Below are 69,990 nucleotides of genomic sequence, written 5' to 3'. Positions count from 1 at the left end.
GCCCTCAGCTTAAATTTTACTTCATCTAAGAAACTGTTCCCAGCCCCTCAATTAGACATTTAGACACTAGGGCCACATGCCTGTGTCCATACAGTCTAGTCATTCCCCTACATTATCACAATCATCGCACATCTGCCCCCAGATGTTGCCCTTGTTCTCCCCTACATCCCCCATCGCAACCCAATCAGAAAAGCTAGGACTTTTTCAGACTGAAAAAATCCCTGAAGGTAGAGGCCACGCCTCCCCCAAGTCTGGGGTCCCCAGAAGATTGAGACTGTGCCTGCCTCATGCTAGGTATTCACTCATATTGACTCACTTGAGCTGAATTCCTCTGCTTACTCACGTTGGCTGGCCGGGGCTGCCTGAAGCACTGTGTTGAGAAGGACTCTGAGTCTGCAAAAATGCACATAAGCACTGTATCCATCACAAAGTGAGGGCTCAGTACATGTCAACTGTTAACATTGGTGTTGCTACGGGGATCTGGTTCATCAGCCAGGGAGCAGGGAAGGGGGTGAGGGTGGACACACAAAAGGTTTGTTCTGAAATGACCTAAAGACACTTACCTGCCTCCAGCAGAAAGAATATCCACAGAGTCAGGAGACGGGAGTTTGAGACCTGGGTCACCTTCCAACTTGTGGAGGAGACTGAGTGCATCTTCATCTGTCAAACAGGGCGGCTGTGAGGACCAAATTCAAGTGTGGAGGCAGGTGCTGGGTTCGCCTTTATTATCACCATGGACACGCCTCAGCCACTGCCCTCAAGGCCAGGGTAGGGTTTAGAGGGTGGGGATCCCAGAACCAGGGCCATCCCCAGTCTCACCCCTCTGCTCCCACCTTGAGACCCCCATCCTCTACAGTCGCAGGGCCTGCTGTGAAACCTCCAGAGCAGGGTCAAAGCCCCACTGCCTCACTCTCTAGCTGTGTGACTTTGGGCAAGTCCACCTCACTGCCTCACTGCACCTTATTTCTTCACTTACAAAATGGCAGTGATAATGGTAGATGCCTCCCAGACTTCATAGAAAGATTGAGGCAATTGGGTAAAGAGTGCACTCAGCATTCAGCCTGAGGCCCAGTATATGCTCAGCAAATATTATCCATTATCACCATCATCATCATCCCTCTAAATGCTGTACCTCTGCAGGGGGTAAGGACCATGTTAGTCCTGGTCCTTCTCTACCATAGTAACTCCCGAAACTTCACAGCAAACTAGTTTGTCGTCCCCACTTCCTGGATGGGCAAAGTGAGGCTCAGAAAAGCTAGGACTTTTCAGACTGAAAGGAGAGGCCATGCCTCCCAAGTCTGGGCTCCCCAAGGATTGAGACTGTGCCTACCCTGTCAGACTGAGGGTTTTGTCTCCCTCATTGGCCCAGGGAATGGGCCTCCTTTTTAACACACACCCCCCGCCCCTCGGACAACTCAAAGGAGCACAAGGAGAGGTTCAGGCTGTGAACATAGGTCAGCATGGACCTGTCTGGTTCTAGCTGCCCTGGCTGATGCAAGAGGCCTCGTGACTCGCCCCCGCCCCCCCCCCCCCCCCCCCGCCCCCAAGCCACAACACACACACACTGGCTCCAGCTTCCCGCCTGACTGGCCCGAGCACTTCAAAGCCAGTAGCCTCTGAAATGAGGCCGCAGCATCGGAGATGGCAGCTGGTAGGGAGAGTCAGGCAGCCCCCTGGCCCTCTGTGCGTATCTCCAGGCACACCTGTCAGTGTTGACTTGTCGGGCAGCAATGGTCACCAGGGACCTGGGGGATGGCTTTAGGTGCCCATATCATGGCCGAAGGAGCAGTAAAGCCATCAGCATGCCAGTGAGCCTAGGCTGCAAAGGGCCAGCTCCTTCATGCGAGCAGGCACTAGATGCCCACCTGCCGGTGGGAGATGTGGAGTCACGGAGAGTGGCCACGAGGATTCATCTCTCTCCTCTCCTCTCCCCCACCCCCTCTCTCTTTCTCTCTCTCTCCATCCTATGACAAGGTGATACTATGGGCTCTAGCATTCCAGACCTAGGATCAAACCCTGCTTATCCTACTCCCTAGATGTGTGACCTTGGGTAGTGTTATGGGTTGAACTGTATACCCTCTCAAACTCATATGTTGACGTCCTTAACCCCCAGTATCTCAAAATATGATCTTTTTTGGAGATAGCACCTTTACAGAGACAACCACATTAAAACAAGGTCAGAAGGGTGGACCCAAATCCAATACTACTGGTGTCCTTACAAGGGGAAATTTGGACATAGACACGTACGGAGAAGATGGCCATTGACAAGTCCAGTAGAGAGGCCTGGAAGAATTCCTTCCCTCGGCCTTCAAAAGGAAGCTGCCAATACCTTGGTTTTGGACTTCTAGTCTCCAGAACTGTGAGACAATAAAGTTCTATTGTTTAAGCCACCCAGTCTGTGGCACTCTGCTAGGGCAGCCCTAGGAAACGAATACAGGTAGTGACGGTCTCCCAGAGCCTCAGTTCCATAAGCCTAAACAGGAATTATAATAGTACTTGCCTCACAGGTTGCTATGAGGCTTAGATGAGATGGTACCTATAGTGACAGAACTCACTGAATGTTGCTTTGACTATTATGGTTGCTATGCACTCACACATTTACTGTATACACTTATACATTTACTCGTTTATTCCAGATAATTGTATACCTTCCAAGCACCAAGCATGTGGGCCCTGAGGTTGAACAAATCTCTGTTCTTCTGGGTACTTGGCAATGAACAAGGATAGCCCTATCCTCATGGGACACACACAATCCACATACACACAAATTAGCTGATGGCAGTGAAAATGTCTAGGGGTTTGCCCACCTGTGCACATGTGTGTGTACATAGGTGTTAATGTGTACATTGGTACATCAGTATACCCATGTGCACAGCATGTTAGGGTCTGTGCATCTAGGTGCCCAAGTGCATACCCTGTGTATTTGTGCATAGTGTGTTTCACATGTGGTGTTTTAGCATGTGTGTGCACAAATATTCATGGTACATGGATGTGCATGTGAGGGCATCAGAACAGATGGGCCAGTGTGAGTCTGGATGAGTGTAGTTGAGAAAGGGTGGATATGTAGGCCAGTGGGTGCAAGAATAGCAGGGCCCAAAGCTGGTGCCCTCTGCTGCCTACAGCCAAGCAGAAGCTCCAAGAGGTCATCCCAGCCATCCACCAGCCTCAAGTAGACACATGCCCCTTCCCCAACTCAAACCTGAATGTTCTTGTGCCCAGACGCCACCCAGGACCCTTCCTAGTGCATAGACCCAGTTTCAGGAAGTTCTTCCAGCATTCCAACCACAATCCTTGAGTGACACTTCAGAAACCAGTCTTCTCAAAGCACCTGAAAGAAAGACATCAGCCCTATGCTCCAGGCATATGTTGATCCTACATCCTCATTCAGCTCCCCCGAACCCCGCCCTTCCAAAGGTGACAGGTGGGATCCCACATTCCCAAAGGCCTCTCCATTTCGGGTATCCTATTCCTGCCCCTAGAATGCCCAACATCAACACTCCCTGTCCCACCACCATCCCCTTGGGGAGGAGGAGGGACTAAATTACTTGGCCTCTTTCCCACCATCACAGGATCTGATGCTTGACAAAGAAGTGTGGCTAGACATGGGTCTAGGAAGGGCAAGCTCTCAAGCACTAACCAGGCCAGTGCCCAATGGGCATCTGTAACTGTTGAATCAATGACAGGGTGATACTTTCTGAGGATGACAAAGGCCCAAAGCACGAGGGCTTGCGGGGGAGATCCACAGATGAGACCACCTCCAGGGAATGACTCCTACCATTCCCTCCCTGGGAGGCATGGCCCCCTTACTCAGGAGTCAGAGCTGGGGGTCAGGGCTCCATGGTTAAGAGAAGTGGGCTCTCCTGGCTCTGTTGCCTGCTGGAGGTCTTGGGAAGCATGTAGAGGACAGGACCACCCCAGACCCACTGAATCAGATTCTCCACATACTGTTCCCCTTCCCTCCCCCACATTTGCAAGCTCACAGGCCAAGTGGTCTTGGGTGCACCAAGTTTTGAGAATTCCTGGGGTGGTGGGAGCCCCTGGTGGAAAGGAAGGTAAGGGAAGTGGAAAGCACCCCTTCTCAGGCCTTGTTGGAGGAACTTCAGGTCACAAGATTCCTGAGTTCCAGGGGTGTTCCCCATTATAGGAGTGGGGAGGAGGAAGGAGTCCTGTCCCCCAGTCATCTCCCCCTGCCATCCCTGAGCCAGACAGGCACAAGAGTCTGAACAAATACCCTCTCAAAAAAAAAAAAAACTGGAGTAGGGTGGGAGCAACCGGCACAGCCGAGGGAGGGGGTGCCTGGGGGCGGAGGGGTGGCTACAGAGGCAGGAAGGTGAAAACCGGAACAGACAAAGGCTGACCCGAGTCAGGCCAACTGGCCAGCCAGCCCACCCCCACCCCCCTGCGGCAGGCAGCTCGGCAGGGCTGAGCGCCAGCTCCCAGATCCAAAACGAGTTCCCACCGAGCGTGCTTAATGCAGCGGCGGTGACATTTCTGCCGTCAGAGGCAAAAACAGGAACCCGGCCATTTTGATGAAGGACGCCCAGAGTGCGGCGGGAGACGAAGGCGGGTGGGGCTCGGACTCCGGCACCCGCCGCCCTCACTGCCCCCTCCTGCCTCTGCCCAGCACCCAAGCCAGACGGTCACAAAACGAGGGTCGCCGGACTGGAATGCCCTCCCAGACACACGCACAGTCTTGTAGTGGGGGGGAAACTGAGGCCAGAGCCCTGACACTTCCAGACCTGGGAAGGTAAAACGAGAGACAGACCGAGAAAAGCCCTGGGGGGAGAATGCCTTGAAAAATGTCCTAGTGGGCGTGCCTGTCTGGGAAGCAGAGAGCCGAACCGGCCGGGCCGCAATGACCGGTCTCAGAAGAGAGGACACACCTGGCCCCCAACCGGGCGTGCCCTTGTGAGGGCGCTGGCAGTGCCTCTCCCTCTCCAAGCAGCGAGAGGGTTAAACTTCCTCGCGGTACTTGCTGCAGTAAGTGGAAAGGAAAGAAGTGTCAACTCTGTTCTCACCACAGCGGGGCTGTCGGATGGCACCTCCCCCCGCCCGGCGCACCCCGCCCGGCCTGCTCCCCCGCCCTCCCCTCGGAACGCGCGCACACACACCTCCCACCGCTTTGCCCAAATTATTTTCGATCCCGGGAGACTCCGGATGCCAGACGCGCTCCGCGGCGGCGACAGCGGCCGCGCCTGATTCATTGCGCCAAAGCTGCAGATGCGACCTCCCGCCTGCGCCCTGTGCCCTGGCCTGCGTGCGCGCCTGGAGAGACGCGGGGGGGTGGAGGTGGGGGGTGGAGGTGGGGGTGGGAGGAGGTGGCAATTTGTAGGCGCCCCCCCACCCTAGAGCCGGCCCCCGGCCCCCCGGGGCCAGGTCCCCAGTCCCCAGTTTCCTGGGCTGCTCTAATTAGCTTCCTCGGGGGGCACCACGCGGCGTGAGGGGCGGCAATTTCCCGGCTGGGCTGCGGGGGAAGCGCTCCCACCGCCTGGGAAGGTGAAATGGGAAACTCGATTCAAAGAGAGCTTTCCTCCCCCCCTCCCGCCAAGCGCCGTAGAAAACGGGTTTGAAATTCCTCCTCTTTTTTTTTTTTTTATTTATAGTGCACCGTCTCCATGGAAACCGCGGAGGAGGTCACGGTAGCTGGGCCCCCGCGCGTCACCCCGCGCCTCGTCGGCTGCAGACGCCAGGATTGCGGCCTCCCAGGCGCCGTGGCCCGCGTGGACTCTACTCCGAGTTCCCCGCCCCCGCTCCGCTCCGCCCGCGGCTCCAGCCTCGTGACTTTGTCGGGTCCCAAATGGAACGGCGCACCTGGGCACCGGTGCGCCAGGCTACGCCTGTCCCCGGGCTCTGGCACCGGAGGCTGCGCCAAGAAACACGTGCGCCGCTCCAAGACGAGGACACGGTGCGGCGAGAAGCCGCGGAGGGGATCCCTGCACTTGGGAAGGCCCTGGGGGTTCGACCTACATAGGCGCACAACTGCGGGGCTCTGGCTAACAGACCACTGGTGGGTGGGAGTCCGCCAAGCCCCGCCTGAGAACTCGCTAGCTCTGTGACTTCGGGAGAGTCACAGCTTCTCTGCGTCTCAGCTTGCTCGTCAACAAAATGGACTTGTGAGACTGGAGACAAAGTACATTAAACGCTTAACTACCTTAGTCACGAGGTTCCGAAAAAAATGGTAGATGGGGTTAGGGTTGTGTTTTTTTCCAGGCTGGGAAAACCGAGGCCCAAAAGGTGCTGCTAAGCGGCCAGCCTGCGGGCTGGGAGCTGCACCTTGGGAACTCCCCAGCACCTCGGCCTAGGCTCCCAGGTGGGAGGGGAGGGCAAGCGTGAGCGGCGCAGGGCCCGGGCCACATCTGCACCCGGAATCCCGGAAACGGGGCCGCTCGCGGCGTCCTCCTCCCCCGCCCTAACACCGCTAGCAACAGGCCTGCCCGCCCTCCCTCCCAGGGCTGAGGCCGCACCTGCCCCACCGGATGGCCGCCCAGGGACCAGGCCTGGCCCCCCACCGCGCACACTTCCTCCCGGACCCCAGAGCCCCGTCGGGCGCGTAGGGGGGAGGGGACCCGACCGCCCCTGCTCAGCCAGCTTCCCACAGACTGAGCTGCCCGGAGCCGGGGAGGCAGGAAGTCTCAGAGCCGGGGCGTGGAGGCGGGGTAGGGGCAGGAAGTTGGGGGTGACTCTCCCAGAGACCCCAGACGGGGCCCCGGCGTGGGAGCGGGGTAGGCGGGTGCGTGGGGATTAAGGGTGCCCCTCCTGTAGCTGCAGGCCGTGTGACCCGGGCCAGAGCGCCCCGCCGGGGAAGGGCGAAGGCCGCTGCCTCCGGCGACCCCCAGCAGCGTGCACAGGGCGGGAGGGGCTGCCTTTGTCTACTTTGCCGCAGAGGCAGCCCCCCACAACCCCTCCCCCCCGCGCCCCGCCGGGCCCTGCACAGCCCGGGTTTTCCATCCGGCCCGGCTCGGCTCGGCAGCTGTCAGGGGACCGAGCTGACCTTCGCGAGCAGGGAGTTTCAATTAGCCGCAGATCAGATAAGCGGGCGGGCCCGTCTCTCCGGGCACCGCGGGGGCGCAGCCCCGCCCCCGCCACCCCGCGCCAAACGCGCTCCAGATGGGAACAAAGATGGGGACGCAGCTCCACCTGCCTCCCTGGGGAGGGGCGAAGAGGCCCCGCCGGGAGGAGCTTCCCACCCGAGGAAGGGGTTGCGTGCCCTCCCCTGCCCCTCGAGGACCTTATGCCGGGACCGGGGTCTAGCTAAGATGATCTTTGCGGCTCTGCTTGCCTCCAGCACAGCGGAGCGGTGTGTGACGCTCTGACCTCATCCCCAGGCAGGCATCGCGTCCCTCCTCCCGGAAGGCGCCTTTTGCCATCTCTGATCTCATCCAGAGCGCTCCCTGAGAGGCCGAGAGGAGGAGGCAACGCCCAACAGAAAAAGGAAACTGAGGTAGAGAGGGGCTAGGTCGCCCCAACCACATCCTTTCAGATGTTTATTGAGTATCTAATGCGTGCCAGGCACTGTTTAGACTATGGAGACACCAGAAAACAAAAATAGTCTACTCCCCAGCCTCATAGGACTTACAGGGAGACAGACTATAATCAAGTAAACAAATAGTTGAACAGGAGCATTTCGGAGTCTGAAGAGCCACGTAGATATTAAAATAGGTCCTGTGAGACTGACTCCAGAGAGGGGACTGTACCAGCGGTGGTCGTCAGGGAGGGCCTCTCTGAGGAGGTGACATCTGAACTGAGGCGCGAAAGGCCAAGAGGAGCCAGCCAACTGAAGGAGAGGGTGTAGGCCAAGCATGTCAGACTCAAAGGCTAACACGGGCCGGATAAACAAGGTTTACGTGTACGTGGGCCACAAAAAAACAAAAGCTTCAATTTTCATAGAAATGTAGGTTTATTTCGATAGAGACATGCTGAATACAAAGGGCTGAAATAAATGCGTCATCGTTAACATAAAATAACAGAACATTTTAATAAAGATTAATATTTTTTCTTGTACATTAACTTACCAGACACTAACTGCACAAATTAATAAGCGTATCGCAAATAAACCTATTTTTCTTGTTCTCCGAAAGCAAAATATTTCTTGTTGCGCACGCCCAGCAAGTCAGTCCAAGACTAATGACGTGGCCATCGGCTGCTCAAATATTCGCTGCCGGTATTAGTGGAGAGAAATGGTGGGCCTGCGAGTAAGGTGTGTGAGGGAAATGAATGCAACACGATTATAGTAATCAGTCATTAGCGATGTTGTAGTTCGTTGTTAATAATTATGTGTAACAGGATATTGTAAAAATTAAGTTATAAAATTTTTATTAAAACTTTTCTTACATACCATTATATTGGCTGGGCCGCAAAAATATTCATTGTGGGCCGCGAGTTTGACATGTATTCGCTCATGACTGATTACTATAATGGTGTTGCATTCATTTCCCTCACACGCCTTACGCGCAGGCGCACCATTTCTCTCCACTAATACTAGCAGCGAATATTTGATTCCTTTCGAGCCGATTGCCACGTCATTAGTCTTGGACTGACTTGCTGGGTGTGCGCAACAGGAAATATTTTGCTTTCGGAGAACAAGAAAAATAGGTTTATTTGCGTTACGCTTATTAATTTGTGCAGTTACTCAGTGTCTGGTAAGTTAATGTACAAGAAAAAAAGTATTAATTTTTATTCAAATGTTCTATTATTTTATGTTAACGATTACTCATTTATTTCAGCCCTTTGTATTCAGCATGTCTCTATCGAAATAAACCTACGTTTCTATGAAAATGAAGCTTTTGTGTTTTTTTCAGCCCACGTAAACTTAAACCTTGTTTATTTGGCCCGTGTTAGCCTTTGAGTTTGACATGCTTGATGTAGAGCAAGCCACTGTGGACATGGCCCAAAGGGGGAGCAGATATAGCAGGGCTTTGCAAAACAGGCGAGGTGTCAGGGTGTATGCAAAGTGGGTTCTAAGCTGGGAGTGACAAGGTCTGACCAATTTTTGTAAGATCCCTCTGGCTGCGGTATAGATCAGAGGAAGGCAAAGGTACAAGCAGGGAGACCAGGGAAGAGGGGGAAAAGATGGGCTCGAGGGAAGAAAAGGGTGGAGGAGAGGTTGCTGGATTAGTGATATAGTTTGGCAGATGAGGTGAGTGTAGGGGTGAGGTAGAGCAACAGAAGCTTGGTGAGAAAGGTGGGATTTGAACCCACGTTGGCCTTTGGAAGCATGAAGGAGCTGCTTCCAAGGGTTACTCCAAGTAACCCTCCAAGCCCCTCAGTGGTCTCAAGATGGGCCTGCCCCCGTGCTGCCAGAGCAGTAGTCAGCATTCAATATCATTCATTCAATCAGTTGAGTGACCCTCCAGGAACTGGCTACTGTGGGGACAGAGAAAAACATACCCAGGCCCTGTCCTCAGGCAGATGCTCGGACAACACAATTGCTGTTGGTTCTCTAGGAGCTCAGAGCTAATGAACAGCAGCTTCCAGAGGTGAAGTGCCTTGCCCATGATCACACAGCAATTGGTGGAGCTGGTCTCATGTGCTGTTAAATGCAAAGGTGTCTCCAAAAGGCCTTCCCCCAAAGTCCTGTGCAAATGGATTTTGCTCTTACTTCCCTGTGTGCCTGAGGCCTCACCTGATTCCTCAGAAGCCCACCTTGGTGTCAGGTATACAGTAGGTGCTCAAGTACTGCTTGAACAAGGTAGCATCCTCTTGGCAAGCAGTGATGAGGCCTACTCTCACCTCCACATCTTCCCTTGGGCTCCCCTACAACCCATTTCAGAGCCTGTCAGAGTTGTTGACAAGAAAAAAAATGTTCTAGTTTGCAGAATATTTGCATCTGCTTTGCATGCTGTTCACATAACATCAAAATGCACAGAGGCCAGGCCCTGGTACCCTACTCCCTCTCCTGGTATCCCCCCAAGAGAGGCTTGGGGGAGTATCTATTTAGGGTCCCCCTAACCTTGTTTACTTCCAATGTGTGGAGACAGAGATGGGAAGTTTCTTGCCTACCCTTGCTCCTCCCTCCCCTCCATCTCTTACTGGGAGAAGTGAGGTGGGTCAGAGCAGGGAAGCCAGTGGCAGGCCAATGCAGGTGCACGCGCCCGCGCACACACACACACACACACACACACAGCAATGCCGCAGGAAACATCTGGGGTCTGGGTTGCCTGTCACTCCATGACAGAGGTTGAGCAGAAGGGAAAGGAGGAGATGATGCTGTAGTGTTGCTGCTGGTAGGTGACATGGCTGATGGCTGGGCTATCCCCAGTCACATCCTCATACCTCAGCCTCTCCTCACACCAGGCGAGTCTGCCTCCCCCACAGCCAGCCACACACCTATACACACTTCTGATATGGCTGCTTGGACTGAGGGAGGGGAGGAAAAGGAAGGGAAGAAATAGAGATGGCAATAATGGGATGGTAGCAAGGACTAGAAAGAAGGAATCGGTGGCTCTGTGATTTTGGAAGGAGAGCGAGAGAGACTATGTACAGCCTGGACTCAGCCTCGAGCTTTAACCAGGTCCAGGACCTCCTAGAGACCCTGACATGGGGACATAGGAGGAGGGAGCTGCTGTGATTGGCTGATGAGATGTGGCCCACATAAGTTAACAGAGGCCAGCAACCTATCCTGATTAACTGTAGACACAATTGTAATGAGAATTTGGGGATCTGATTGGCAGTTGAGGACTGATTTACAGAGGCATCGTGCAGCCCACACATACCTCTTCCTCCACTCTAGGTTGAGATTTCAGGCTTGGAGGCACCGAGTAGCTGAATAGAAATTAGAGATCCAGGAACTCGGAATGGTGGTCTCACATGGGGTCTTTGGATGAAGGGGAGATAGCAGGATGCTTACTGAGCAGCTTTGTGCCAGCCATGTGATGGGGCTGAGGGTAATAGATTGCTGACAGCATGGCAGAGATCCTCACGCCTACAAACAACCGCTGCACGAACACGGCCCTAGGAGCCCTTCCTAGAGAAGGCATCACAGGGGCTGGGCTCCAGCGGATGCACGGACACAGTGACGAGCCATGTGACTGAAGGCACGTGGGCAGGGACGGCTTCAGGATGTCTGGGGACAGCAGGGACTAGGAGAAAGGAAAGTTTGGGGGGTGGATTGTGCCAGGCCTTGAACGCCAAGCCTAGGAGCCAGCACGTTGACAAGCAGGTGCTGTAGGCTGAGCTCCCGGAGGAACCTTCCACCCTGATGTAGCAGCTCCTGGCCCCTTGCCTCTTCTGGTTGTGTATGCCCCCATCACCAGCCTGTGCTCAGCTGAGCAGCCAGGCTGGCAGAGACCTTCACAATCATCTTCTCAGCCCTTACACTCTAGGGCACAGAGTCCTGGGGGAATTCCAGTTACCATAGCTTACAGTCACAGACTCTCCTGAGCCTCAGTTTCCTCACCTGAGATGCAGATAACGCCAACTTTCTAAGATTCTTCTGAGAATTAAGTTGGAAGTGCTTAACAGAATGCCTGAATTTTATTTGTTTAATCTCTATTTATTGAGTGCCTTCCATATGCCAGGTATTGTTTTAGGCACTGGGGTTTCAGCAGTAAATCTCAGGGGTTTCCATTCTAGAAAGGAAGAAGGAATCTAAACCACAAATATGTAAAGGAGAGAATTTCACATTATGACAATGCTATGAAAATACAAATAGGGTAATTAATAAGTTGACATAATGGTGTAACTGGAGGTAGAGGACAGAGGTTTTGGATAAGGTGGTCAGGGACCTTGTCACTGGGGTGTCATTTGAGCTGAGATCTGAATAATGAGGGGGAGTCAGTCATAGTTAAGAGGCAGAGTTCCAGAAACCGTAAGTGCAAAGGCCCTGAGGCAGGAAGAGCTTGCCCTGTGGGGAGGGTGGTGTGGCTAAAGCAGTGGGAACAGGGAAGGCAGAGGCCTAGGTACCAGGGGTCTTCAAAGACCTTGGAAGGAGTCCGGTTTTAATGGTTTTAATTCCAAGGACCATAGAAAACCATTGGAGGTTTTCAGCAGGCATGCTGGGAACTGATTTGCACAGTAATTGCTCAATAAAGGCTTGCTGTTGTCATTATGAATAATAATAATACGAGGCTCAGAGAGGAATAGCAATATGCCCAAGGTCACAGAGTCCCCATCCCACAGCCCCTTCCTCCTTTGATTGGCCCTCCCCCTCCCCTAAGGAGCCCTGTGGATCAGCCGCGAGCCTGGCGGGAAGGAGGTGAGGGCAGACTCCCTTCCCTCGTTCCCGCTCCTTCCCTCCGGCCATTTCCCGTGCTCTCGGCGCCTGCGTCCCAATTAGCCAGCGAGGCTGACGGCCTCGGCTCCGAATGACAGACACCTCCTGTCACCCCCTGACGGGCGAGGAGATTAACTCTGAGCAGCACCGGCTCCAAGGGACTACAGGGAGAGGAGGGGAAGGAGGAGGGGATGACCATGCTTCCCCCACCAAGGGCCCCAGGGCGTTGGAAGAAAGGGGGGTAGGAAGGGCCCCTGTTCTCTGAGGGACGACTGCCCCCACTCTCCCGATGGACCCCTCTAGCTGGGGCCACTACCCAGCTTCCACCCTCAGCAGCTCTGAAGGCAGGGACGGTGCCAGGCCTGTGTGTGCTCCGCAGCTGAACCCTCAGCTCTGGGTACTGCACCGAGTGGAGGGCCCAGTAAACATTGGTGGGCTACTGTGCTAAGTACTTTTTTCATGCAGACCCTTTCAATCCTCACAACAACCCCATTTTAAAGAACAGGAAACTACGGCACAGAAGCAGAGGGGCTGGCTCACAGAGCGTACAGATGGGCTAGAATCTGAACTGAGGCTGCCTGGTGCCAAAACCAGGGCTCTAACCACTGCTCTCCCTAGGAGGGGACTCGGCTCATGGCCTTTAGGTATTTTCAATCCACTTCGGAGCAATGAGAGGAAAGCCCTGGAAAAGGGAATTAACAAAGCAATTCTGGGCATAGAACACGGAGCACCAGGCTGGGGGTCAGAAGTTCCAGGTAACACTCCCAAGTGAATGGAGCCAGGAGGGATGGGGGACAGAATAGAAGTGAGTTGCCTAGAGAAGAGGTGAGCTGGACTTCTGAACACAAGTATGAATGGTCTGGAGAGGGCAAGAGGAGGGTGTTCCAGGCAGAGAATTGCATGGGCAAAGGCGTGAAGGCAAAAATGAGCAAGGCAGAACTCCAGGTTGCAAGTGAAAGAAACCCAACACACTGGCTTAAGCTAAACTGGAACATATTGGTTCGTTCTGAGGCTCAAAGGGAAGAGTGTTTGGCTTCAAGTACAAGGATCAGTTTCCCTCTGCTGGTTTCATCCATGGATAGCTCTCCCCAAATGGTGGTGGCTACCACATCAGAGACCACCCAAAGCCCTGGGATTCAACCTGATTGGCCAGACCAGGTAACATGTCCATCTCTAAATTAATCCCTGTGCTCAGGAAGGAGTCTGCTGATTGGCCAGGTCCCTCAACACCAGCCATTGATAGAATCCCTCTAGAGCCCTTAAGGTGGTGGGAGAAGGGCAAGGGGGAGGAGGTGTGTCAACACCAAGGCTCCCCAGTTCCAGTGCTGGATTGTGAGCCCCGGATGACTCCTCCTTGGGCAGCCTAAGGACCCCTAAGGTCCCCAAATCCAAGAGTTCCCACCCGTGTAGATGAGATCCACCAGCTCAGCTCTGGCAACATGAAGAGGGGGCTCCAGAAAGGCTCCTAACCCAGCACAGGAAGGCCTTGAGGTTTCCCCTACCCTAGTTCGCTCCATAGACCTACCTGAGCTCTCTACCCATCCTCCGCCCTTAGGCCAGCTATAAGTCTCCCCTAGAGTTTGTTTCATTATCAGGGTCCTTAATTGCCTTTTACAAAGTCACCAGCTCTGACTGTCAGGAATGCAATAGAAAAGACTGTGGCCAGGTGCCAGGAAGGACTTTTACAGGGAGTTCCACCCTGTAGCTAGGGGTGAGCAAGGCTGTCAGTGTTGGGAAGCAAGAGAACATCAGGCCAGCCCCCAGGTAAGGGTGAATGCTGCTGCAGTAGCTCCTCCTAGAGCTAACGTCTCTGGAGGTAAGGAGCTCACGTCACGGGGAGGAGGAGGGAAGCACTCTTTTGGTAGTCATGCTCAGAGTTTGGAGAATGGACTTGGAAGTCACATTGACAGAGATTTGATTTGGGGGTCAGCTGAGTGATCTTGGGCGTGCCCTGTTCAGCCTTGGTTTTCTCGTCTGTAAAATGGGGATAATGCAAGGCCTCAAGGTATAGCAAAGTTCAAATGAGACACTGCATCTACTACTGGCCCGGTGACTCTTCCATAAAGGGGTAGCTCTTACTACTATTCTAGCTTTGTCCAAGACTGGCCCTTAGCCTGTAGCTCCCCAAAGCTCTTTCTGGACCTACCTCAGTTTCTCCATTTGTACTTCCAGCACTCTCTAGGGTGGGTGACTTGGATGATCTCACTGACGGGAGGACCCCTCCCATATCAGTCAATCCGTGGGGGGTAGCGAAGGCAGCAGGCAATGCCCAACCAATGTTTTCACCAGGCTGGGCAGGCAGCGCCAGGCAGGCGGGAGCTGGTCAGGTTTTTAATTGAACGAGATGCAAATGAAATGTAAATACCATGCAAATAAGCTCCTGCCAGGAGGCGTTGAGCTAGGAGCTGAGGGAGCAGGGAGGGGACTACTGAGCAAGGGCCCTCCCCATCCCCTTTTTTTGCTCTCCTGTGGCTGCCCACGCCCACCCCCTGGTGCTGCCCACCCAGCCAGTCCGTTACATTCTGGGAACTGCGGGCACTGCATCTCCCCACAGCTCCTTTCCAGATCTACTTCCCTAACCCTATGGCTCCTAGTGGTGATGGTGATAGGGTGCTCAGGAGGAGCCAGGGATCCTGTGGATGAAGCTTGAATGACACAAACACTCATAGTCACACAGAAAGACCCACTCAGAGCATAAAGGAGACACACAGATATACACATGCAGATACCCACATTCCCTCTCAAGCCCCCTGCAACACTGAGACCCACACAGACAGCCCATCACACAAATATAGACACCTGCACATTCAGTCACAAATACACACTCCGGGGAAAACTGAACTAGTCATAGGGGCACACACATGTATACACACACGCGAACACAGACATCTGCCCTGCCATGAGGACTGCAGACTGAAGTCCCTGTGCTGGCCGGAGGTCAGGACTGGGGGGTAGAAGGACAGGCACCCTGTGTGGTCAGAGCTTGGTGGTCTGAACGAGGCCAGATGGGCGGTAGGGGGTGAGGGGATCCTTCCGGGTGGCCTGGGCTCTTTGCCCACCCCACCCCTTCCCAAGACACATCGCCATACCTCAGGACTCACAGGCACTAGACAGTAACAGGTGTGTTGGTTCATCCCCCAATTTCTGGGGTACTGGGTCCCTGGAATCTAGAATCCCCCTGTGGTTCCATACCCCCACCCCCACCCCTCCCGGCCAGGCAGCCAGATATTTGAGGGAGGTTGGCCTAAGTGTGCTAGGTCAGGAGTCCATGCCCCACTCTGCAAAGGGGTAGGGTATGAAGCACAATGGAGCGGCGGGGGGGAGGCTGAGAAGTTTGGTCAAACCTCCATTCCACCCAGCATCCACATCTGGGGGTGGTTCCAGCCCCCACTCCGAGCTGACTCACGCCCCACATTTAACTCTCATTAGCGCCTCTGAGCCCAGCTGGGAGGGACAACCGCCAACTTCCCCCAGCAGACGGAGCTCTGGGTGGGCCGCCCTCACAGCCTCAGTTTCCCCCCGGGGCCTGGCCTGGCGACAGGGGCTGCGTGGGAGAGCCGTGGCTCATAGTCCCCTCGTCTGAGCTAGGGCTGTCCTCCGCCCCAAGGAATTAGGGACTGGGTGTGGCCTCTTCCAGGAACCCCCGCCCCAGTCTCCCACCGGATGCCCTGCAGCCTCAGATAATCCCCCACCCAACCAGTGCCCAAGGGTCAGGGGGCGGGGGCAGATGGCGCTGGATCTAAGGCTGCCGAAACTGCGGGTGACCCGCCGCCAATCGGGCTGCTGCTGCGCCCTCCAACCGCACAGCCCACTCGGCCGTCCACAGGGCGGGGGCGGATGAACGGGGGCCAGAGAAGCAGGGACGTGGCCAAGGATCCGTGGCCGTTCCGGCCTCCCTCCTTCCCCTGCTCCACAGGCCGACCCTGTCCTTATTTTCACTGGAACCGCCCTGTTCGCCGTCTCCCACGGAGCGCAGGGCGCCCTAGGCACAGGCCCCTGGGAGGCCACGCCGCAGGCCCCCACCGCGCCCCAGGAGGGGCCAGTTCCGCAGCCTCCGCCGCACGCACTCCCCCTTTCCCGTCTCTGTGGGAAGGAGGCAGCTGGGGCGGGGGTGGCCGCGGGAGCGTCTTGCCCGTGTGATCGTGCCGAGCCGGGAATTCGGGGCCATGTGGGAAAGACATTAGTGCCGGCCGCCCTGCCAGCCAGGAATGCGCCCCCCGCTCCGCAGCCGCCGCCTGCCTGGCCCAGAAACGGTGACTCACCCGCTCCGTGTTCCCACCCCCTCATCTTGCACCCTCCACAGCCCACCGCAGGCCTGGCCGCCGGCTTCCCAGCCTCCCTGCCTTGGCTCCGCCTGGTCCTGCTACCTGCCTTGCCCATCCTCCAGTCTCTACCTATCTCCTTTAATGCTGAACTAGATCGCACCTCCTGGGGAGTCCGGAGAGGCCCCTCCCCAGGCCTGTCTATTCTCTGGGCTCTTGCTCTGGTCAGAGCACTTCATTGGGACTCAACCCCTCCGGCTGTCTCTCTCACTCCAGAATGACTCACCCCTGGGTCCCCACGCCCAGCACAGGGCCTGGAACACAGGGCAGGTGCAGGAAACAGAAAGGAGTCGATGTAACCTGCTCTGTTTGGGGAGCTGTGGAGGGTACTCTGTGACCTTGGAATAATAAACAATGCCACCTGCTTCATAGGATGGGTGACCTTGGATCACTTATTCCCCTTGACTGAGCCTTGCTTTCCTCGTCTGATACAGTGGGAATAAAGTACCTGCCCCACGTGCTAACAGGGATGGCATATGAAGAAACTTCTGTCTGTAAAATCCTGGGCTCAAGCCGGGCCTGCCACTGAGAGGTACTCGATCACAACAGTGATGGTGATGATATTACTAGTAATCGCAACTATTTAATGAACACCTACTAGGTGCCAAGCCAAAGGCTGGGTACTTTATAGACATGATCTCATAATCTCTGCCTCAGTCCTGTGAAGTAAGTTACTGTGACTCTTTTACAAATGAGGAAACAGTGAGGCTTGGTGAGGGGAAATCACTGACCCAGAGACCCACAAGTGGCAGAACCTCAGCCCACACCCAGGGCTCTGGTCCCAGCACCCAGAGCTCTCCAGGGTCCATGCAGGAACATCCTCTTCAACGGAATCTTCTAAAGGTCAAACTGGGCCCTTGCAGGGTAGCTCAGTTGGTTCAGGGTAGCGTAGTTGGTTGGAGCGTCATCGCTATGCACCAAGGTTGTGGGTTCGATCTCTGTTCAGGGCACATGTAAGAGTCAACCAATGAACGCACAAATAGGTGGGACAACAGATCTCTCTCTCGCTCTCTCTCATCTCTCCTTCCCTCTCTCACTCTCTAAATCAATAAATAAAATTAAAAAAGGGCCAAACTGGGCTCTAGCAGGTGATCTCTTGTAGCCCCCACCTTCATTGGAACCACACTACCAGCCTCCCCCCTCACCCCGGTCCCCCTCTCATAACTTTTAATAAGAGGTAATAGCACCAAGCAGTGGGCATCAGCTTCATTTTTAATTATCTAATTTACATTTAATTTTCCCCACCAATGTGATGCAGCTTATTCATGTTTTACCTAAGAGCTATCCATTTATGGGCTAAAAATATGTTTACAAAATTAATGACCAATGCTTCTCTTTTGGAGGCCTCTGGTTCAGAGTGGGGGACCCCAGCTGGGGCCTTAGGCCCTGAGACCCAGCAGCCCACGTAATTCAGGACACTGAAATAACTAATAAGCAAATGTCCCAGAACCCTTTCAGCTGGGGAAAGTGCCAGCCTCCATGAAGAATGATTATTGAGTGCTTGCTTGGCCAGACACTCTATGGGAGCGTCTCCTTTAATTCTTGCACTAATCCTTATGGACAGGTACTATTAATACCTGTTCTGCAGATGGACAAACAGACCTAGAAAGATAAAGTGTCTGCCCAGGGTCACATGGTAAATGAAGGGAAGAACTGGCATTGCACACTTAGGGTGCATGACTCAAAGCCCACTCTGTGCACGGCGGGATTGGGGCCCCCCTCAGAAAATTTATGCGCTGATCCTGCAGACACCAGTTTTAAACCTTGAGACCTTGGATCAATGGGGAAGGGTGTGCCCTGTAGTTCTCAGGATGTATAAGAATTGGGTGTCAGGGCCAGTGGGGAGAAAGGGAACTCACTGACGTGGGTCTTACAGCATTTGACCCCCTAGGGATCCCTGCGATCTGGGTCTGGTTTTCCAGGCCTCTCAGTGCCCCATGGCTGTGATTTCCATGGTGGATTCCATGGGCCCCAGGAGGGTCCTGGAAATACAGGGCACCCATCTTTCCTCCCCACATTGGTCCCCAGATGAGACTGAGCAGAGCAGATGAGCTAACATTCTGGTTTTCAAGAGAGACGAGAGAGTAGGAAACCCAAAATGAAATCTAAGCTCAGAGCTGCTGCAAAGAAGACACAGGCCCAGGGCAAGTGGGCAGTGTGGACACTGACCTTCGCCTCAGCTTCCTATGAGCAGTGCGGACCCTCAACTCAGCCTCTGCCAGGTCGGGGCAGACAGGCTGCCTCAGCCTTGGTCAGGCCCAAGAGGATGAGTGGTACAGACTGACTCCACACCTCAGCCAGGCCGTGGGCAGATGGACAGTGTGAACACTCACCTGCACTTCACCAAACCCTGGGTGGGCAAGTGGACCCTCACCTCAAGCCTCAGCCAGACCCCAGGTGGAGGCAGGGTAGAGTGCTCCCCAGTCCCAGTATGCTCTCAGTACCCGGAACTCCTCTGAGATTTGAGGGTACTAATCCCTGCCCTACTGTGGGGGCACAGACTTATTTTTCAACAAAATGGGGTCCCAGAAACTCAACTTGCCACTGCAAGACTAGAGGGGGCCACCCTGAAACCAAAGACCTGATTGCCCCTCCCCCCTCCCATTAAGCCATCCTTACCTCTCTAGCCTTAGTGTGCTTATCTGGAAAAGGGGGTTATGACCAGCGCATTCTCCAGGGTACTGCCAGGACTGCTGTGGCAGTTCAGTGAGATGGGGTGACCAGGGCTTGACCATCTACTCCATTCCTGTGCGTCGCCTCTTCCTTGTAACTCCCTCATTACACGAGAAGGGAAACCAAGGCCCAGAGAGGACAAAGGACTACCTCAGGATCACAGAGCGAATTGGGGTCAGAGGTGGAAGTGGCACCCAGATCTGGACTTCACACAGGGGCTGGACTTCAGGCAACTCCATGGACTATAGTACTGTGTGGAATAAGCTACACCTCAGCATCTGGCTCAGACTGGGGTGTGTGTGTGTGTGTGTGTGTGTGTGTGTGTGTGTGTGTGTGTTGCTAGTGGGGGGTGGTGGACAGGTGTCAGGGGAGCTGCCATTGCCGCCTCCCTGGTATTTTTAGCCTTGAGAATGAGCTGAGCTCAGGGCTCTGAGCAACCATTGGCAGTGAGGGAAATGGGAAGGTCCCCACCACCCCTTCCTACCACCATCAGCCTGGAGCTGATTTTGGGGGAGTGGGAGGCCAGCCTGGAAAAGGGTAACTACCTCAGGGGCTGGAAGGGGCCAGGCCTTGAGACCCTGCACCCCAGCACACTCCATCCGGGTCATCTTTCCAATACCCCCTTCACCAAGTCAAGCTGGCAGGGACAAGCATTCCCATCTCACCCTCTGCTACCCTCGGCTTCCCCTGCTAGAAGCTCCAGGCCAGCTCTCTCCTGTACCACCAGATCAGAGCTGTGAGGTTCCCATGACAACGGATGACAACAGCAGAGGCTACTGGCCACAGGGTCAGGGGTGACAGGGGTGTGGGTGGCAAAGCAGGAGAAGGGAGGGGGCCCAGCACACAGGTGGCGGAAGAGGCTGGCGTGAAGGACCCCAAAATTACAGCTCCCTTCTGAGGCCTGAACGCCAAGGAAAAGCCTAAAACTTTGGCTGATTGATGTGGAAGGGACTCCATTACAATGACTGGGAGAGCTAGGCATAGGAAGGGCTGGCTAGCCTTTGGTCATGTGATCACGAAGCCAGGTAGGGTATAGAGTTTGAATGGAAATCCTAGACCCTTGCTTCCTAGCCCAGGACTCTGCAGCTTCTAGGCTAGGGTGCAGGAGGGTAAGAGGCGGGCCCAGATGTCCCCTTATCCCCATCTCTAGGAAGTGAATGGGTCCAGAAGCCCTTCAACCAGCCTGGCCTTTTTATAACTTGAATTCCCCATCCTATAATGAATGGTCAAGGCCCTAAAACTGGCAGGTCACTTCTTATCAAGCCTAGCCCCCACTTTCTAACACAGAATATGTTATAGTTCCTCTGGACGGGGACACGGCAGGGATCAAGGCCTCCTTCTGACTTCCCACTCCAGTCCCAGGGGCCCGGAGTGGGGCCGGGAACTTGTCCCACATACCCAGGTTGAATGAAGGCTTTACTCCAGACTTGAGTCCCTCAAAAAGCTGCCCAGGTTCCAGAACCATCATTGGTCCTACTGTCCCCAAGACAAACTATATCACTTATCCTGGAGCTTGAGGTTGACTCCACAGTCCTCTAAGCTCCCTCCAGTATGGTCTCCTTGCTGTCCCAGAAGTACCAGTCTTCAGATCGCCTAGGTAAGCGTAGCTCCACCCACACCTGCTTCAAGAAGCCTTCTTAGCTCTTCCCATCCACCCAGATCTATTGCTCATCAAGGAGTACAAGGCTTAAGCGTTCACAAGGACCTTTCACATAGGACTTCCCATGCTACCCTCAAAGTATCTCTGGGAAGTGATGTTACTTGCTGATGAGTAAACCAAGGCGCTGAGAAGGAAGCCTCCTGTAGAACGTCACACAGCCTGTGAGTGTCAGCTCGGTACCCAGCTGCAGGCCCCCTTTTCTCCCGAGGTCCCTCCTTGGCAGTGACCGGCCTGCGGCACTGAATTTGGAATCCTCAAGTTCACACCCCCAGCAGTTTCTTTCTCCAGGTCCTTATACCTAGAGGGCCAACCAATGTCCTCTACCTTTCATTCATCCGTTTATTTAATGCTAAGCACCTAACATGCCAGGTGGGCAATCTCTTCCCGCTTGGAGCTCACCTCCTGGCTGGGAAGACCAGCACGTCAACAGGAGAATTCATCCAGTGTGATCCGAGCAGAGTTCCTGAGCCCGGGGGCCCCTGAGGCAGTAGGTGCCCAGGAGAGGGTTCTCCAGCCAGACTTGCAGAGTCAAGGCTGACTCCAACCGCAGCTCAACCTCCCTTAGGTCCTGTCCTCCTGGGGAATTTTACTCCGTGTCTAACCTCAGTCCCATTAGCTGCAACCCCTAAAAGACTGTAAGGAGGTGACCAGCTGAGAAAGGCCAATGAGTGCTTCATCAACCAGCATCCTGACTCTATACCTACCCAGGATCCCCTCTCTCCACCGCCTTCACAGGCACAGTATGGCTAGAGGGGGCTGGCTGGACAGCAGGCCCATCAGCCCTAGAGCCAATAGATCCACTGCACTCTTCTTTGACTTCCCCAACCCCCAGCTCTGCTTTGGGGTACTAGCAGGCCAGTGGGCCCAGTAGGACCAGCAGGAGGTAGGTACGCAGGCAAGGGTAAGAGCCTCCCCCTCCCCGAGCTGCGAGCCAACATGGCAACAGGGGAGGGAAAGAAGCCACAGGATGGCTGCTTGGCCTTCAGGGTCCCTGAGAGCCCAGGAACCGGAGAGGAAATGAGAAAGTAACTCAGTCTAGGTTCCCAAAATCCTCCCACCAATTGGACCGGGGGCCTGGGGGCTGCAGGAGGCCGGGCAGGCTCGTGATGAGGCTGGCTGCAGGGTGATTAATCTTGTGAGGCCTGTGCGTCAGCCCCCCACTCCTCAGCCTCCATGGTCAACCCCGCCCGCACTGCCCGGGGAGTTAATCTCCGCTCGGGGACTTCTCACAGCCGCTGTCACGCCTGCATTAATTCTGAGGCTGAGGGAAGCAGGAAGGAAGAAACACAGTGGGGAGGGGGGCTTCCTTGGGAAGGTTTCGTGGTCAGCAGCTGGAGAGGAGGGGTCCCAAAGGATGGGGCCTGGGTCCCCTTCCAGGCCCAGCCCTAGATGAAGGGGTTGGGGGGGGGGGTCGTCCATATTATCCCCCTCAGGCCATCAGAGCCCTTGCACCCCTGGTGGCCTCAAGCCCTGGTCGCCAGCTGAGCCCCAAATGCAGTTTGCAGTTTTGACAGCAGATGTCTCTGCTATTATGATTTATCAAAATGCTTAAGGTAAATAATGTACACATATTTATATGAAAGAAGGGCAGTGGGAGAAGGTGGGAGGGACTGAATGGGGTCAGGGAGCTTTGGGATCCAGGACTCAGAGCACCCTTGCCTCTGTCCTCAGCTCTCCCCTCTCAGATCCAAAGCTTGACCCTAGCTTGGCCCTGGGGAAAGTGAGCTGGGGTGACATCAAGCCTGCACAGCCGCCTGCCCAAGCCTGGCAGGAGGTCAGGGAGTGGGTGGACCTGTCTTGCTGGGCCCCCGCCAGGCCTGGGAGGCAGCCACCTGGGGGAAGCAGCTGAGCCAGCCTCACACCTTGGCCCCGTTTCCATGGCTTCACTGTGTCCTGGCTACCGAAGGCTCTGTTGCCTTATCAACAGTGGGCACCACCCTTGCCCTCACTCTCAAAGCCACTCCTCCAGGACCCCAGCAGCTGCCTGTGGATCCCACTGTGACACAGCCAAAGCTCAGTCACGGGTGGTGCCCACTCCTGGGCAGGCCTGAGCTGGGTGCGGGGCTGGGAGTGTGGTAGAAAGACCCCAGGGAGGTGGAGGGGAGGAGGCCTTTGTAGAGTCAAGCTGCACCCACATACCCCAAACCTGTCATTTCATTATTTCACCACCCATCTACCTTCACTCCGCACAGTCCTCTTTGTTTCCAAACCTTTCTGGGCTTAAGAACGTTTGGGCTTTATTGTTTGTTTGTTTGTTTATTGATTCCAGAGAGGAAGGGATTGGGAGAGAGATAGAAACATCAATGATGAGAGAGAATCACTGATGGGCTGCTTCCTGCACGCCCCCTACCCGGGATCAAGCATGTGCCCTTGACTGGAATCGAACCTGGGACCCCTCAGTCCACAGGCCAATGCTCTATCCACTGAGCCAAACCAGCTAGGGCAGGTTTTCTGATTTGTGAAGCAGTATGTTCACTGCAAAAAAAAAAAAAAAAAAAAGGTCAGAAAGTGCAGAAAAGTTAAAGGAAGTCATGTTTGACCCTATTTCCACGTCTGGGCAGGACCACAAGCAGCAAGTGGGGTGGGGGTGGGGGTGGGGGTGGGGGTTCCCTCCAGTCAAAGCCTGAAGCATAACCAGGTGTTTAAAAGTCCGCTTCTGAAAACAGAGGAGCCCGGCTGTGTGACCTTGTGTATGTTTACTTCTGCCTCTCTGAACCTCAACTTTCCCATCCATAAAATGGGGTAACTGACCGTGAGGATTCAGTGAGCTAGGGGCTGAGGAAAGGGGCTCTTTCTAGTAAGTTTCCCCTTACCAGTGAACAACACTCCAATTAGAATTGGAAATGCACGAGGAAAAAATGCCCAGAAAGAGGAGATCAGGTGTTTCTTCAGCCCACAGAGGTTTTCTGGTGCCAGTGCTGTAGACCACACCCCTGAAGCCAGGTGATGTCACCCAGAGTGATAGTGTAGTGACGGGGGGAGCACAGGGACAGCAGACCTGGCCTGCAAGGCTTAAGAAGGCTCCCGAGGAGGCAGCACCTGAAGGGGAAGGAAGGCATCCGTCAGGAAAAGGCAACAGGAAATAGACTGCATCCGACCAGGGTAGCTGGGCACCAGAACCCACAGACCGAATTCCCTGCCCCCAGCGCAGGAGCTCTGCACCCAGGCCTGGAACCTGGAGGACCCGGCTCTCCTCCCCTGGGCCCGCCCCGTCCTCACGGCCGGCTGCCTGGGATCTGAGGCAGCCCTTGTTCTCTGGCAGGAGGGGAATTTAATGCCGCTGAGGGATGGCAGGTCGACAGGCGAAAAGATGAAAGTGTCCGCTCTGGCAGCTGGGTCGGTGGCCTCAGGGGACCCTCCCGCACCCCCCTCCACTTTCCCCAGCCATCTCCACCCAGTGGCAGAAAGAGCCTTCACGGGGCCCTCAGGGGGCTGTGGACCTCTGGGACATGACTCCCTGGACTGGAGGGCTGTGTGACCTTGGGGGGACAGCAGGACCTCTCTGTGCCATCACCTGCCTGCAGGGTGCCTGGGCCAAGGTCTGTATTATTAACATGCTGGTGCCTGCCCGGCCCTCCCCCGCCTGGTTGTCCTCCCCCGCCGTGGCTGTTGTCAGCAGTGCCTGTCAGCAAAGGGTTCGGGTGGGCAGTGGGGGGCTGGGGCGGGCTGCGCAATGACCTCCATCCATCCATCCATCTCCGGCACCTGGGAGGGAGTGGGAGCTGATGCTGCAATCAGGTCAGGCTGAAGTGGCCTTGACTACAGCAGAGTCGTGCGGCCATTACCACCTCCTCCTTTGTGACAGCAGAGCTAGGTTTAGCCTGGGAATAAAGGCTGGAGCCTCAAGCCAGAACCTATCCCACTGAACCACCAACCCCATGTCCCTATTAGAGATGCTGTGCGTCGTGGCACTAGCAGGAGACCTTGTTCTGCAAAGCACCCTGCCCGGGCCCCACCCCACAACCTCTGGCCCTTCTTTCTTGGGAACAGAGAGGCAAGGGCTTTTGGCCAAGGTCATCCAGCAAGGGCATAGGAGCAAGCGTGCATACACACACACACACACACACACACACACACACACACCATGACTTGGACACATGGTGACCAGGTGACCAAGAAATAAAGAGGACCAATGTGTCCAGATCCCCAGACCCCCTTTCCTGTCCATTGAGGAAGCTGATTCTTCCAAAGCAGCCTAGTCTGGTGCAGGGGTCTGGCAGCCAAGAGCCAAGTTCTAATCAGGACCCTGCTACCATCTTGCTCTGTGACCTGGCATGTCACATACTCTCTCTGGGCTTCAGTTTCTCACCTATAAAATACGGAATAATCCCCATCCTGAGGACTTTCTGGAGCCAAAGAAGCAAACCTACTCGACAACTGAAACTATCCCAGACTGAAGCAGCCTTCACCTAGCCTTGGGCTGAGAAGTACCCATATAAGAGAGCTTAGCTCCTGGCCCATAATTACTCAGCACACTACAGCTTTCCTGCATCCTTCTTCCTGCACAACATGACCGACCACAGCAAGCTCATTGCAGAGGTTCAAAGGCCCAGTATGGAGTGTTGAGTCAGGTTCAGGGCAAGAGACAGGGGCCCCAGGCAGGGAGGGGAGAATAAGGGCAGCAAGGGACTGGGTCAGGCCAAGCCCTGCCGCTGTGGGGAGGAGGGGGCGCCTGGCAAGCACTGGGCAGGCTGGGGTGGGGGAGGCCTTGGGCGGCCACAGAGAACAAAGAGGCTGGAGTTGCCAGGATATTCTGCGGAGCTGAAGCCCTGTGGTGGGGCTGGGAGCGGGGCTGTGGTGGCCGTGGGAACTGTGCCTGCTGCCCCCACGCCAGCTCTCCCACCCAGACTGGGCCTCAGAGCCAGGCTGGGGGTGAGGGGCGGCCAGGGCCCCCACTCTGTCCCCAGAGCTGCATGGCTGTCAGGGAAGAGAGCCGGGAAATGCTGTAGACAAAGACACACAAGGCACACGGTGCCGGCATGACTGAGGGTCACAGGTGCACGCTGACACACACAGTCATGAGCACACACCCAGGGCACGACCACAGGGTCACCAGCCCGCATCACACAATCATATAGAACCGCTGACGTCAGTCTCAGGGCCACACCCTGATGGCCTCCCAGATACAATGTCACAAACCATATGGAATCATCCAGTGTCTGCCACAGGGTCATGTATGCCATACATGATCAATGTGGCATATCCAATGTCCCACATATAGAATCACTCAATGTCACACATTCAGTTGTACAACCTGGTACCACACTGGGTCTGTTACAGGATTGTACAATGTTACAGGATTACACATGCAATGTCACAGGATATCCCAAAGTGTGGCTGCTGACATCATATACTAACCCACAGCCACAAGAGGTCTCACATCATAGTTTACCACACACTGTCATAGACCCATTGCATGACACACTCAGTGTCACACACAGTGTCACACAGGCTTCACGTGGCTGTCAGGGCCTTGGAGCATCTCTCTCTCCCCCCCCCCCCCCCATCTCTCTCTCTCTCACACACACACACACCACACCACTTGGCTGCATGGAGGCTGGTTTTGACTCCAGCCCCTTGTGCCCTCCAGCCTATCACACCACTCCCTGCCGCCCAGGTGAAGGCTCCTGGGTCACTAGGAGGTCAGGCTCCCAACGGTAGCAGAGCGGAGCTGAGAGCACCTCCTGGGGAGGGGCACTGGGCATACTTCAAGGGGAAGCCACCTCTAAATACTTCTCTGTCAGACAGGAGAGCAGCAGGGATGAACCTGTAACAGAAAGGCAGGGAAGTACACGATACAGAGATGGAGAAACGTGGGCGACATGGAGGTTCAGAGACACAGGAGAGTCAGAGACCATCAGGAGAGCTTCAGAGACAGTGAGCCAGAGCAACAGGCAGGCAGACAGGGCTGGGGCTTGCTGGGGAAGGGGTGAGGTGGGAGGTGGGATGGCGATGTTTTTAGGGAAGACACACACCCTGGGTGGAAGGTGGGGGACATCTTGGTGAGGTTTAGGTCAATAGTTTTAAAATCGTAACGTCAGCCCTGGCCAGTGTGGCTCAGTTGGTTGAGCATCGTCCCGTTCATCAGGTCACCAGTTCGATTCCTGGTCAGGGCACATGCCCAGGTTTCAGGTTCAGTCTCTGGTCGGGGTACATACAGGAGGGATTGGATTGATGTTTCTCTCTCACATTGATTCTTCTCTCTCTCTCTCTCTCTCTCTCTCTCTCAATAAAAACATTTTAAAATAAAAATAAAATACCACCACCAGCTGCCATAGATCAAGCGCTTAAGATGAGCCAGGCCCTTCCCTAGAGTGATCTCATTTCATCCGAAGGCCACTTTATGGGAGAGACTATTAATTGTCCCCATTTCCCAGATGAGGTAACTGAGGTTTCATGTGTTCAACCTCACAGCTACCCCCACCCCTGCCTGGGGGCTGACCTACCATTTCCACAAAGCGGAGCGAAAACAGCTGAAGTTGGAAGAGGTGAGGGCCTTCAAGGTGAGGGCTTCTCTGTAGTGTGTGTGTGTGTGTGGGGGGAGGGGGGCGGGAGCTATGGCTGGGCTGTAAGTTGGCACACTGCAAGGTACAGACTGGCTGAGTCACGGCACCCCCCTCCCCCTTGGGGCTGGCACAGGAGCCATCCACCCCGCACCTAAGGGCTGGCCGAGGCCATCTGCAGCTTTTGTGTTGCCAGCAGCCAGGTGGGGGCATGCAGGGGCCTCCAGCCTGCTTCCCCCTGCTGGCCAGGCTCCCCACCCCCCCACCCCCCGCAAGGAGGATCCTCTCCATCCCTTCAAGGTTCTGAGGTGCTGCAGTTTGCCTTGTGCAGGGGGTGAGGGTGCCCCCGCTGCAACACCTCCCTCTACTCCCCGCTGGACGCCCCCATCGGCAGAGCCGCCTGGAGAGATCACAGGCAGCCACATGAAAGGGAATTTTTCCCAGGCAGAGACGGAGTTGAAAGCAGCCTCCCACCTCCCCCGCTGTGCCAGGCCAGGCTGCCGAGCTCCTGGTGCTAGAAAGGAGCTTGTGGCACACGGGAAAGGGTTGAGGGTCAGAACCCCCAACCAACATGGCTGCTTCCCCCCCCCCCCCCCCGGAGACGTTATCGAGCCGTCCCGTGTCCCTCACCTCTCGGCCCACTCAGCTTCAGAACTCCTTCCATCATCCCCAAAGCCCTCACCCACCTGAAGCCAGGCCCAGCATCCTCAGGAAGGCCTTCCTCAAGTCTAGCCGGTCTCAGCCAGGCTCCAAGCAGCTGGGTGGGAAGAATGCCTCCCTGTCCAGTGGGTGATAGGCCTTATCCTGCAGCCAGCCTCTGTGATGTGTAGGGTGGGGGTTGGGGTGTACAGCAGCCATCTCTTCTGGTTCAGGCTCCCTGGCCTAGACCATGAGGCTCTGAGGGTGACTTCCCGTCATCTGACCTCTGAGGTCCCAGACAACCTTGTGCCAACAAATTTCCTGGGGGCGGGGATAGTCACAGGAGACAAACCAGGGACACCCTAGGCCCCAGTCCAAAGGCCCTCAGGCCTAAAGAGGGGTGCATGGGGTCCGTGCGTGCGTGTGCTGGTTATGAACCCTGGGGACACGCATCAGTGGTTGGGGGAGCACTAGATCCCTGCAAGTAAGGAGAGATAAGGACCTGAACAGCAGCTCAAGCCCCACCCCCAGGACTGCTGGCTGCTTTGCACTGATCAGGTGCTGTTGACTTTAGATGAATAGAGAAGGTGGCCCCAGGTGAATGAAAGTCCCTGGAGGTTCCGGTTCTGAGGCAGGGGTACAACCAGGCAGGGGAGGTGCTCTATCTAGTACCAGCCACTGCCAGATTAACAGCATTTCCATCCTGGCATCCAGGCTGGCTGCTCCTGCTTGCCCCCCTTGGGTATCCAGAGGGCCTCACTTCCCGAGAGATCCCACTCTAAAGGTCCCTGGGTGATTCCTCTTCTTCCCCAAAGGTGATCCCAGACAATCCCTGCCCAGCAGCAGCCCCCCCAAACCCAAGAGCAAGAAGCCAGCGGTGCTTCATGACACAAACATGCATTCGTTTTATTCACAAAACAGCCTGGTTTCCTAAAACAATACAAACAGCATGTTCATCAGCAGGAAGCTGGCCACGGGCAAGAGGGCCCAGGCCGAAGGGGACCCCCCTGGGCACCCACCCCCACTGGCAGGGGACCACGCAGAGAAGCCCTTTTCTTCTGTCGCCATCAGCCAGGCTGGGGAAAAAGGACTTATTTTCTCTAAGGGAAGCAGCCATGATCACGATCAGAACTATCGAGACATGGGCTCCCAGATCTCAATGAATAAACAAACAGAACTTTTCATTTTTGCAAAATCATTGTTGGGGGTGGGGGATCCTATTGTGGGGACTGTGGGTGTAGCACGCCTGGCCTGGGCCTGGGGGTTGGGGAGTCTTCTCCCTCCCCCTCTGTGAGCTCAAGGCAGCTCTGCCCACGTGGATGGATAACAGAGGGGCTTCAACATGGCGCCATCAACATTCTCTTTATAAACGTGAGTGGGTTCTCCAGGCAAACTATGCACTATTTCATGGTCAGAAAGAATCAAAGGAAGTTTAAATGAGGGTGGAGTTAAACTGTGCTAAATTACAGTAGTGCTTATTAGTAACTAGATTTCAAAAGGTTACAGAAATTTACATTCTCTACACAAAACTGCATCTCCTGCACAGACAACATCGACATCGACACAGGAAGGAAACTGATTGTCCATTCTTTGCCCAGGAAGTCTCGGTACTTTATAGATTCGTCTTTACCTCTTTTTTTTTGTTGTTGTTGTTGTTGTTGTTGTTCTTCCGAAAAAGCAGTTAAATGTTTTTCTTTTTCTTTTTATACTAGGGACGTGGAGATGTTAAAACGACAACAAAAAATATATATATATAAAAACAGGAATGAAATCTGTGAGAGAATATTTTTGGTTCTAAAGATGGGTGCATCCGTTTGTCTTCGCCCGAATCCCTTGCCGGAGACCACACGAGCAGTGACATTGCACGGAGAGGGCAGCTTTGGGTTCCCGCCGCCGTCACTGAAACCACCGGAAGGCGGCTCCCGTCGGAAGCATCACCTTCTGGCGGGGGGCGGGAGACAAAAACAAGGAGAGAGTTCAGTCAGGGTCCGGCTGGGTCTGGTGCCAAGATGTTCCCCGTGGATGGTCTCATGGTGGAGGGATGGGCACAGAGTAAAGGCAGCCACCCTGTGGAGTTCCTGCCATCCTGACCAGGCCAGAGAAGGAGCCTTGACCCCCTGGGTCGCTGAAGGCCTGGAGCACCTTGAGGCCTCCTGAACCACTGTGCCCAGAAAGCCTCCTTCCAGACAGAAACAGCCCTTCCCCTGGTCCAAAGGCCACAAGCACCAGGCGGCTGGGGTGCATCTGGGAGCTGTGTGCAGGTTTCTGTCGAATGAGCGTGTAAGCGTGTGCACTGAACACATATATGGATGTACGCCTTGAGCTCTGCTACAGTGTGTAGCATGTTTGGAGCTGTGGTGGGGAAAAAGGATACTTGCTATGTTTATTGAGAGGCTACGTCTATGTGCACGGGGGTGTGTGTGTGTGTTTACAACAGACGAGAGTGGGTGCCTTTGTGTGCATATAGGTGTATTCTCTGGGCAGGAGAGCAGATATATGAGATTTGGGGCTCAGGGGGTGGGTAGCCACGGCTGAGATGCCATTATTGTTTTCCAACCATTCTGGACATTTGCATCAAGCCCACTCATAGAGGGGTGGGGACAGCAGGCAGAAAAGATGCTTTTGTACCCAGGCCTGGCACCACAGCTGGGCTGACACAGCTGGGGGAACAGGGACAGGCCTAGCCTCAAGGCAGAGAGAGAGCAATATGGGAACCATTTGGACTCCTTTAAGCCAATCCCATAGTGCACAGGCCTTGCCCACACCCCAGGCTCACCACCTAACTCCAGGCCCATAGGTCCCTGGTCATTAGCTGTGCAACCAGACTGATCTTGGGGCCTCAAGGCACCCCAAATATGTCAATGAGGCGCCGAGAACCAGGGTTTGTCCAGGCTTCAGAGCAGGGTTGCCAGCACTGGAGCTGCTCTATCCTTGAGTGGCCTTGGGGGAAAGGCGAGGCTCTGAAGGGACAAGTGATAGGGTTACCTTAAAGCCACAGGGTCCACGGGACAGAACCCTGTCAAATGGGACAGGGGAAGAGTCCCAGAATCTTAGGTCACCGACGGGAAGCTTTAGGACATGTCTGAAACTTGGAAAGTTGGGATGTGTATGGGAATCTCAATACCTGACCCAGAACTCCTGGGGGGGGCGGGCCTGGCTGGGAATGCGAGGCCCTTGCCTGGAGTTTTATGCTTGCCTTGCAAACGACAACCTAACAGGATGTCAGGATGTGGCTCTGATTTTGGGGGCAGTGAACTGGTGTCTCGAAGACTGGCCTGGAACCCCAGAGCCCAGGGACTGGGCGTCCCCCAGACCCTCACCCGGGCAGGAAAGGTGGGGCTGGGGGTGGGTTTGGACTGCCAGACGGACACAAGAGCCCACACACCTCCCTCTAAGGCGCCGTTACCTCCAGAGCAGCGGAAGGCTTCTTTTTGAGTTCCTCACATTTTCTGAATTTGCAAATCTGATGGCCAGTCTTTCGGTTCCTACAACTGCTGCACTGCTCGCAGTTGATGCGCCGCCGGCAGGGCGGGCACATGCCGCAGCGTTTCCGCTTCTTCTTGCCGGAGCTGATGGCGGAGGCCAGCTCCCCCTGCATGGGGTACTCGGCCAGGCCCGCCATGTGCAGCGCACTCTCTGCCAGGAACACGCCCGCCGGGGTCATGATGAAGAGGCCTGGGTTGATGGGGAAGGTGCCCAGGTAGGGGAAGTCGGACTGGCCGTTGAGGGCTTCTGCGCCCGCCACGGCCTCCATGTCGGGCAGGCCCGCCCCCGCCTCGCTCATCAGCGGTAGGTGCTCCTGCACCACGCGCTTCAGCATCTCCGTCGACTGCGCGAACTGCTGCAGCGTCAGCTGTCCTTCAGCTGCTAGCTCCGTGGCCCGCTCGGCCTTGCTCAGCAGGCTGGCCACAGCACCACTTTTGTGCTTTGAGGTAGGGTTGCTTTTGTCCACAGCCATGGCTGCGGCCAGGTCGTGCCCATTGGCCAACAGGGAGGCAGCAGCTGCGGCCGCGGCGGCCTTTTCGGCAGACTCCCCACCCATCATGCTGCCACCGCCACTGCCCCCACTGCCCCCGAAGGAAGAGTAGTGGGAGAGAGGGCGGGAGCGGCGCAGGCTCTTGTTGAGGGGTTCGCTGATGATGCCGCTTTTGTTCCGACGTTCGGGGGGTGGTGCGTCATCGGCCACGGAGGCTGGTGCAGCAGTAGCCACCGCTGCACTCTTGTTGGCCACGCCTGCCTTTGGGCCGCTGCCACTGCTGCCATTGGTGGTGTTGCTACTGCCACTGGTGTCCTGGGAGCCACTGCTGAGGCTCGACATGGTGGGGCCGAGGCCCAGACCCGGGTGCTGGGGGAGCCTGCCAACTATGGGAGTCCTCAGACAAGTGCTGGGCCCTGCTGCCCACAACAGCGATGCCTGGCGGGCCTCGACGCTCAGGGCAGGCACATGGTCAGCTATTCACATGGAAGTGTCTTCACTCTGTCAGGACAAGAGGGTGCAGTGTCAGAGCAGTGGTAAACATCTCCTCCTTCACCCCCACCCCCCCCCACCACCACCCCAATATCTAACAACCGCTAGGCATTCAGTAAGTTCCAGCCCGCCCCCATAGGTAGGATTTTTTAAATTTGAATGATCACAGTTAAGACTCACAAGAACCCTATGAAGTAGTGACTAGTAATATCCTATTTTACAGATGAGGAAGACACGGTTTAAGAAAATTGACTAGCCCACGGATGATAAATGAAGTGGCTCAGCCAGAACTGCCTTGCGAGGATCTGGGAGACCTGATGGAGGCAGGCAGTCCTTCCTGGGCTGAGAGCTGGGGATGTTTATTAAGCTTGGGGAGATTATCAAGTCACCTCCTACTTCCGAGCCTTCCTTCCCTGACCCAACTGTGGAGAAGAGGAGCTGGAACGGCCTCTGAAGGGTAGACCAACAGAAGGCGTAGACCAAAAAGTGTGGGAAGCTGCCCCTGGATTCTCATTGGCTATTCCTATCACATCAATTATCTCAAGGCTCTGCTAGGTCCTGCAGGTAAAGGAAACAGTTTGCTTTTGTTTAATAGAATTTGCCAAACAGAGCTCAGAAACCTTATTTCAAGGAGCATGTATCCTCCTGCTACAGGGCAGACAGGACACTATGCCAGAGGACAAGCCTTCGCCTGCAAGAGTGGGGGACACGCTTGTGCACACATCAGCACACACTTCCTTCTCACTCTCAAACCACAGACCCCCCACGCTTATCTCTACTCAGGCCTCACGGCTGTGTTCCAGCCTGACTTCCAGATGGACCCGGGCTGTGGGCAGGAGGGACCTCTGGCTGGTACAAGTTGGAACTGAGATTAGGTGTGACCCTTCCCAGGACAGAACCTGTTCTGCTCAGGCCCCAAGACTAAGGCACATGAGCAGCCAGGCTCCTTGGCCAGGAGCTCGGGGAGGAACTATTCCAGATGGAGCTGAGTGGCAGTTTCCTCATCAGCCCTGGCTCTCTAGCATTCCTTCCCTGTCTGCTTGCCTTGGCCTAGCAACCCCCAGAAAAGAGGCGGGAGGACAGGGCCCAGCCTAAGCAGCTGGTGGATCAAGGGGGAGGCACACATCTGGCTGGGCCTGCCCCGCCCTGGCCTTGGGGGCGGCACACACTGCATCTTTGTCCCCAGGCAACCCCACCATCCCCCAGTCACAGGACTCAGCGTGTCCCAGGAGGTCATCCAGTCCACCCCTCTGCACACACAGAGAGAGAAATCGAGACCCCACGCAGGCAGGCCTCTGCCCCAAGACTGCTAAGCAGTGGTAGCAAAGAGCAGCAAGTGTAGGAAAGGGAAACCCTTAGCTCCAGGGAGAGGCAAATGGCAGCCATTAGTAGAAAGCCAGACACTCTCTGCCCTGCCCCAGTGGGCACCAGCCCACCTAGGCTCCTTCCTAGTGAAAGTAGATGAATGGTGAGGAAGAGCTGGGCAAGCTGGCAGATTCCACCAGGACAAACCCGGGAGGGCCTGTCCAGGCTGGGCTTCAGGTGTCACAGACGTCAGAGTTGTAGTAAGAGAAAGAGGGTCATATATCCCCAAGGATAGCCTTGCTCCACCCTACCTCCTAAGGACCAAGCCCAGGCCAGCTCTTCGGCCTTTCTCCTCAGAGGTCAGTTTCCCTCCAGGCACCAGGGACCCTGGCTAGGTGTTGGGGCCTAGGGCTCGTGAGATCAGGCCAGAGACCATCACCCCAAGTCAACTCACCGAGCCCCTGCCCATCTGAGCTCACCTACCCAGCCCTAGACGACATTCCTAGCAGCCCGACAGGAGAAGGCAGGCGCCCGCGGGTTGGAGAGCTGGGGAGGGGAGCAGTCTGTGCCCTAGCCCCTGTGCGCATCCCCCCCCCCCCCCCCCCCGCCCCCCCCGCCTCTGCGGCCTGCTGGCTGGTGGCAGAAATCGATAGCGGCATTAACTCTGCTCTTGCTCTACTCCCCCCCGCCACCCCCCGCCACCTCCCAGCTCCAGGATCTGGCTCTGCGTGCGGGGCTGGCAGGTCAATTAGAAGTCAGCTCCCTCCAACACAGCCAGCCCGGCCTGCGTTCAGGGCTGGTGCTCTGGCTGAACCTCCCTGCTTTGTCTCCATCCCGAGTCTCTTGTGATGGGGACCAAACCTCAGGTTCTGTTCATCTCTGGCCCTGCCTCTGAATCTCTCTTTAAATCCTCCATTTTTCTGTCTTTCCTCAGGGACTACCCTCTCCCAGCCCCCCAGGTCCTGGGACATGCTGAGCTCAGGAACAGAGGACGTGATATGTCACTGAACAGGTGCTGCAGGCGGAACACTGTGGTTTCTCAGCCACAGCCACTGAAGATGGGGCGTACACAGGGGGGAACTGGCAGGCAGGCTAACTATCTTCAAACCCCAGAGTGGGCAGATACCAACACTTAGTCCCCAAGTCCCGGTCCCCAAGATGTTCCAAATCTGCCCCTCTACCTGGCTCATCCCCTCCTTCGGAACCTGGAAAAAGCTGATGCCCTGGTCTCAGTGGACCCCTGACCACAGGGCCCGTTTGCTCTCCTCATGGAACAGGAGGACATAAGAGAAGGCCGTCTCCCAGGCCCCAGCCTTCTACTGCAGGGCATACGGCAACCCTTCCCAGGCCAGAAAGGGCCTGGCAGTGCCAAGGCAGCAGGGGAGGAGCTGGGGCTGCGTTGAAGCGGAGCGGGAATGAGCGGGAGGGAAAGCTGGCGGGCAGGCGGGCGGCGGCGGGCGCATCCATCATCGGCCCTGCCAGGAACGCATCCAGCCCCCAAAAAGAAATACTGCGCCTGAGGAGGGACAACAAAGGGCTCCGTTTCATCAGCAATGTGGAGCCAGCGCCCCGCCGCCCCGCCAGGCGCGGTCAGCCCACAAAGGACCCCTTTGTCCATGCAGGAGCCGGGCCGGCCAGGAGCTGGGACCAGGGGCTGACGGGCGGGACAGAGCCCAAGGGGGGTGTAGGGGGGTGGGGGAGATCAGTCTTAGAGAGTTGGGGGGCGAAGAGGAACATGGGGGGCCGAAGAACAGAGACAGGTGGTGGGAATAGAGGATCATGAGACAGAGAACTGAGGGGTGGGTCAGAGAAAGGAGGCCTTGGAGAGGACATGGCAGATGGTAAAGGCTAGAGGACACAGCATCATCGAAGGCAGAGGATGAGTGGCCAGGCTCCGAGAGACCCAGCGCACCAACCCGGTCTGAGCGACATGAGGGCAGAGCCCTGAGGAGAGAATCCCGGACGTAGGGACCAAGAGAAAGCAGCTGGTCATACCCATGGAAGAGGAAGGCAGAGGGGGAGGTTTGGGGGAGACAAGATGAGACCCACCTCCCTAGGGCCCAGCCCGCTCTGGCCGGAGGCCTCAGGGCTTGGCCATGGGGAACAATTTCTTGTGGGTTCAAAGTCACTGGCTGGGCTAGGAAGAGAGAGAGAGAATCAAAGCTGGAGCCACTCTCCTGTCAGTGGGGCCACCCCTTGCCTCTGACCCCAGACCCTGGTCAGCCCCAGAAGGCACAGACTCTGCCTTTCTCTAACCAGCTCCCTGAGTGACACGAAAGCTCCCTTCACTAACCAACCCTACCAGCTGGCATTTATTGAGCACGTGCTGTGTCCCAGGCCCTGTGCTCTTATGTTTTACATTCTTCTCTCCCTCCTTGACTCCTTTCCAGAACCTGGGAAATCGGAACTTTTAACCAATGTTCGAGATGAGGACGTTAAGGCTCAGAGAGATTGGAGCTGCCAGGACACGGTCAAACAGCTGGTGCTGTTTGGGGTAGAACTCGAACCCAGAGCTCAAGTGTTAGTTGCCACCCTGCTCTGGTGACTGCCCTTTGCTCACCTGGGCAATTGACAGCGTAGTCCAGAGCAAGGTGACCCAGCTGCCCCAAGACTGCCTCCATCTCCCAGAGTTGTTACCGTGCCTGTCACCTTCACGTGGTCAGGGGGTGAGCTGTCACAGACCCCCAGGGGAGTACCCCAACCTGGGGGGCTTGGAAATACCCAGGCAGGAACCCAGAATGCTGGGCCAGTGACAGCATAATGCCAGCTGACAATGAGGTCACCAGAGGTGGTAGCTGTACCTTCACCCCACCCTCAGCCCCAGAGGAACCAGGATTCACCCCCAATAGAGCTCTGTCTTAAGCTTCTCAAGCCAGACAGCAGGGGGTGGGGCACCGGGGCACCGTGGCGTGGGATGGTACTGTCTGCATGCAGACGTGCCCGCAGGTGGCCCACAGTGGGATGTTCCAGTGCTCAGGTACACACAGCCCCACAACCTACCCAACGGCAGCCCCGTGCCCTGTGCCGCCGAGAGACACGAAGGACACAGGCCTCTTGGAAAAGTGCGCAGGAGCTGGGCCACCCAGTGTGAAACGAGAGCAAGAAGGGGAGCCGAGTGGGGCGCGGAATGAAGGGCCTTCTTGCAAGAAGGGACCAGTCGCCTGTGAGTTAAGGATAAAAGAGAGGTTACGGGGGGGTGGGGGTGGGGGTGGGGGACGGGGGACACACAGGCCTGAAAGGGTTCCTAAGAAATGGAGAAGTGGCTGTGAGATTTTTTTACTGCTTTACTGAGATATAGTTAATATACTATAAAAATTAGCCATTTATAAGTGGCTGGACAGTAATTTTTAGTAAATTTACAGAGTTGTATAATTACCACTACCAAGAGCAGAGTGTGAACAAGGGGCCAGCCCTCCCTCCCTGTCTTCTCTGCTGGCTGGATCGGCCTCCCAGCTGTCCCTCCTGCCGAGGGAAGGCCTCCTGGAGGAGGCTGCATTTCAGTGGGGCCTTCAGGACCCTGCAGGGGAGCCAGAGCTGCCATCGCCTGGCAAGCCAGCTTTGCAGACTTGCATACCCTGGCTCATCGTAGTACCCTTCCTCCACAGTTCCATGCTCACTCCTGACACCCCTGTTCCACCCTCTTAGACGCCTCCACCCACCTTGGTGGGCTGGTCTCCTTGGCCTCCAAGGGAGGCGAGATGGACCGACAGACTGATGGAAAACTGGCCAGTGGTGGCAGGCAGCAGACCACAGGCTACGGTGGTTGAACTGAGCTGAGCAATTGGGTGCGTGTGTGCGTGTATGTGTGTGTGTGTGTGTGTGTGTGTGTGGGGGGGGGTGTTCCGTCTCTGATTTCCATGATTCAGCCTGGGGAGTTTCCAGAGGGAACAAAAGCCCCACTCAGGCCCAAGGAGATGCCCATGGGACACTGGTCTTGGAGGCTGGGAGAAGGGCAGACCTTGCCAGAGAGCACAAGTCCAGCTACGAATGGACACACATACAGGGACACACTGGCCATTCCTAGCACCTAGCAGACGGCCTGGGGTGGGACGTGCCCTCAATACGCTAGGGTGTCCCCAAGACTACTACCCCAAAATTGACTGCCAAGGACAGAACAGGGGGCTGCAATCATGTTCCCTGGATTCTACACCCCCTGACCCTCCTATACCCCTCCTCCCAGGGCAGGCACAACCCCCTTGCCTGGGGACAGAAACAGGCTGCTGAGGAAACCCCAGGAGTACACGGGCTCTGTGCTTCCTCACAGAACCCCCAAAGAGTTCTGGAAGAGGGGATCAGCCTATTTCATGGGTAGGAAAACTGAGGCCCAGGAGGTGTACCCTGACCTGGGGCTCGAGGGAGTGAGATGCAGAGCCTGGGACACCTCTGAAAGAGACAAGCCTTCCTCCACAGCCAGGTTCCTTCTCTGGAAGAGTGAAAGGATGAGGAGGGGTCCTCCTTGCAGCGCGATCTCGGCCTATGGCCTGTGAGCCAATTTCCCCATCTGTAACATGGGACCGTGAAGATAAGCGCTAACAGGAATGAAGGCCTCCTGTGTGCCAAGCGCTGCTCGTTCCTGGTCTCATTGAATCCTCATACGTACTGTCTGAAGTATTATTATTGCCCCTTTCAGAGCAGTTAATTTGATAAGCAGTTGTGATGTAGAGAAAATGCCTTCCCCATTTAAAACCACCTGGAGCTTAGCGAACGTTTTGCAAAGTGGTGACATCAACCTGGAGTCAGAGCCCATACACTTGCTTAGGGCCTCCCTGCTTGTGGGTCTCACTACTAGGCAAGCCAGGGAAGGCTAGTTCAGACACTTGGCCCAAGGAATTGGGGGGTCAGTCCTTCTGCAGTTTGGGGAGGGGCGGTTATGACTGGCTAGGGGACTAGAGTCCTGAGGTCTAGGTTTGTGCCTCCATCTTTTCCCTTCCTGTTAACTGTGACCAAACCTTTCTCCAACACTGAACCTCAGTTTCCCATCATAAAATGGAGAATGGTTCTCATTCTTCATCCCAAACTGCAGGAGTCATGATTCCAGAGGGGCCCAGAGGGAAGGAGGTAGAGAATACAGGAGAAAAAAAAAAAAAAGACTCCAGAGAGTGACAGGGTCCTTCTCCAAATCCTGGGAGCACCCCAGAGGGCCTAAATTGGTCCTTGATTGGTGATCTACAGCTAGGGAAATGAGGTCTAGAGAGAAGGGTTTGGGGTTAGGTCATAGGGTTGGGACCAAACCCCAGATGATAATGAGACTTATTGGGGTGAGCGGCATTCAGCTCCCTCCTGCCTCCATCTTCCCAGATGACCTGATGACGGCAGGCCCTAATAATGAGTGCATACTCTCTGCCAGGTGCTAAGCATTTTACTCACTGAATTCTCTCTAGAATGGTAGAATTATTATCCCCATTTACAGATGAGGCAACTTAGGTTTAGGGAAATAAAGTCACCTGACTAAGGTCACCAGGTCTGCCTAAGGTCACAAGGTCAACTCGTGGCAGAGCCAGGACTTGACACGGGGTCTGTGTGACGACAGGGCCTGGCTCTCCGGCACAGGCCCAAGGCTCTGAGGCACCTGGAGGAAGGGATTGTGGCTTCTCAGCCCTCAGTCTAGGGGAACTCTCGAAGTTTCCCATGGGTCCTGGCTCTCAGGCTCTGGTCAGAACACGTTGGAGCACGGTTGCAGCAGAGTCTGCAGCTGTACCCTACGGCCCAGGAAAAGACCGGGGAAGGGGCTGCGGGTGGGCCGGACAGGCCAGGCTGGGCCAGGGCTCCGGGCATTCCGGCGGCCTCCGCAGGAAGCAGAATGGGACGGAAACCGGCTCCTGCCTCCTCCCCCAGAATCCTGTGGGCAGCCCAGCCGGGCCGCACAGAGGCCCTCTTTGTGCCTGCCCCAACCCGCCACCCGCGGCTGGCCCAGGGTTTTGAGTTTCCTGGGGGGTGGGGGCCCTGCCCCTGCTAAACCTCCAGTTACCTCCCCCTCTCAGGGGCGGTCACAGCAGTCCACAGCTGGAGGAGGAAGTGAGAGGATGGCCAGGGATACCCCAGAGACCCTCAGGGGCCTGGAGTCTGCCCACATCTCATCCCCCACCCCAACATACACACACCCTAGTCAGGAGCTGGAGGTAGGCAGAAGGACCCAGAGACCGTGCCTGAAAGGCCTCCCCGAGCCTGCCCTCTCTGCCAGCAGCCACCAAGTCCACCATGACCCCATCTGGGACCCCTTCCCACTCCATCTTGGTGCTCTTGGGCTCAGGGTGGCGTACATAAAGAGTCTGGCCATGTGGGCAGAGCAGCCATCTGTCAACTGCCATTTCCCACTGTCCAGGGGCTTCCTGGAAACGCAGAGCACATCAAGGGGGAGGTGTCAAGCTCACTTCAGCATTTCAGGGGACAAAAGCCCCTGGGGTGGTGTAACTGTGCGCCAGGAGCACCAGGCCCCAGGAGTGAGCTCAGGCTGGAGTATTGGAGGAGCAGCGCTAGGGACAGGTACAGCTACGTGTGTCCACCCGGGAGGTGTGTCAGACACCTGTGCATGCTGTGTGCATACGTGTGTCTGGGGTGCTGTGGATGTGCCAGGGGACTGTGGGTGTGCCTACGTGCATGTGGGCTTCAGTATTGATGTGTACATGGAGCTTAAACGGTATACTAGTGTAGGCAGAGGTCTTCGTGTGACCTTCCTGTGTAAGAGTGAAATGTGTGCCATCTACATCGGTGATGTAAGTGAATGCCCCAGAATATGTGTACAAGCATAGTGGTTTACATGGTGGATAGATGTATGTTTGTGGGTTCTTCTGGCCTGTGGGTGTCAACACATCTCTGCCACGTGTACACCAGTGTGTGTGTGTGTGTGTGTGTGTGTGTGTGTGTGTGTGTGTGTGTACTGTGAGTAGTATTGGGGCTTCTAAGGGGTCTGGGATGTGAGTCTGAGGCCCAACTGGGCTGGGGGTGATGCAGACAGGAACTGATGCCAGGTGCTGGGCCCCTATGGAAACAGGAAGCTGCCCACAGGTGCACTGGGGCTGTGGTGAGGCTGGGCTCCACCCAGCTTCAGTTTGTCCCCCTGAGAAACCAATCCAGGGTTCCACTAGCCTGTCACCGCCATGAGGGAGGCACCTGCCTTGTCTGCATTCAAAACCCAACAGCTCTGGCCAGCGTCTACCCGCCTGCCTGGCCTGAGCATGAAAAAAAAACAAAACTGGAAAACAAAAGCCCCCAGACCGAAGGCCCTCCCTGCAGAGGCGTGGGGGAGGCAGGCAAGAGGCGGGAGGCTGAGGAGGAGGGAGGTGTCGCTGCCCGCCACAGCCCCGGAACACAAAAATAATGAGGCGAGAGGGGCCGTGGGGCCGAGCCGGCTGGTTCCGGAGTCGCTATCTGACCTTGACAGATGCCACAGCTGGGCGCCTGGAGAGGAGCTGCAGCCACAGCGCTGCAAAATCCCCCTACCCCCCTCCACCTCCCCCAGGCCAGGTCGATGGAGGTTCAGGCAGGCCCCAGCCACAGGAAGCCACCCCACCAGGTGGGAGCGGGGAGACCTGAATGGGTCCCAGTCAGGGGTGAGGGTGGGGGTGTGGGGAGGGTATGGAGACAGGGGAGTGGGGGCAGGGCCACTGCAGGGCAGGGAAGGCAGCAGTGAGGTCTCCCGAGGGTGCCCTGTCCTCAGGTATGGCTGTACGTATGAGAAACACAGAGTGTGATGTTGTGCCTGTGTAACTGTGAGGCTGAGTGTGTGCGGGGAAGGGAAGTAAACTGTGAGTGTGACAGAACCGAAGATCATACTTCTGTGTGTCTTTGGGGTTCACACAGGCTGGGGAGATGGGCTGATGTCCCTGAAACTGGTGTGGCCACGTCACGCAGGGGTGGGCACAGCTGTCCTGGAGGGTGCAAGCCATGCTGGGGGCGGGGGGGGGGGCAAAGAGAGACACAGGCCCCCCACCACCAAGTCCTTTCACTAGCAGCCGGAGAGGCGCCCCTCCTGGTCTACCCTCTCTCCCCCGGCGGCGGCGGTCCCCAGCACAGGCATCAGCGAAGGGCGTGGGGTTGGGCACCACCACTCTGGGGACACCAGTGAGGGGCTGGGGTGTGAGCTGCAGGAGGGGATGCTGCGCTGGAGGTGGATTAGCAATTCCGAGCACTGGCTGCATAATTAAAAAATCATTACGGGCAGGCGGGCAGAGCCCAGCTCATGCTCAGAGCGGGCGGGGACACTGCCATGGCGCTCCCCCTCCCACCGCTTCCCCGAGGAAAAATCCCACCTGCTAATATAATTATGGAAAAACACAAGCACAGAAATTCGGTTTCAGCAAACAACGTGCCTGAGTGCCCAGGGCCTGCCTGGCCCTCAGCACAGAGAGCAGGCTGGCCACGGGTGCCCGGAGCTCTTGGCAGGGAGGCAGGCCCTGTTGGGTCCTCATCCAGCCCCTGACCTCACCTCCTCAGCAGCCCCCGAGAGAGGGGAGTGGGGGGCAAATAAAACCTAGCTCCTCGAATGCCAAACCCAGAAGAAAACGAGTCAGCCCTCATCGTTTGCAAACGGGGAAACGGAGGCTGAGGAACCTGGGTACGTCACCTTGTTGGTGGCAAAGCTGAGGGGAAGAGCTGGATCCCGCCCCTCCCCCTGTGTCCCCCCAGATCCCATCGGATCAGCGTTATCCCAGCCCCCTCTGCTCTCCCTGGGATGAGCATCTCTCCCCCCGGGGGACGGAATGGGACCGTCCAAGCCATGTACCCCAGCACTCCGCAGAGCCCACACAAACCGGCACCCCACAGTGGGGCGCAGGGAGCCCCAGCCTCCCTAGTTCAGGAGCAGGGAGTCCTGGGCTTGTCTGGGTTAAGCTAGGCGAGCAGAGCTGGCTCCCGCCCGAGAAGCGCGGCCAGCTCTGGGTCACAGACCCCAGAACGGCAGGAACAGCCGCCATCACCTCGGGCCTGGCGGGCGGCGCGGGGAGGGGGGCGGCCCTAATTAGCCGGCCTGGGACCGGGCGGCGGGCGCCGGGGCGGCAGACGCAGCAGCCGCCGCCGCCGGAGCCGGAGCCGGAGCCGGAGCCGGAGCCGCGCAGGCACGTCCGCGGCCGGCCGGGAGGCGGCGGGAGCCCTGGCGCCCTGGGACGCGGTGGGGCAGGCGGCCTGGGAAGGCCGGGCCAAGGAGATTCCGCACCGGGCGGGCCGGCCTCCCCTCATTCCTGGGTGCCACCAGGCACAGCAATTAGAGGCTTTCAAAGTTTGTCCTTAATTGGTTTCATTTTTGCCTCATAAATGATTCATGGCCCTGGAGGTCTGGGAGGCGGAGGGAGTGGCAGGGGAAATTTGGGGAGGCTTTTGCCCGGAGCCAGGCCCCCTACCTGAGGCTGGAGAGGGGGCACAGCCCAAGCCCAGTGGCTGTCAGGCTGCGGAAGCCTTGGGCAGGTGGGATCCTCCAGCAAAAATAAAAATCCAGGCCCTCTCCTTGGGGCACTGACTAATTAGAAACCAACTTCTCTGCAGACCAGAATTCTGCCCAGGCCCAGAGCCACGGCAGCTGCTAGGGCCCTGGGAGCATGAATAATAATGTGATGGTAAAAAAAAAAAAATAATAATAACAACAGTGTTAGTAATAATAACGATGGGGAACACTTAAGGAGTTCTTACTAAGTTCCAGGCATCCATTATTTATTTTAATCCCCTCCTTACCAAGCACGACCGCAGAGAGGTACCAGGATCCCCATTTTACAGATAAAGAAACAGAGGCTGGGAGAAATGAAGGCCCGACACCTGATGTCAAAAATCCCCTCCCTCCCTCAGCTCTCAGGAGCACAGGGCTCAAGGATGGACACCCAGGACACTGCCTGCCAGCTGATCAGGAGCTGCAGGCCCCAAAGGAGCCTGGGAAGTTCCTGAGGTCCACAGGAAGACCCCAGAGCCGTGGTCGGCAAACTGCGGCTCGCGAGCCACATGCGGCTCTTTGGCCCCTTGAGTGTGGCTCTTCCACAAAATACCACGGCCTGGGCGAGTTTATTTTGAAGAAGTGGCGTTAGAAGAAGTTTAAGTTTAAAAAACTTGGCTCTCAAAAGAAATTTCAGTCGTCGTACTGTTGATATTTGGCTCTGTTGACTAATGAGTTTGCCGACCACTGCCCCAGAGGAACCAGCAGCTCCACACCCATCTTGGCCAAGTTAGCTCTGCCCCTCAAAAAACTGTAACCTTAGCTGAGCAACATCCTCATGGGGCCATCTGCAAAACAGGAGCCCTATAACCCAAGTCCAGCACTAACTCTGTGCTGGGCATGGGATATAGAAAGATGCCATGGACCCCACCCTCAGGAAGCTCCCAGTCTAGGGGGAAAGTGGACAGACATACACAGGAGAAGGGTTAACAGTGTATGCAGAGAACCCCAAGTGTTCGGCCAATGGCCTAACGTACTGGAGTGGGTGCTGTTGCTGGTGCCAACGAGGGCATTTGGAGGAGGTGAGGTGGGCAGAGGAAGCTTCAAAGGATGCTCAGGAGTGGGTATGTCCCACTTAAACCCAAGACGAGAGGTCAATCCTTAAAGAAACCCAGAACTACAGACCACATCCAGGATATGGAATACAAAGTGCTCAGCTCAGCTTGCTGCTGATGGTCACTTTTATTCTGAACCACTGTGACAGGCAAGGCCTACACGGGGCGTGGGGAACGTCTGGCCCACAGGCTGTATAAGGCCCGTGAAATCGTTTGGCCTGGCCCCACCAAGGCATTAAAGGTGAGTTAATTAAATGTTTGACCAAGTACAGCAGGCTAATTTTTAAGTTGACAATTTTATATGGCACCAAACAAACCTGAGTGGATGCTGTATAGACGGACTCCCCCTAGAGGCCCCAGGACTCTGGGCTGTTAGCTCCCAAACCTGCTGGCCATCGCAGTCCCATTGGCTCCCTGCTCTCCCACTCAGCCCAGTGCCAAGGTCAGATGCTTCAAACAGTTATACCTCCCTGCACCTCAACAGAGCCTTCTGGGTGGTATACATGGCCATCCCTGTTTCTCAGATGAGGAAGATGAGGCTCAGGGAAGCTAAAGGACCTGCCGAAGGTCACACAACCTCTTGAAAGCCCAAATTCTTCACCTTGCTGGCCGCCTGCAGTCAGTATCTCTGACCTGTCCCTGGCCCAGCCACCTCTTGCCCCAGCCTTGACCCTCTCCTATCTGGATAAGACTGTACCAAGCCCACACTCCTCCAGGCACTCGAACTTAGTTGGGCTGTTGTAATGAGGGGACCTGGAAGTGGGGCCCCTGTATACTGAGGGAGCCCTAGGATATGGGGCCTCCTGCCTTAGCCTAGCTGGGTCATCCTAAAGATGGGGTGGGGTGGGGTGGGGTGGGGGGGAAGCCCCTACATGTACACAGAAATATCTGAGGGTGGGATGTGTGTGTGTGGGTGGGGGGAGGAAGGGAGGACACAATAGTTCAATGAGTGCCAGGGTGAAAAGGGTTGGTCATATTCTCTGGCCTTCTCCTTGGGAAAGAGAGTCAATTTCAAGGCTCCTGTCACGGACACTTGGGAGGGGCTGGACACTCAGATCACTGCCTTCCAGGTGGACCAGGGAGCATTCAGCCCTTTGGAAGAACCCCTACCCCATCCTGCTGGAGGATACAGCTGAATGACTTGAGCAAGTCACATCGTCTCTGAGCCTCAGTTGCTTCATCTGCACAATGGGCCCAACAATGTCTCTTGAGCCGTTTGGGAAAGACTTTCGGTACAGGTTCAGAGGGTTCCTTGAGAAAAGGGATCCGGAAGACCTGGACAGAACATCCGTGGTCCATGTCATGGGGGGCACTTGAGACAACAGGATCGGTGAACAGTGGAAGCTTGGCAATGGCTTGTTGAACATACAAACAAGGGGCTGGGTTCTCAGGATGCCAAGTTCATCTCAGCAGACTCAGTTGGCAAACCCTTTCCAGGTGCCCACGCTGGGTCACAACACTCGTCTGTGCTTTCCCCCTCGCTGTGCATCTGCTGCCTGTCCCGGGCTGCCCAGCCAGGTCACTGGGGCCCCCTCCCAGCCTGCCCAGGAAGCTGCATGTCCTGGGCGGGTCAGCACTCATGTCAGTAGGACTGGCTGGGTATGGAGACTGCCACCTCTGGAACTGTCAATTAATTAACTTTTTTGAATTAATTTCCCAAGCAAAATTCCATAATTACATCTGTCTCAGTCCAAGCTGGGCAGGCAAGAGGACCCCACAATGAGATAGAATGTAGGGTGAGGGGGTGACCATCCCAGTTCCAGGACCGGGTCAGAGAGGCACTGGGGGTTGGGTTTCATCAAAGCAGGGGGACTGCCCCATGTCCTTATGGATGCTGTCTGGAAGGGGACGGGGCTGAGAAGCCAGAGCCCCCCCCCCGCCCACTCTCTCAGCCAGGAGGTGGGGAGCTCAGGGAGACCCATGACTGTGCAGCTCTTCCTGCTGCCCCCATCCCTAACCCCATGCCCCCAAACCACAGTGGATCTTGGCAGGGACCAGAAGCAGCACAGGCACTGTGAGGCTGAGGAGGCCTCGGCTGCAGCGTTCTAATTTCCCAAAGGGGCTGAGATTAATTAGCTCACACACAGGCGCAGAGAGAGGGGAGAGTGGGAGCAGGGGAGGGCAGTGTCAGGCGAGGCGCTGGCGGACGCTCACCCCTGCCACCGCCCGCCCAGCAGGCAGTCAGGTGGCCTTGACAGCCTGGGTGCTCTGAAGGTCAGTGGCCGAGCTGGCTGAGCCAGCAGACGGGCACTGTCTCCTTCCCAGAATCCCTGGGACCAAGGCCGGGGGGACCGAAACCAGGACAGCCGCCATCCCGGTTACAATGTCACCACCATCAATCAAGTTTGTGCCAGGTGCAAAGAGGTGGGCATCACAGTCCATCCACGTCACAGATGAGGACGCTGAGGTTCAGAGCCGAGTGGGGCAGTGACTAGTCAGTCACCCAAGTTGCAGATGGTGGAAGGGAGACTCAAATCCAGGCTGGCCCAACTCTAGGGGCCACCCAGCTGCCCCTGGATGCTGTGCTCGCGAGCGGGAGCTGCAGGAGCCTGGAGACCTGGGGACCCCAGTGAAGGGCATGTGGGTGTGTCCTTCCTCAGAGAGTGCACAGGGCAGATGTAGAAACGGAGACCAGAAAGGGGAAGTGACTTGCCACATGGCGTAAGGCCCCAAACCCAGAGTCTGCTCCTCCATTTGAGGACAGCACCAACTTCCAGCAACATAAACTTGACTCAGTGACCTTTAGTGAGCCCCAACCCAGGGCCACAATGGTGCCTGGTTGTCTCTGGCTAACCAGCACACTGATCAGGAGTGGGTGTGGGGGTCACCGTGACTATCCCTGTGTACAAAAAGGAAGGTATTTTCATCTCAAGGGCACTCGGATCAACGACTCCCTGCAGGGCTCCCCAGAAGGGGAAAGGAGCCCCCAGGAAGGTGGGAGGTTGGGGGATGGGGACAGTGAGTGACCCTGATCAGGCCCCTAGGTGGCTCTCACAATGTCCCAGAATTTGTCTGCAAGATCACTCATGGCGCCGAAACCAGTTTGGCTCAGTGGATAGAGCATCGGCCTGCGGACTGAAGGGTCCAGGTTTCGATTCCGGTCAAGGGCATGTACCTTGGTTGTGGGCACATCCCCAGTGGGGGATGTGCAGGAGGCAGCTGATTGATGTTTCTCTCTCATCAATGTTTCTAACTTTCTATCCCTCTCCCTTCCTCTCTGTAAAAAATCAATAAAATAAAAAATAAAAAAAAATAAAATAAAATAAAAAAAAGATCACTCATGGCGGCAAACTTCTCCCGGGCGCATCCCTGGCTCACTACCCTACTCCCAGTGAACCACTTCTGAAGTCAAGGCCAACAGGGCTCACCCTTTCCAGGCCTAAGGGGTCAGCAGTCCAAAGCCCTTTGGTTCCAACCTGGGGAGTGCCAATAGCAGAGATCCCTAAGAGAGTCATGGACCTGGGCATAGGTGAAGAGGGGGCTGGCCCAACTGGGAACATCACTCACAGTGTGTGATCATCGGGAATGGGCGGGAGCCTCCGAAGGCACAGATGCAGCCATGAAGGGCCCACGGGGCTATGCAGTCAAGGTTCCTCTTCCACTCTGCAGGCTCCATCCTAGGGTCATCACCAGCCAGCGTGAGAGTCAAGGACAGCTTAAGCCAGGAGTGTTGGGGAACCTAGGTTGTGGCCCCAGTTCTGCCACTGTTTGCCTTTGAGTCTGAGCCAATCCCTTGTGCCTCAGTTTCCTTAGCCCCCAATAAATATTCTCCCCTCCCCAGCCTCTTACCTGCAAGAACATGGGGAGATGAGCATACAGGAGAGGTCTGAAGGCTAAAAGGAGGACAGCACTCAGCTGTCTAGGCTTACACTTCCTCTTCCCGCCCTGGTCCCTCAGCCCTGTCTGTTCCGTCAGCACTCCCATCTCCCACAGTCCCAGCAGCTCTTCCACACAGGCATGTGCCAAGCTCCTCACTACCCTGCAAAGGCCTCACCTGCCACCTGGAAGTCCCTATTTGAAACTAACATGTGGCCTTGCTATGTGTTGGGGGGTGTGGGACAGAGAAAGCCTTGGCTCTTTATGTTTCTTCATACTTTGAAGCCCCCAGGAACGATCAGACACCAAAGAAACCTAGGTCTCTCTGCCCTGGGTCCAACCCATTCCTATCCTTCCCCCTCCCTGTGGCCCAAAGGTCAGCCTCTTCTCTCCCACACCTCAGCATCCCCATCTGAGAAGGCTAAATCCAAGACATTCTAATTAAAGAGTCCATGTTGTGGGGTACCACTCCCAGGAAAATGCCAGCTTTAATGGAGCAGACGGGGGGGGGGGGGAAGGGCTAGGGATTCAGGTATGACATGATGAGAACCACACCCCACCATCTACTTCAGGTCTTGCAGCTTTGAGACAGAGATAAGGCTCATAGCCACTTTACAGGTGGCAAAAGCGAAGTCAGAGAGGTTAGCATGCTGGCCCACAGTTGCACAGCAGGCAGTGACCAAGCCTGTCCAACTCAAGTATCCATGGCTCCGGGGACATCCAGTCCCCCTGACTGGCCGCTGTCATTGTTTTCCTCAGGATACTTGGGCCTGGACCAGAAAGTGGAAGCCAGCCTGGGCTCCTTGACCCCTGTTGGGTTGTCTCAATCCAGTGGGCCCAGAATAACGTGTAATCTGGGCGTTGGGTGACTATGAAGCCATCCCCATTAAACTCAATTCTCTCATTTGAAAAATGGTACATTTTCGAGTAAATGAAAAATGGGTATGTCCCCAGTTCTGCCTAGTCCAGGGAAGGCAGGTCCCAGTCCCAGTGGGCAGCGGAAGCTTTAGAGGCATCCCTCCAAGCCAGCAGCCCAGCTCTGCAACCATTTTGCAGGCCAACAGACTAAGAACTGGGGGGAAATGATGAGGGGCTTGGAAATGAAGGGGACAGAGGAAAGTGGGTGCCAGGGTGAGCAGGGAGGGTGGGAAGACAAGATTCCTGGGGTGCAACCCATTAGATCAAAGGGGTCCCAATCTCTGGCATCCCCAAACTCCCAAAGACCCCACACCAAGTGGAAGGAGCAGCTGACCACTTGGCACTCCCGGAAAAAAAAAATTATCAGTTTTCCCTGGCTTTCCTTTTCTAGGCTGTCCTCCTCCTAGCTCCTCTGCATCCCTCCCCATCTACCCCAACCAGCTCTGCCATGGCCAGAGTGCCCCATCCTGGAGAGAGGGGTGGGTGTAACAGTTCCATGCCCGATACTTGCGCCTCCTCCTCAGAGAGGGCCGGCCGGTCTGGAAGACTGGGGAAAAGCGTCTTCCTTCTCACACCCACCTGACAGAACCCAGCTGCCTCTGCATGGCCGAGGGGCGAGCCTCCCTTCTGCGAGCCTGAACAGGGGGCATCTGGGTGAGAGGAGCCCAACCAGTTCGTGTGCGTGTGCCAGGCTCTGCTGTGTCAGTGCTCCTGATCCAACTCTGAGGCACCATCTGCGTGTGAGCTATGGCCTGAGGATGACGGCCTGAGCCTGTGACAGGATGGGGCAGACGCGCAACTGCCTTACGGAGCAGTGTGTGGGGTCCCCCGAGCGGCATGTCACACACATGTATGACTGTGTATGTCCATTTGCTGATATGCATGCCATTGTGTGTATGCACCCGAGGCCGGGGCTGTGAGTGTAACAGCGAGTGTGCTTCTGAAATGTCCAGGGCGAAGGTGATCAAGCCCATGGTATGTGTGTCAGTTGTGTGTGCAGGTCATGTGGAACTGTATGAGCTAAATGACTATGTTTGTCCAACGTGTGTGCCCCTGGGTGTGCCACATGGGGAGTGTGTGAGTGTGCTCTGCCTGCCAGGCTGAAGGGCCTCGTGGGGCTGCTGGGGATGGGGTGACTCACGTCTCCTGAGCTCATCCTGCCGCCTGCCCGCCCGCCCAGCTCACCCTGCTCTGCTGGGCTCATGGCCGCCAGCGCAAGACGCGGCAGGGAGGCTGGCTTGATAAATAACCTGCTGCTTCCCCAGGCCTCCGAGAAAGGGAGGCTGCATCACGGAGAGAAGGGGGAGGAGGTGGGGGAGGCAGCCCTGGCCCCCCAGGCTCCGGCTGCCCTGGCCCCCACAGCCCAGGCTGCGGCTCCGGTTCCTGTTTCATCGAAACCTGAGCTGGGAAAAGCCTATCGGGTCATCTTGCCTGTCCCGCCGGCCGCCAGGCCCAGGCAAGCTGCCCCTCAGGGGACAAGCCCGCAGCCTGGCCACCGAGCCGGTGGGTGGGTGGGTGGGGGGAGGATATTTCTGTCCAGACTAAATGCAGCTCCAGGATTCTGTCTGCACCCCCCACCACCAACAGCTGCTCCCAGGGGCCCTATGGCTCTACAGGACTGACTAAATATAGCCCCCTCACCCCCAAGTTCACCTCTTCCCACTGGCTCCGCCCACAGGAGGATAGGAAGGCTGGGAGCCCACCGTGTGACCTTGGGCCGGTGTTTCGCCTCTCTGGGCTCTCAGCATTATTCAGCTCTAGGTACGGACCTGCCTAACAGGCACTCCTGGAAAGGAGACCACAAAGGCGACTAAATTGGGGTCTTTGTCCAGGGAGATAAGGGCTGTGGTCCCCTCTTCCAAAATGACTCCAATCTGCTTCAGCAAAATAATAACGGGGGGGGGGGGGAGCCCCTACCTCGCAGCCCAAGTACCTTTAGGCTTATAAACATGGCCCCCTCTACCCTGCCTGCTCCTCACCCAGGCTGGGCAATACCAGGTTCCTCCAATCTGCCCCAGCCAGACCCTGGCCAGGAAACAAGTTGTGCCAGGTATTTTTTTTTTTTTTGGGGGGGGGGGGGAGGGCGGGACTTGGGAGTATGACAGCTGCTGTTTCCTGGAGGCCACCATCGGGCATAACCCGGATTCCTGCCTGGCTCCACACTCCACCAGACAGCCTCTCCCAGGATCAGGCCCTTAACAGGGCACTCCCTTCCCCAATGTCAGCTCTGTCACCAGACCCCAGCCAGGGTCACAGTCCCACTCCCCTCGCTGTACTGCTGCAGGAAGAAAGAAGCTGCTGGATATACCTTCTGGTCTGGACTGGGAGAACGGGGGTCTCCGCAGGGCTCAACAGGCGGGGGAGGCAGCCCCAGCTTCCCACCTCCCGCCTGCCTGCCCACCCGGCTGCTTCCCCCAGTCCCACACGCACCAAATTCCCCACATGCCTGTCTGTCTCTGACAGCTCGAGCAAATACTTGGCTGCGCGGGCACCCGCTGTTCTGAGCCCGCTGTGCCTCCTCCCCTGCCTTCCCCAGGGGGGCTCTGCAGACGCAGCCAGGGATGGGAGGGGGCCAGAGCCAAGAAGCTTGGTGGGCAGTGGGGAGACGGAAGGCAGGAGGGACCCGTCTACATTCTGAGGCGCCAACCCCCCACCCCCAGGCCTGGGGGACCGGGAGACCTGGAAGGCCACTAGAGCCAGCCCTGGCTGGGAGGCAGCTGCCAACGCCCCCACTGCCCCCCGGAACCTCCCAGGAGGACCTTCCGGACGCCTCCCACTCGCCTCGGCCGATGAAACAGCATCTGCCACCCCCGCTGCTGCAGCTCAGGACAGGGTAGGACAGGGTGGGGGGGCACGAGAGGCCCCTGGGGAAGGCTTTGAAATCTGGACTATGGCCCTGCCCCTCAGGGCAGCCCTGGCCCCCCACCAAAGGCCCAGCCTCAGAGCAGGGGGGAAAGGCAATGCATTCCAGCCCTCCCGCAGCATGAGGGGCACACCCGCCCAGCTGCCGGGCCTGGCATGTCTTCACTGGGGACTGCCTGGGGGGCCTTATTTGCCCCCAGCTACCCTATTTCCTGCTTGCCTTGCCTCCTTCCCAGGAGACCAGCGGAGGAAACACTTCCTGAGATCCGCTGGGATTTCCCGATGGACACTGCCTGACTGGCCAGCTCCTCTATCCTCCCCCACCTCATTCCTTCTCCCAGAGCCACCCCTTCGGCCAAATCCCACTCCCACTCCATGTCTGCAGCCAAGGAGCTCCCCTCCCGCCCCTTGCCTCGACATGCCCCAGTGTCCACAGCACCCAGCACATATCCAGGCACAAAGCAGACCCTGCATGAATGACCTCATGGAATAAGAGCCTCCATTTTAGAGACGGCTATACTAAGGTCAGGAGATAGCCTGGAAAGCTAGCCCTCCCATTCACTGCTCTTCTTCCTGAAGGAGAGAGACTCTAACTGCAGGTCCCTTCTCTATCCGTGTACCCCACACCAACACTTTCTGCCCCAGGAACCAATTCAGCCCTCCCAAGCTACTGCAGGCATTAGGGTGACTCCAAGAAGGATAGCTCTGTGCTTTGGGCCCAAATGTCCAGCTGGCTAGTCTGGTCTACTCTCCCACAAAAGAATTCCAACTGTACGGTCTTTGTGAAGCTAGACTATAGGGTAGTCTCCTCTCCCATTGCACAGATGGGGCTGCTGAGGCCCCCAGGGGAGGGGGGAGCTGCAGACAGCCATGAATCAGAGGGGGAGCTGGGAAGCTGCCCGGCCCTGCCGGCTGTCGCTGGAAGCAACAGCCTACATTTCCTCCTCACACCGGTGTCGTGGGAAGTGTGGGCGGCAGGTAGGCGGGTACCACCAAGAGGACCCCCCACTGTGCTTGCAGGTCAGCCACATCCCCTTACTGGCCTCACTGGGCCCCCACAACCCACTCCCCACACTGGACAGATCTCCAAAGAGCAGCAGGCCAACGACAGAACTGGATTTCCTGCCTCAGGTGTGTACTCATGTCACCTGAGGGCACCACAGGGAAGCCCCTCCCTTCAGATCCTCAATGTCCCCCGGCATCAAACAAGACCGGAACATCACCATTCATGCTTTCCTCCAGCAGTAAAACCCATGCCTCTGTGATTCTAGAATCCCACCAGAACAGGAATTCCTCTGCTCCAAGTGTTCCATGATTCTAGATTCCTGTGACTAAAAACTCCAGGCCACCAAAATCTGACACTCGAAGGAACAGAGATGGCCAAGCCCACTACCACCTCCTGCTGTGGGTCCAGCTAATCAATTCCCTATCTAGCTTTGGGTGAGGTGAGAGACTGGATCTCTCCCATCACGGGCAACAGGAACTGGACCTAAGGCTGCGGGGAGAGGGCCTGTGGGTAATAGCTGGTCTAGTCCTGGAGAACAGACCAGGGCACACACGGCCACTGACACTGCAGGTGTCAGGAAGCCCAGCCCTCGTCAGAGCAAGAGTGGGTAACTAGAGGTTTGTGAGCTGCACCCCCACCCTGCAGCTTAGAGGGAGGACAGGCGTCAGGTCAGGGCTGGTCTCTGCTTCTCAGGTTCCAAGCCAAGCTCCACGCTTCATCTTCCTGTCTTCACCACCCACGACTTCCTCCTTCCCACCAGTCCCCTCACCTCTCAGGCTCCCAGGCTAGCCCCAACTCAGGCCAGCACGCAGCCCCAGGGCAAAGGCTCCCAGGCCCATCGACAGAAAAACAGGTCCAGGGAGATGTGACCTGCCCCAAGTGCTCAGCCCCAGCATCCGACTGGTCGCTGGCCACATCTCTCGGCCCTATCCCTGCCTCATTCCCCGGGGTTCTCTGCAGGACCAGTGGTTCTCTACATACCAGTTTGATCATAAGCACACCTCCTATCCCAGGGTCCCTTGAGAGCACTCATTCCCACAACGAATCATCGGGTCACTCATTAATTCATTCTTTCATTCACCTAGCTGGTCAATCAGCTCATTTCCCCACCACATGCCAGGACCCTTGACAGGGGTGTGGGGACCTCAAGAAGGAAAGAGTAAAGCCTGAAGTCAGCAAGTATTCAGGGAATCCCTGCTGTGTGCCAGGCAGTGTGGAAGTTGTAGGAAAAAACATATGCAGACCACCCCTGGCTGTCATGGTGTTCACAGCCAGGCAAGGGCTCTGCTAGGACCTAATTCCACTTGTCAGTGGCATGTCCTGGGGCAAGTCACAAACTCTCCAGCCTCAGTGTCCCCATCGGTACGTGGGGATGCCAACAGCACCCAACTCAATGGGCTACTCGTGAGGATTAGAGGAAGTGAAGACTAGAAACACAGTGCCAGTTAGCCCTTGTCATTACCATTGTAACAACTTCTTATTATTGTAATAATTGGGGGGACAGCAATTGATTAGAGCCACAGCTAGAGCTCTTCAAACACTTAGCTAGTGCCAGGCATGGGAGAATGGGAAGGAATCACTGCCACATCCCACTGCAAGGCTGGCAAGGAGCAGGCTCAAAGGATCCCACAAGCATCTGATGGATGAGGGAGTCAATGACAGGAGGCAGGGCCCTGTCTCCAAGGAAGGTACAATCCAGCATATGTCCATGCATGTTGCACATATACGTGCACACACTTAGATGTGCACATGTTTGTGCGTGTGAGGGACCTGGGAGTTCCAGCAGAGGGCAAATTATGTGGCAGTGGGGCAGCAGTACAGGGAACACAGCTGCTCACACCAGGTAAGGTTTCCCCTCCACCCCACCCCACCCCACCCCACCCCTGCCAGTGATCAGGGGATGTGGCAAGAGCAAGGACCAGGCCCGGTGGGGAGAGGCCTGGAAAGATGCTTTACATAGTTCTGGCCACCAGATTACAGGCCTAGGCTGGGCCCTGGGTGGGGGTTGGGGAAGGCACTTCCAGGTGCTGGCCCACACGGATCAGGCTCTAGAGCCCACACTTTATGCCTGCACTGGCACCACGTAAGAGTGTTCCTGCTGGTAGGCCTGGCAAGTCCTAAGAGGTCAGAGGAGGTCAGAGGAAAGGGAGGGAACAGTGGGCCCAAGGGCCATGTGGGGTCTGCTAGACAGGGAGGGTGGGTACCGGGCTCCCCTGGGGCCACCAGGCAGGCCTGGCTCTGCCCTGCTGGGGCCAGCAGCTGGAGGGGAGTAAATATAGCGCGGGGCGTCCCGGCCACATTCCTGGGAGGCCAGGACGGCCAGCCTGCCCGCTGCTCCAGGCAGAACACAGCAGCCAGGGCCCAGAACTGCCACTGCCCTCTTCCCAAACAAACAGAAAAATAAATAAAACCAGCTCTCACGGCCAGCACGGCTGGGGGGGAGGGGGGGTGAGAGGGGGCAGGAAGGGGTGGACCCAGGAGAGGGGAGGCAGGCAGGCAGGCAGACCAGTTGCTGAGGTTTCTGTTCCGCTGGGAAAGAGGAGGCCAACAAAAGAGGAAAATGGAGAAAGAGGGCAGAGATGGTCAGAAGGGGCGAGGAGGAGTATGAGAGATGGAGGGTGTGACGAGTAGAGGTGTCCGTGAGGCAGGTCGGGAGGGACAGGGAAGGTGTCAGGGCCAGTTGAGAGAAGGCAGAGGCAGCCTCTGGTCAGTAACTCAGCCGTTCAGCGACAGGCAGACAAAGGGGCCTGTGGGCTGGGGCAGGGGGCCGGCTCCGTGGGCCATGAAATATTAAAGAGCCTAGGCCAATGAGTGACAGAGGTCAGAGAAATCAGGAGACCTGCCAGAGAAAACGGGGACCCCCAGCCCCCACCACCTGTCCCTCTCCACCACCTCCAGCAGAGCCAGTCTCCCCAGCTTTCCTCCTGCTGTGGCTCCTTTCAGTCTTTCCACCCTTAGAGGACGGGCTGAGGGTGGGAGGGGCCGTGGGGATTAGTGATGGCCGGGGACCTTTGCAGTTCCCTCTTCCCTCGGGCTGATCTGTGCTCAGGCGGCCTTCTAGAGCTGCCAGCCACCCTAGCAAGGCCAGGAGGCCTGTCAGCACAGCCACCGCCACGGTGCCTCCTGGGGGAGGAAGGGGTAGACTCCCAGCTTCTCCGTTACGAAAAAAATCAGCCAAGCTACCGCTTTCCACAGAGACCAGCGGGGAGGGAAGGCCATGCCTCAAAGCTCAGCTAAGCCAGCGAGCAAGCCAGCAGGTCATCCCTTAGCCCTCCCCCCCCCCCCACGCCCCATTACCAGCCTCATGACCTTGGTCAGTCCCCTCGTCCTTGAGCCTGTGTCTTCACCAGCCCCACCCAACCCAGGCATGGTGAGTGGAAAGAAGGTAAGTAATATGTTGAAAACCTGCTGGGGCACCTGGGACCAAGCACCTGCAGGTAGACAATCCTCCCAAGCCTCTGTGAGGTCAAGCCTATCCTCAGGCCCATTTTACAGATGGGAAAAGAAACTCCGACAGGCAGAGGGATTCGCCCAAAGTCACACACCTGATGATTAACATAATGGAAACCAGCCGATACCGGTTTGGCTCAGTGGATGGAGCGTCGGCCTGCGGACTCAAGGGTCCCAGGTTCGATCCCGGTCAAGGGCATGTACCTTGGTTGTGGGCACATCCCCAGTAGGGAGTGTGCAAGAGGCAGCTGATCGATGTTTCTCTCTCATCGATGTTTCTAACTCTCTATCCCTCTCTCTTCCTCTCTGTAAAAAATCAATAAAAAAAAATAAAAAAAACATAATGGAAACCAAAAGACTAAACGTGAGCCTCGTGTTTGTTTTCTTCCTTTTCACTGGGGGATATGAAGTCCTCTTCTCCATAAAAGCCAACTTCAACTGAATGCTGACTGTGGGTTAGCCACTGGCGCTAGGCACTGCACCATCATCTCTGTGCCCATTTGAAAATGGTCTTGTGGATCAGGCACTCTTATTATCCCGTATCAGGGATGAGGAATCTGATGATCACAGAACACAAGATCATACAGGGATGAGGAATCTGATGATCACAGAACACAAGATCATACAGGGATAAGGAGTCTGATGATCACAGAACACAAGATCATACATGGCCAGGATTTGAAACTAGGTCCGACTCCAGAGCCAGAGCTCAAACACACTTGACTGGGTGAGGAGGGCTCAGTAGAGGGGAGGGAGCTCAGTGATCCTGTTGGCCCCCATAATGGACACAAAAAAGTAAAAAACAGCCGAAACCGGTTTGGCTCAGTGGATAGAGCGTCGGCCTGCGGACTGAAAGGTCCCAGGTTCGATTCCGGTCAAGGGCATGTACCTTGGTGGCGGGCACATCCCCAGGAGGGGGTGTGCAGGAGGCTGCTGATGGATGTTTCTCTCTCATCGATGTTTCTAGCTCTCTATGTAAAATTTCAATAAAATACATTTAAAAAAAAAAAAAAAAGTAAAAAACAAGGTCATAACCCCTGTGCTAGGGGAATGGCCAGCAACTGCTCTGGGAACAAGAGATGGGCAGAGCCTGTGGAGGCCGGAGGTGAGGGCACCGCCTAGGGGCCTGGCCAGAGTGATTTGCCTGGTCCACCCACAGCCTGTGTAGCAGGTAACGCAAGCCCCCTCTCCAAGCATCGGGGATACTGAGGCTAGTCCAAAAAGGACCATCAGAACCTGTCCTGTTGATCCCCAAGATTCCAACATGCACCCCAGGGCTAGTGTGCCAGGAACTAATCTTACCCCCACCCAAGAGCCCTTAGTGCTAGCGGAAGGGGGGCAGGATCCCCTCCTTCCCTTCTAGGCCCTCCAAGCCCAGAGGGAGGCCAGCATCAGAGGCAGGAAATGAAGAAGAATTTGCGATCTAATTGAGCTGGCGGGGGATTAGGCGGCAGAATGCAATTACAGGGGCTGGAGCAGGGCCAGGGGCACTGACACCCTGAGATGTGGCCTGGCCCAGGTGACTGGGCTTAGCCAGTCTCTGGCCAGGGACACCCTACTGGGAGGGTTGCAGAAGACAGGTAGGAAAGGATTTGGAGCCAGAAGGTTCCTCAGCACACAGAGGACAGCTCCATTTAACACCCAAGAGCCCTGTGGACTCTCACATAGGGAGCAGGCAGATAGGAACACATGCTCTCACAGGCTCTGTTCATGTGTGTACACATATGTGTTCATATTCCCAGGAAAGCCCCACATATGTTCACTTGTATAGAGACAGAGTCACAACCAGCAGGCACAGAACTCTGGCCCTTTGCTGCCACTGGCTCCAAAGGGGTGGGGGTGTGGGGGACTAAAAAAAAAAAAAAACCACCCATGACCTTAAAATCCTTTTATTCCTGTAATCACAGGCTGCCATTGACGTGGATACGTGCTGTCACCCCGGCCCCAGCCTGTCTCCCTCCACGGCTTCCAAAACTCCCAGCAGGCAGGCGGACGGGGAAGCTGCCCAATTACTGCCAGGGAGGGCAGGGGAAAGAAAGGACCTGGTGGGAGAGACTCAGAAAGACAGACTGGAAGACAGAGATACAGAAAGAGAAAGGAACACAGCCACCAGCCACCAAAAACAGACAGAGATTAAAGCCCTCACAGCCCAGGTATGCCAGGTTCATGTTCACACTTTCACAATTCACATACACCACTTTGGGAGCATCAGCCACTCCCAGATTTACAAGCATATACAAACACACAGATATACTCGAATCATAAATATACACTCTACGAAATTCCAAGCATACGTAACTCAGAACATACAAATTCCCAGATTCACAGGGACAAATAAATGCAATGCAGACACACACAACTCCTAGATCCCCAGATACACACGCTCAGACTACCACACCCCAAGGCAGACACACATTCACAGATCTACATGTCCTGAGTCATAAGCACACCGGCAGCCTAGATTCCCACAACCCAGGCCAACAGACTATACCCACACAGCCTCATCCAGCAGCTGACACTGGCTGACTGTAGGGAGCAGGTGGAATGGTTGGCGATTCCTGGGTCTTTGAGGGGGCCAGTCCTTTCTCAGTGCCTGCAGCCTGGGAGGTGGGCTCAGAGTTGGGGGGAATTAAGAGGGAAGTAAGAGAAAGCAAGAAAAAAAAAAACTTGAGTGGGATATTCTTGTTGGGCAGTAGTGCGTGAGTAACAGGGGAGGCTTTTTGTGGTCTGGTGAGTTCCAGCTATGAGTGAGAGTTTAACTATTAATACACTTAATCAAGGACACTTCACACACACACACACACACACACACACACACACACACACACACACAGAGGCTAGAAGCCAGAATGGGACCAGGTGATGAGGATAAGCGGGAGAGCCCAGGGAGGAATAAAAAGGAAAAGCCCCAATCAGGACTTGAGGAGGTGGGGAAAGAGGGTGGAGCTTCCACCCTGGGCCTGCCTCCGGAGCAGGGGTGGAGTCAGTGATTCATTTCTGCACCCCCCAGAAGGGTGGGGCTTGACACAAAGTAGGTGCTGGATAAACACACACTGGGCCAGTGAATGAATAAGTGAATTATATAGAGCGAACAGGCAATAATAACAGTAACAACAATAACTGAACCCCACCCCATCCTTGGCCAGGCCTGGGGAGTTCTGGCATCAGGGTCATCCCTCCAGACAGGGGCTCAGGAAGCCTGCCTAGGTCTGGCTCATCAGGATCCTCTCCCTTCTTCCACCTTATCCAGCACCCTGGAAAGTCAGCTGGCCTCAGCCAAGCCCACAATCCTCCCTCCCAAGGAGAACCCCACCTCTATTCCCCACTCCCTTAAATAACTAGGTGGGATCCTAATGAAGGTGGGGTATTTAGTTCCCAAAGACTTGGTTCTTCCTACAGATGCCATTCTGCCCACCCCACCCCCACACTCCTATGAGCCTCAGTTCCACACTTGTTAAATGGGTAGAAGGCATGCTAAAAGCTGGAAAGAGGCAGCAAGAGTTGGGGGGTCACAGTGGGAGCCCACAGAACATAGGCCTGCACTGGCTTGGGCCCTGGATGCAGAATCCTCCCCTCCCCTTCCCCCATCCAGCCCAGCCCAGCCCAGCCCAGCCCAGCCCAGCCGGGTGGACATTCCAGGCCTCACGTGATAAAGACGAGGCCGCTGGCCCACGGGTAAGTCAACAGGCTCTGTCGGGGGAGATAGGAGGCCTGGGCCAGGGTCACCTGCTGAGCCGAGAAAACAGCCGGGCCCAAACACACACACATAAATAAGGCGCCAACGGACAGCCAGCCAGCCAGCCAAGGGTCTGCCTTCTGCAGAGGAACCTTGAAAAAGGAGGTGGCACGGGGGAGGGAGGTGCAAGGCTGGCTAGGGGCTTCCCCGGGAGAGCTTCAGCATCTGCCAGAATTGGGGGTTACGGGGGCTTTTACCAAGATCTCCAGAGACCAAACTCCCTAAGCAGTTCCCACCCCTGCTCAGGGCAAAAATCACCCCCTCTCCCTCCTCCCCAAGGAGAGAGAACAATTTCCGTTCTGGGAGGGGGGGTGACAGCTGCAGAGCGGGCCACTAACCCCCCTCGGCCCCCCTCCCCCAGTCTTGCTTGAGTCTCATCCAGAGAAACTGCTAAATCAACACAACGCGGTAGTAGGTACCGCCGGCCTCGGTCTCTCCGCAGCGATCTCAAAAGGGGGTTTGGGAGATTTCAGGTCCCAGTTTCTGGGTTTCCCACTGCGGGTCGGGGTCTTTGGAGAGGGGGTCAGGACCAGCTGAGGCCAGCACACCCCCTTAAAACGTCTAATTTAAATGCTCCTCAGTTGCACGAAGGACACCCCCCCCCCCCGCCGCCCCCGCGGGCCGGGGCAGCTGAGGTGGCGCCGGGCTTTCAAACAGCGCTCCAAACCAGCCCGCAACGACCGCGCACGCAGCCCCCGCCAGGCGGCCCCAGCGGAAAACTTGAAAGGGACTCCGCCGGCCGCCCTGGGGCAGCTCGGGCGGGGGCGAGGGCTGAACCGTCACACACGCCCCCCTCCCCAGCGCTTCCTGCGCAAAGGCGGAGAGGGAAGGCAGGGCGGGCTACAGGACTGAGCAGCACCCGCGGCGCGGGGAAAGGCGGGGGTCAAGAGGCGGGTTCGCCGGGGTCCCCTGCAGCCCCCCCATCCGAAGACGCAACTCTCAGACCACCCAGCGTCCAGGGGCAAAGTAGGGCGCGGCTGCCAACCCCACAGACCCCCATCGCAAGAGACAAGGGAGAGAGGATCTTCCCGAATGAGTATCTACAGTACGCCCCCCCCCCCCAAATCTGCCGGTGCCTCCTTGAAGATCATGACACGAACCCAACTCTGCGCACCCCTTCCGATTCCTGAGGGGAGGGGGGGGGGGAAGCAAACAACAAAATGCGATCTTGCTCACACATCGGGCGCTTCAGCTCTTCTGACAGGTTCCGGAGGCGGCCCCCCCATTTAAAAACTGGGGTCACTCACTTTCTGTCGATCCTACAAATAAACAAAGCCAGGCGCACCCCGCACTCCCCTCCGGAAAGCAGCCCATTCCAGGCTAGGACAACTTCCCCCGGCAAGAAAATTAACACATTCTTAACGCAGCCCCCCCCCCCCGCCCCGCTCCGCTCAGGGGAACCCAAGGGGAGGGTGATTCGGGGCCGAACTTCTGGAGTAAATGTGGGGCCAGAACCGCGAGGCGGGAGCCTGGGACACCCGCCTCCCACAGCTCCGCAGGGAGAGGAACACCCCCATTCTCTCTCCCTGGCTTTGCGCGCTGCTTGGCCACGCGGGGCTCGGGAGACAGCCTGAAAGACACCACCACCACCACCCCCCCCACCGCCCCCCCCCCCCCCCAGGCTGGAGAGGAAGGGAGTGAGGCCGCGGGGCGCGGTGAAGGGGGGGCGTGATACACTGACGGGAAAAAAAGGTCAAACTTGATCAGCCCGCCAGGCACCCTGAGGGCAGCGGGGAAGAGCCGGAGGGGGAAATGTGGCCGCCGCCCGCTCCAAGTGGAGGGGGAGACTCAGCCACGCGTGGTCCAGGGCAGTCACCGTCGCCCCCAAAACACAGGGCTAAGAGTGGGGTCAGATGGGGGAGTGCGCGCCAGGGATCGCCAATCAGCCGCCCCCGCAGGCGGAGCGCCCGCCCAACACCGGGAGGTGAGGACCCCGGGTCCCGCCACCTCAACGCCCTCCAGCTGGAGTACTCGGGGAGAGGACGGTACCCCCGCAGGGAGAGCCCCAGCCCCGATCCAGGGCGCCCAACCCGCAGTCCCGACCCTAAAACCCCTCTTTTTGTCTGAACTCAGTGATCTGCGACCGCGCCAACTGCGGCTAGGGGAAGCTTGGGTACAGCGGCGGCCACCGAGCGATCACAGGCGCTAGGGTTCCCAGCCTCTGGGGCTCCGGGACTTAGGCTGCAGGCGTCCCCCACCCCTCCCCAACACGGACCCCTCCTTCCCTGTCCCTGGCTCTCCGCACCTGAACTTCGGGGGAGCCCGCGCCGCCAAACTTTCCGCCGACTTGCAGCGAACTCCGGCCCTGGCCGCGCACCGGGCCCCGGGGGAGGAGAGGGAGGTAGGCGGGGAAGGGGAGGGGGCCGGCCTCTGGGGGGGTCGGGGGAGGGCCGTGGCTCGACACCTACCGGCTCTCAGAGTCGTCCAAGCCGCCACCGCCGCTGCCGCCGCGAGGACGAGGGGGAGGGGCGGGGCGGGGAGCAGCGCTCCGCTCTGGGCACCGCCGCCGCGGTGCGCTCCTCTCCAGCCCCGTCGTCCGCCGTGCCCGGGTCCGGAGCCGGAGTCACGCCGCCTAGGCTGGCCCGAGGCGGGGAGGGGGGGGAGCCTGCAGCACCTGCCCCTCCTCCCCCTCCCCGCGGCCCAAATTAAAAAACAACAAAAAGCAACTAATCACCCCCAAGCAGAGCGCGCCGCGGCGGGCGGAGGGCGAAGCGTGAGGCGCCCGGACTCAGCAGGCGGCGCGCATGGCCGGACTCGGGCTGGCCTGGGCTGGGACGCGGGGCCCGGCTTCGGGGGCAAGGTTCGGCCGCTCTTCTCGCTAGGCTCGGGCGCCTGCTCTCGCTGCCGCCGTCGCCTCTGCTGCCGCCAGTGCCGCCGCCTCTACATCCCCGCTCAGGCTCCGCCGCCTCTGCCGCCGCCGCCGCCGCCGCCGCGCGCCCGCCCGGGCAGGAGCTCTGAACGCTGCCCGGGGGCTGCCGGCAAAACCCGGACCGGACTCGCTGCTCCTCCCCCCCCCCAACCCCACCCCCGCTACCTCCGCTCCCCTCCCTCCTCCCTCCGCCTCCCTCCCAGCGCAGCACCGGCCACTTAGACGCCGCAGGCTCTGAGGCCCGAGCCGCAGCCGCGGCGCCTCCAGCTCCCCGCGCTCTGACGAATTGGCCCAGGCTCAGCTCCCCATCACGCCCTGTCTTCACCTCTTTCCCCACAACTTTACAAAAATAAGAGGACCTCCCCGTTTTATGAGGGGTGCATAGGCTTGGACACCCACCGTACTTTAAAATCTGCCGTCCCTCTGCCCCCTCTTCAGCCGTGCCCCTCAGATCAGATGCTTGTAGGTCCGGTACCTCCTAGCAGAAGTCTCTTGGAGCTAGACGCGGTTCAAAGACCCCACCTTTCCAGAGCGCTTTCTTGGACTGGGAGGGCTCTGGTTCCCAGGGAGGAAAAGGGCAGAGAGATTCCTGTTCCCATTTCACAGATGAAGAAACTGATCCAAGAAAAGACATTTTGCGTCCTATGCCGCCAGTGGCAGCCCGAAGCCCTGAGTCCTGGGGCTAAGGCACTCACATTGTGGTGCCCTGGAACCGTGGCCTACAAACTCCAAGGATAAAATAGTGCCTATCTGAAAACAGCGCGCAACAGACACTGATTGAAAGAGATGATAAAAACCCACCCGGTACAGATTTTAGTCCGGCACATCCATGCCGGGCTGATGATATGGCAGAAGTCCTTTTTTCGCCATCTCAGGGATCCATAGAGTAAAGCCCGGGCTGCTGTAATTCCAAACTGCAGATAATCCCAAAGTGAAAAATTTCTGTAATTCTGTGGAATTCGTGGGGGTGGGTTTGTGTTTCTTCTTTGAGGCAGAGAAAACACAGCCCCCAGACTCCAGACCCTGGGGGGATAGGGAGCAGAGCAGTTGGGGGAAGTCTGCCTTGAGTTAAACAGTTGCAACCCTAGATCAATTGGGGCCCAGATAACAGGGAGTTAACTCTGGTGACCCGGGTGCCTCCAGCCACAGGCCTCCCAGCCTGGCCTCTGTGAGAGAAGCCGTGGGAGAAGCCGTGGGAGAAGCGAAACCAGCTCCCACCTCGCTACTTCCTCTCCTCTGTGCAGCCTGCCTGTCTCCTAGGAGGCAGCGGAGGGCCTGGAGGCCGGTTGTTTAAGGGAGCAGACAACTGCCCACCCTCCAAGTCTAAATTTGGTGCTGGGACCTTGACTTACTTAGCCAGGAGGTAGGGGCGTGAGAGAGGTGTCAAAGGGCAGAGTTCACCTGGAATGTGTTTGCTGCCTCTCTACCCCTACTGGCCTCCTGCGCCATAAGGAGTGGTCCCTCCCCAAACATTGTGGACACTTCCTCCCTTCCTTCCACAAATTCCAAGTGTACTCTTAACTTTATTCAAGGAATGGTTCCCTAGGGGAGGTGTTTAGCCTTTCCTCTCCTCTCCAGCACCCTTCCTCAAAGTCAACCCAAGCAAACATACTGTGTGAGCAAAAGCAAGGTACTTGCTCTGGGAACACAGTTTTAAGAAAAGTGAACACCTCTTATCACCCCTAAACTACTTAAAGACACATTCTAGGTCCCACCCTGATGTCAGGTACCACGTTGGCACTGACCATACAAAGAAAAAGGAGGGAGGGTCCCAGATCTCCAAACACTTAGCCCACCTCCATCTACCTTTTCTGGGGAAGCTGAGGCACAGACTGTGAGGAGGCACCTGTTCCCCAAGAGTTAGCGGCAGGCCTCAGAGGATTAGGATCGAAGAAATGAAGCTCAGTCCTGCAGAGTTCCTGAAGCTAAGGGTCAGTGCAGAATCAGGTCTGCACACCTAAAAGAAGCTTCATGCTAGCATTCATGGGGGAGGGTGGATAGTGGCTTCCCCCTTAGGGAATTACTGTTATCCACTTTTTTACTGGAGACTTCTGCCCCCAATTCAGAAGAGCAAAGCCACGGGCCTCAGGCTGCAATCAAGATGAGCCAGGTGATTCCAAAGGTGACTTTCTCGGAGTAGGGGTTTTGGTGCACACCTGGCCCGGTTTAGAGGATGGATCTAGGAGTCTTCCCCTGCTCCTGGAAATTAAGAACCGGAAGGAGATCCAGACCCTCTCCTATCCAACCCAGGTAGGAAGCAGAGGGGAGAAGGGCAGAATTGTTGACATGGAAAATGCAACATGAACAGGAAATGTCATGTGCAAACCATCCACACAGAACTCTCCACCATCACAAATGACACAAGTGGGGGACAGTGCCCGTCTGGCCTTGGGGGCGATCATCCCCATTTTAGCCCCCTTCCATAGGATGTGAAGCCACCCTGATTCACTATTTCTGTCCTTCCTCCCTGCCTCCAAAGAGGAGTATTTAAGTTTCACATTGCTATTCAGTCCGTTTAGATTCAGGAAGCAAATTCCTTAAGTTTCCAGCACCTTTGGAGGAGAGAGCGGCCTGTCTTCTAGGAAGGAGTATGTTTAGCACAATGCTCTCTCGGGGCAGGGCATTGTGCTAAACAGCTAAGGTGCATTCTCTCATTTAAGCCTTACATCAGCCCCAGCAGTAGTATCATCCCCATTTTTCAGATGAGGAAACTGAAGTGAGACTGGAATCAAAGTTGTTCTCCTAATCTCTGAGATTGGCTATCCTAGTGAGGCTTCTCACATACAGCTCTGCCCTGGGGTTCACTTGCTTTACATCCTGTAGTGATTCCTCAGAGCCCAGCAGGCTTAGCCCAAGCCCCTTCCCCGGCTGGACCTGGCTTCACTCACCAGCCCTAGGCCTCCCTGAAATCCCTGGGCCCTGCTGACCAATAACACCCAACACTAGTGGTTCCCTCAGAAACCCCAAAACTCCTCCTTCAAGTTTCCGTGGCTTTACAGGCTCCCTCTGCCCAGAAGGGCCATGATCAAGCCCATCTCATGGAACTCCTCAATGAAGACCAACAGCATGTGTCACCTCCACTGGGAACCTCTGATTCCCAGCCTGTTTGGCCCATATCTACAGGGCCACCATTAGCCTTTGTGCAAATTAGAAAACAGGACTCCCTTTGGGCAGATATACGCACCCCTTTGGCAGCAGGTCATGAACTGTCTTTCAGTCTTCCTAGCTTCCTTTGTCAGGGGCCTTTTTGCAGTGCATGCACTGAACTGTACTCTGTGGCCAGGCTTTGGGGCCCCTCATCTGTTCCCTCCTATGGCCACAGTGACCACACTGCACAAAAATAGCTTTTATTTACTTAGTTGTCTCCCCACCCCCTCATTACCACCACCCATGAAAATTCTCTGAGGGTAAGGGAAAATCTACCTGTCCTGGGCCTGGAGCCTGGGCACTAAGGAGGTACCACTAGTAACAATTGTAGCCAACATCTTCTGAGAACTTTCTATATGTCAGGCATCACGTTAATTACTCTGCATGTATATGCTTACTTAATCATCAGGCTCAGACACCTGCTCAAGGTTACCAAGTAGCAAAACCAGGACTTAAATCCATGCCTTGTCTGAGGGATCTGCCTTTTCCACGACCGCCATTTATCAGCTAATGTCGGTCATTGATTAAACATTCAATGACTGGGAAATGGCTGCATGGAGAGAAGTATAGGAGTTCCAGTGTCCAATAAAGATAGCCAATCCAGAGCCTGGCCTAATGTCTCCCCTGCTTGGGCCCCAGTCTCACCCCCCACCCCCACAATGTATCACAGAGGAGGGGAGCAGGGTCATTTGGAACCCTGACTCAGGACAGTAAGTCTTCAGTGGAGTCACACTGGACTGTGTGACTTCAACCAAAATCCCAGGGCAGGCCTGGGAGTGCAAACATGGGCAGGGGAAAAGACACAGGCTCAGGCCTTTGGGGTCTCAGCCTTCACATAAGTGCCATTAGTCCTTAAATCTTCCTACTCCAGCCCCCATGATCTTTGAAAGGACAAAAGATCTGTGAAACTAGAGGGGGAAATCAGAAAAGTCAGGCCTGTCTCTTAGGAGGCCAAGGCTCATCCATTCCTGAGAAGTTAGTTTGGTGGCCCAAGCCTGGCCCTGAGCTGTGTAAACAGGGGGGAAGGGAGGAGAGCTGAGGGGGGACTCCAGTTCCAGAACAAAATGACTGGGTGAGGCTGGGAGGGAGCAGAGACCAGGCCAACATTCACACTTCATATTTCCGCTAGCCCAGGCACAGCTACATACATGCCACAGACAACCAGACATAGCCCCAATCTCTGCCAGGCACAGGGAATTCAGCCTGTTTGTGGAGTGGGGGCAGGTTTTTGTTTTTGTTTTGGGGGGGGCGCCTTGTCCCTGACAGTAACTCTTGACTTCTCTATGCACAATCATGGTTCAACTGTCTCTCCTATAGGAATGGACAGCGTGTTCCCAGAGACCAAAGCTGTGGTTCCAGGGCCCATCCCCTCCCTGCCAGGAAGAGGGAGGAGCCTAGAGGTAAATGAATGGGGCCTGGGGGAGGGCACAGTGTCCCAAACCTGGAGGCCCCAGACCAGCCCAAAGGGAGGGGTGCCTTGGGCATCCAAAAGCCAGCCAGGCCTGAAAGTGTCCTACCCAAGACCTGTAGGCTAGGGTGGGGTGGTATGGGGAAGGCTTGCTGAAGTTGAAGGGGTGAGTCTCAACCTCCTCTTACAGACCAGGCCCAAAAGGCAGGGAAGGTGGTAAATGCCCCTCACACTGGGACTTTTGAAAACAGAACTGAGCCTCTCTCCTCGGATCAGAGGACTCCACGCACCAGCCCCTACTTTACCTTCCCCTTAGATTCCTGAGAATGGGGTGCTCAGACAGGGCCTGGGGGTGGGCCCGGAATGAACTGCTCTTTGAACTGGCGGGACTGGTTCTGTGTCTAGCCGCCTGGGAAGTCACGGGTTGCCTGCCAGGCCTGGGAGGGAGGCCTCAGGAAGGGGCCCCTCGTAAATCGTTAACTCCCACAGCTGCCACCTCCACTGCCACCACTGCCTGTCCCTGGGGCCCCACCCCCACTTGTGACTCTGGCTCTCAAAGAGCCCACCCCAGGCCAGAAGTCAGAGGTTAGAGGTAAAAGCCAGAGGTCCCAGCACCTGAACAAGACCCTCCTCCAACTATGGGGGAAGAGGGGAAGGGAGGGTGCCTATGGGGAAGGCACTTCTAAGTTCACAGCTTCTCACCCTAGTTTGCCCTCTAGCCTTCCTGCTGCAGCCCTAACCTTTGCCTCTTAGGGCAGCCCCTGGGCAAGTCCCAACCCCATCAGACCTTTATGTTCCTCAAGGAGATAATTATGCCGGTCCCACTCACTCTACCTCAAGGAGTGTCACCAGGACTACATAATGAATGGATTGAGCAAAAGAACTAGATACTGGTCAGAATTGGGATAGGACCCTCAGCATCGTTCCAACCCTGCTTCCTGGTGCTGGGGTCCTCCAAGGGAAATAATAAAGGCTGCTTTTCTAGAGGCATTGTGCTAAGTAAACCCTTTACCTGCTTAGTAATCTGTTTAGCAATCACATTCCCATTTAGCAGGTAAGGAAACTGAGGCTCTGAGAGGAGCGGTGACTTACCCAAGCTGTGTCACCTGTACAGGATCAAGGCCAGGATTTTAGTCAATTTTGTACTCTCAAGCTGAGTCCTTGAAGGGTTCTGTCTCCTCAAATTACTAAACTACAGGTGAGGAGACACCCTAAAGGCAAAATGGGCTAGTTAATCCGCTCCAGTAAGGTTTGTGTGCGTGGGGTGGGGGAGGAGCTGAGATGGGGCAGGTAGGGGAGTATAGTGGGCAGGAGACTGGCAATGTCCCCCACCACTCTCTGTGAGCCTCTCCTTTGGGCCATCTTCCCTCCCTTAGGTCACATACCCCCAGGTGCCACCACAGGGGAGGCCTGACTGCTGCTCCCCAGACCCCCAGTAAGAATTCTCCTGCCCCAGACAAGTTAATGAGGGAGGATTGATGGTGGTGCTACCACCCTTTTCGCTAGGGAGCCATCTCAGAAGCAAAGAGATGGAGACAAAAAATAAATAAAATTCAACTTTTAATCAAGATTGCAGATTCAGAAAAGATTCATAAGTGAAATGATTCCCTGAGGAAATATAAAAAGTTACTTACGGCATGGCTAAATTGGGCACGCTTCAATCAGGGGCTGTTGAGAAATCATTAAGATATACAAGACAGTGTTTTAGATATATGTGAGCTCTATCAGGAGGGCTGGCCACTGCTCCAGTTAGATCTGGCCCTGAGCTGGCGCTGGCCTCCAGTCTCACCTCCTCCCACTCAGACCCATGGCTTATTTGCCAGGCCCCAGGAGCCACTGTCCAGAGGTTGTCACTGCCCCCAGGAGCCCAGGGACTCTAGTAAGGGAGAGTGGAGTAGCAGGGATTAGGATTAAGCAGAACTTTTTAGTGTTTCAAGGAGCTTTCCCCCTTTCCAATAGCATAATGGGATGTAGCAGGGCAAGAACTACATACTTGCCCTGAAAAACTAAAGAGGGGACCCCCTTCATTTCCCCTGACCCCTTCCCCTAATTCTTGGATCAGCCTGAGGAAGTGGGTGCCCTATTTGGACACAGGACCAGAATGCCCTTTCAAAATTGTATCTCAGGGCTTTGCCCTTGGGGAAGAGGGCAAGTCATTCCTTTGGTTCCTCTCTCCAGGGAAAACTGGGGGAAATGAACCCCCTCCCCCATGGCGGGGTGCGGGGGGGCAGTTTTCAAGGATGATCACTAGCTCTTGAGAGAACATTCTCCCACCCCTTGTAGCCACCTTCATTTCTCTGGTCGCAGTCATATTATCTGAGGTCTAACCCTCCTGTCCTGTAGCCTGCAGGGGTCTTTCAACTCCGTGCTTTCCCCATGCCTAGGGCTTTCAGAGGCCAGGGCATTAGAGAAACATGGAGGATCCTTGCTGGATACTGATCACCCTACCAATTCTGTGCAGTCTTGGAGGCCAGGTCCCCAGTTGATGTTAAATGTTTATTGAAGTGGAGGGAGAAAATCAGGAGGG

At 56.2% G+C, this 69,990-nt stretch overlaps 1 protein-coding gene and 1 long non-coding RNA gene across 5 annotated transcripts; both read right to left on the bottom strand.

Moving 5' to 3' along the window:
- Positions 1-23,233: 23,233 nt before the first annotated feature.
- LOC129149339 (uncharacterized) lies at positions 23,234-24,561 on the bottom strand. Its single transcript, XR_008556261.1, has 3 exons — positions 24,381-24,561; positions 23,680-23,905; positions 23,234-23,341 (listed from the first exon to the last, which is right to left on the bottom strand). It is a non-coding gene; the product is annotated as an uncharacterized LOC129149339 (long non-coding RNA).
- Positions 24,562-28,889: 4,328 nt separating this feature from the next.
- Positions 28,890-62,701, bottom strand: CXXC5 (CXXC finger protein 5). 4 transcript variants are annotated; one of them, XM_054717930.1, is made up of 4 exons: positions 62,448-62,701; positions 36,782-36,942; positions 31,415-32,485; positions 28,890-29,949 (listed from the first exon to the last, which is right to left on the bottom strand). In XM_054717930.1, the coding sequence occupies exons 3-4, from the start codon at positions 32,324-32,326 to the stop codon at positions 29,905-29,907; spliced, it is 957 nt and encodes a 318-aa protein (XP_054573905.1). In that variant the 5' UTR covers positions 32,327-32,485; positions 36,782-36,942; positions 62,448-62,701; the 3' UTR covers positions 28,890-29,904. The 4 variants fall into 4 exon arrangements, with proteins under 4 accessions (XP_054573905.1, XP_008139783.1, XP_008139790.1 ...); XM_008141561.3 differs by lacking the exon at positions 36,782-36,942; XM_008141568.3 differs by lacking the exons at positions 36,782-36,942; positions 62,448-62,701 and adding an exon at positions 62,285-62,355.
- Positions 62,702-69,990: the final 7,289 nt, after the last annotated feature.

This window comes from Eptesicus fuscus, chromosome 6 (genome assembly GCF_027574615.1).
Source record: "Eptesicus fuscus isolate TK198812 chromosome 6, DD_ASM_mEF_20220401, whole genome shotgun sequence".
NCBI lineage: Eukaryota > Metazoa > Chordata > Mammalia > Chiroptera > Vespertilionidae > Eptesicus > Eptesicus fuscus.
This window is presented reverse-complemented; position numbering and strand designations above follow the sequence as displayed.

Coding starts and splice junctions, on each gene's coding strand:
- CXXC5 (XM_054717930.1), bottom strand. CDS start 32,326: ATGTCGAGCCTCAGCAGTGGCTCCCAGGACACCAGTGGCAGTAGCAAC. Junction 29,950..31,414: donor AGCCTTCCGCTGCTCTGGAG/GTAACGGCGCCT, acceptor GCCCCCCGCCAG/AAGGTGATGCTTCCGACGGG.